We start from the raw sequence: 72,089 nt of genomic DNA on the forward strand, positions 1-72,089 counted from the left end.
CAAAATGAGTAATTTATTACCTCAAGCCATATATAGCGTAACTGGCCAGGATAAGGGTTTGTAAAGACGCGTGTCTTTATGCCTCCAAGCTTAAAGTGGTGAAGTGCCGTATTTAAGTTAAAAGGTCCATAATTGCAATGAGTAATGCTAATGTGGGTGAAGACGGAGAATGGGTCTTTTGAGTTTTTTTTTTTTATAAAAAAAAAAATTAATTGTTAACATGTTAGTCACCCAAAAAGCATGCCAACTGTTACATGAATAAACGAAATATATCTTTTTTCTTTTATTTTTTACTCAAAAATCTTTTCCATCCAGTGCTGATGGCAAGGCAAGTAAATGAAGAGAAAGTACGAAGTACATGACCAATCAATATGACGGTTTCAGTGTCGTTAATTTCGGCATTTGAGTCCTATTCTGTTGCTGAACGGCTAGGTCCCATGCATCTGTTAGAAAAAACATTTTGTAGTACTTTAAAAACGTTAAAATCAAATAATTTACCTTTATTTTATAAACATAATTTTACAAAGCTCTCTTTTTTACGTATCGGCAAATATTCCAAGATATATTAGTTGCTGCAGTCAAGAGCGGAGTGAAGAGGTGGGCCAAACGATTCAACGAATTTATTCGAGTAGGGCCAAACTGAACTCGAATCTAAAAAAAATATATTACTCAACTAAAAATTTTTAAATTTTATAATGTAATTTTTTTTAAGTTAATTGGAGTGGGCCACACGAGCCCCCCTCCCTCCGCCGTAGAGCCCCCCTCCCTCCGCCGTAGCTGCAGTGATTGTTTTGAAGGAGCAGAGCAGAGACAAAGGTCTGAACATCGGTCGGGTCCCAACTTGTAACTGCAGTTTGAAGAGACAAAGGTCTAAACCCAACTTGTAACTGCAGTTCAAACTGGACTTGACACCTGAAACTTAAGCTCGGGTTTAACTTAATTCCACTTAATTAAAATAAATATATATTTTTTAAAATATAAAATAAAACATAAAAATAATTAATCATAATAAAATATATATTATTATAAAAAAATAATATTAAAAAAACATATAAAACGGAATCAGACCCATGGAAGATCCAACCCCATGCTCAACCTCATAAACCTTAGGAAAACTTGAAATCCTCGGATCTTAAAAGATTTTCTATTGAGAAAAGGTAATTTGAAATCAAAGTCTATCAAATGCCTCTTAACCCTACAAAAAATGCTATCTAAGAACAGGAGCAGCGTAGCTAACAAGACAAAAGAAGATGAAAACAAGAAGACAATGTGACGCGATCATACTGAAATTATTAACTATACATTATATGTGTATATATATGGCGGTTCCTAGTTCCTACTCCATTCATACCACCCATCAAATGCAACTAAATCATGGCGAGCTCCTCCTCCTCCTCCTCCTCCTCCTTCCCGTTCATACTTTTCTTCACTCTCCTCTGCCTGTGCAAATGCAATGCCTCCCCACGTCTCCCCACCACTCTCACTATCATCCCCATCAGCAGCCACCTCTCCAAATCCTCTCTGCCTTCGCTCGACCAGATCGATGCCCACGACAAGGCTCGTCTCATCTTCCTCGACAGCCTCGCGGCCAAGAAGGAGGCGACCATCGCCTCCGGCACCCCGTTCCACCAAGCCGGCAGCTATCTGGTAAAGGCCAAAGTGGGCACCCCCGGCCAGGCCCTGCTTATGGCCATGGACACCAGCTACGACGCGGCCTGGGTTCCTTGCAGCGGCTGCATCGGCTGCTCCAATCCCACCCCCTTCGCCCATAAGAACTCCTCCTCCTTCCGGCCCCTCCACTGCGCCATGCCGCAGTGCAGACAGGCGCCCAACTCCTTCTGCGCCGCGCCGTGGTGTAGGTTCAAGGCGACCTATGGGGCTTCCTCCTTTGAGGGCCTCATGTCTCTGGACTCGCTTGCACTTGCCGACGACACCCTGCCCAGATACGCCTTCGGCTGCCTCCGGCAGGTGACCGGGAAGCCGGTCCTGTCTCAGGGCCTGCTGGGACTCGGCCGAGGCCCCCTCTCGCTTCTGTCACAGGCCGGCAATCTCTACCGGAACACCTTCTCCTACTGCCTGCCCAGCTTCAGGTCCTCCAGCTTTACCGGTACGCTGCGTCTTGGACCGGTCGGCCAACCGACACGCATCGACTTCACTCCGTTGTTGACCAACCCCAGCAGGCCCACCTTGTACTACGTCAACATGACCGCCATAAGAGTCGGGCGCAGGTTCGTGAACCTCCCTCCCAGCGCTCTGGCGTTCGACCCCACCACCGGCGCCGGCACCATATTCGACTCGGGCACGATGGTGACTCGGCTGGTGGCGCCGGCCTACGCCGCCGTCCGGGACGAGTTCCGGAAGCGGATCAACCTGCCCGTCTCGTCGCTGGGTGGGTACGATACGTGTTTCACCGAGCCGTTCGTGCCGCCGACGATCTCGTTCCATTTCGACGGGATGTTCGTGACGCTGCCGAGGGAGAACGTCGTCATACACAGCAGCTACGGGACGACGACCTGCCTGGCCATGGCCTCCGCGCCGGACAACGTCAACTCGGTGGTGAACGTCATCGCTTCCTACCAGCAGCAGAACCACAGGGTTCTCTACGACGTAGCCAACTCCCGTATCGGTGTGTCGCGTGAGCTCTGCAGCTAGTGAACCGGCCCCGAGTCGGTCACCTTAAGCTTCTCTTGAGAGAGATGGCTGTTTTTGCTTGTTTGCTTTGGTATACCATAACCGCTCTCTGCTTGTCATTTTGTTAAGAAGTGTCCGTCCTTGCGTCAGAATTTAATTCTGTTACTCCTCTTGTGTCATTGCTGGACTGTTTCTGGAGATGCCAAACTATTTTTATAGTTTTCATCGTATTTCTTGGGAGAATATTAGGATGACATTGAAAAGAAGATAAAAAATGAGTGAACAAGAATATAATGCAAATAAGAAAACAGAAGCATTTAAAGTGAATAATATATTGCCCATAAGAATGGTAAAATGAAGGAAGAAAAGGGAAAATATGAATACATAGAGTCCAATGGCAAAAAAAAAAAAAAAAGCAAACATGATTAACCACAAGTGGATCTAATAACCGAACCAAGCATCCTTGCTATTTCTCTTTCATGAATTGAAATTGCTCCTTGATTCTTGACCAAAGCCACGACTGCATTTCTCTAAACACTGAATGTGTATATTATGTATGCGTGTGTGAAAATTGAATGATGATTTTGGATAGCCAAAGTTACCCAGCTTATTTATAAAGACCATCTGATCTAATGATCTAATATAATGAAGCATGAGTGTTTCCATACTCCTTGAATGTGCAACGATTTGGACTCCATGATCTCGTTAAATCGATTCCACAAGAATTGGGTTCACTCAATCTATGGGTGTGGTTCATCTTGAAAATGGAACATAGCAATCGAAATGAGCTTGCCCATTTATTTTTGAAAATTTCAGAAATCCCCATTATTTTGAAAATCAGCAATTAACAAAAATATTTATCTAGTATGGTTTCAAAAAGAAACCCCTATATTGAAAACAAGGATTTTGGTCAAATCCAAAATCACAAAAGAAATTCACTTTTCACCATGCCCATTTGGAAATATATATTTCCAAATGTCAAGCTATTTTAAAAAAGCAATACATGCCAATTTGAAAATATCAATACAAGTCGTTTCCAGATATCAAGCTATTTCTCAAACCAAGCTACTTCCAAAATAAAAAACACCAATCAAAACCAATCTTTCAAATGCCTCATCCTACACGAATTCACAAAATTTAATATTCCTAAACAAAAAAAAAAAAATTGAAAGTTCAATTCTCAAAATTTTCAAACAAATGAACTCAATTTTTCTGATGATCTTGCCAAAAAAGAGTTTAATCAGCTTTTCAAATGAAATTTGTAACTCTACTTCCAAATCTAAAATTTTCAAACTCAAACTTATAGACCTTACTCCAGAAGCTTTCTTGACATCAAGAATAAACTCGGAGAACATCGAACATTTCCTACCTTTAAGATGGACCTTTGTTTATGGGAGATCCATCAAATGATGCATGGAGAGAAATAAAATAAAGTATGAATGAACATGTAGTTTATCTCATGTATGCATGCAAGCACTCACTCCAAAAATGCACCCACTCACTATCGCAAAAAACATAAGTGCGTGAAATCGAGTTGCTATCATGACTAAGCCATATTGGAAAAAAAAACTTGAGCACCTCTCTTATTTGACACGAAAAAACAAAACTTTCAAAATAGTTATAAAACCAAAATTTTTGAAATCAATTTCAAATAAACTTCATCATTGGATTTTTCCCAAAATCAAACCAATTTTCAAATCCAAGTTAAGCAAAATTTCATGACCTTGATCAAAATTCCCAAAGATCAAAATTCTAATTAAGTAAATTCTCCTAAAACTAGACTTTGATTCCCAAATTCCAATTTTCATCCCATTTCAAGATCAAAACCAACCAATTGAAACCAAGTTTCCTCAATATTTCCAAAACTAGACTCAAACTTCAAAATTTCAAATCCAAAGGTCCGATCCTCAAAATTTCAATCACCAAGGTCCGATCCTCAAAATTTCCAGCTGGGCTTCAACTATCCAATCCAACTTTTCCAAATCCAATCTTGCTTCAAAAATGAATTTTAGTTCTATAGTTTCCAAGAATTTTCAAATCAAACTTCAAATCCCAAAATCTCAGCTATCTTCAAAATTCTAAGGTCTAGCCCAAACTTTCAATTCACGATTCCAAAATCCTAGTTTCAGAAACAAAGCTTCAATTACCCAATCCCCCATCCTATTCAACATTCAAACTCTCAATTTCCTTTTTTTTTTAACCAATTCAAAATTCAATTGCTAGAATCTGGGAGTAATTCAAAAGTCCTATTCCATATGCAATTTCGTAATCTCTAAAATTTCTAAAATCTAATCCAAGTCTTTGTTCAAAATGAACTCCAAAATCTAAAATCTGATCCATGCTCATTCATGTAGGAAAAATAACTTGTCAAGCTTGAGAATACCTAGACCCTGGATCAATTACTCCCATTAATTGTGGCAAGAATGGTCAATTCTCGTATCTGGTTCCTTTCTCCAAAAATCTATTTTCAAGCAAAACCCAAAATTTTGCTATTTCATGTAAGACTTTTCCTTTGCCCAAACACCCGTGGGAAGGATCGAGTGTGAATAGGAAGCGCTTCCATATCAAAGAAACAATGTAAAGAACCAAGGTCTTTAATAGCAAATTTTGCACTTATCTACTAAATGTGAAGAACTTTCAATAGTTACAATATTATCCACAAATATGAAAATGAAAACTGGGTGAGCATTTGCAATTCGCATAAGCAATGATGTGTCAATCTTAGAGCTAACAAAACCTATAGACATTAAGAGTGAATTGAGACAATGAAACCAAGTCCTGGAGCTAGCTTGCTCAAGTCCATATAATCATAATTCATTTTGCGTAGTGTGGAAAACGAAAATCAATAACATCTTGTGGTTGAACCATGTTATAGCAAGAAGTCATGAAGAAATGCATTATAGGCATCTAACTATCGAGCTATCCACTATCAGAAAACAACAATACATGACTAAATGTCTCAAAATAATATGCTCCTTGTTCTAGAGTATAGCCTTCTAAAACTAAGCAAGCCATGTATCTTTCAAGAGTCCCAACAGCTTGTTATAAACCATGTACTGCCAGCAATACTGTAATGCAGAATAGGGGGACTAGAATCTAGTGTGATCTTTTGTTAGGGTTGGGTCAACACCCATGGTTTGATGCCTATATAAAATTTGAACCTTGAGCAAAGGATATAGGTTATTTGTCATTAATTAATTCATTAATTAAGGTTGAAAAGAAAGAATGACATGAGGTGTGGTAGATCTTAGGTTTAAGAGACCCAGTTTGGAATCAAGTGGTCATAGTGTGGGTATGTGTTTGTGAGGCAAGAGATAATGGCTCAGGCTTAGGGGGTGAGGAAGGTGACACAGTCTCATGGTTGGTTACTAGGATAAGTGTAGTAATTTGATGGTAACTAAGCTTCAATATTGGTAGGGACGGGTCAATGGTGATGGATATAGAGGGGGTCAGATGTTGGTGATAGAGTAGGAAAATAAATGGAAGCTGGTGAAGGATGTGTTGTGGTTTTGGTATCAGTTTTCATACTATTTTTCTTAAAAAGAAAAACTTATTTATCAAAGGCAACATTAAGGCAAATAGTCTATTTAACAATGGGTTGAGACATAAGTAGCCCTTGTGCTTATCATTGTCCCTCAAGAATAGACACTTTTGGTTTCTAAACTACAGTTTATGAACATTGTGAGGCCATGACAAGGAAGCTTGCATGCCCAAACAATTTCATGAATGCATAATCAGTTTCCTTATTAAAAAACCTTCAGTAGAGACTTTTCATTCCTATAACTGGAAAAGGAAGTCTATTGATTCAGTAAGTTGTCGTTAAAAAATCAAAATTCCAAAATTTGTAAGGCATTCCAGCATGTGCGAGTAACACATGACTAGCCTCAACAGTATGTCTTTGTTTAAGTTCTACTCTCTCATTTTGTTGATGCATATGAGAAGCAAACAAGATTATGTTCGAAGTCAAGTAATTTTATGTGCTGAGAAATTAGCTCGTATTGTCTTCCCAATCACTTTGTAATGTTTTGACTTTTATTTAGACATGATATTTAATAACAAATATCCATCTAAAACAAGAATATCCATCAACAAAGCAAACATAATAATAATTTTCATGCAATGATGAAACTAGGACAGGTCCCCACATGTCAAAAATAGGTAAATCAAATGGTCCATCAAGCACTTGATATAGATGATAAGGGAAGTTTATGTCTTTTTCCCATTTGACAAACATCAAACATTGAAAAAAATCTTTTCATGGAAAATAGACAATCCATGTTTATTAATGATATGTTTAGTAATTCTAAGAGAATGATGCCTTAGACAATGATGCCAATGATGAAGTGTGATTCACTTTCTAACTAGTGCTTCGGCTTTATGACGTTTGATTCGTCCCACTCCAATTTGTAGAGACCCAGATCAGGCTTGATGGTTAGAAATGCCTGGTTGGTCTTCATATTATTCAGAGAACAATCAGATGGATAAAATCTAAAGAGAACATTGTTGCCATTAGTAAATTGATAAACAAAAAGTAAGTTACTTGTGATAAACCTTCCTCAAAAAATTCTGAAGTATTATAAGATAGTGAAGTATACCAATACGCTTTATTTCTAACCTTGTGCACTTCCAACTTGGAATTTTCAACACCATATGGTGCATGGCTCTTGAGTCAGGATACCAACCCCTATATACAACTGACAACAAAAACTTTCATGTTCAATTTGATTTTCTTCTTTCAAATATTGATAGGACTTGCATTTGAGAGTAACATGTCAATATTGCCTACATGCTTGAAAACTAGTCCTACAATTTGATGTTATATGTCCATGCTTTCCACAAGCAAAACAAGTATGCAATCAGTACAAAAATTACTTCGAGTACCAACATTATGATTTCCCTAATCATTGTTGCTTCAGTTCCTATTATTGTTGAACTAATTCCTTTGATTGTATTATTGTGGTTTGAATGTTAGATATGTAAGAGTTGGTCACTTAGTTAATGTTAAATTCGAGTTTTTGAATTTATGCTTTATGCAACAAAAGCATTATAAGTAAATATTCAAGGCTAATTGGATATAGACGAGTATTTAATGAAGCTCTATAAAGGTCTATTCTTGACATTAAACAAATCAACAAATATATAAAAACATCAAATCAGCGGGCTTTGATGCCAAAGACAACTGGTGTTCCATATTCTTAGCCCTGCAAAAATATTCATTTATAAACTCGGTTCCCTTCTTAAGGTTTTTAAGCTGCCCTTTCATTTGTTATATCTGAACCATAAGAGATGATCGGATCTAACTCAATAGAAGTTGGCCCATTTGCTATCATTCATCACACTTTGGTTTCTTACCTTTGGTATTATTATTATACATAAAAATTCACTCGAACAGGCATTGAAACCATCAGTATAAACCATGAGATAGTAACTCTCTAATAGAGGCTTAAATTACAAATCCCAAAGAAGAAAAATGCATATATCTAATTGAACAGTTAGAAAATATTGAAGATGTTTGGGTGCACGGTGGTAAAATAGGAAAAACCTGATCTATAAACATGTTGTGAATGTTGTTGCTATCGTGTCCCTAATTATTGTCTATCTCACTATTGTTATCTCCACTAGTATGTTTTCCAGCCATTGTGATGTAAGCACTAACAAAACCTTGGATGAGTGTAGCCTGGATGTCTTCATACCATAAAAATGCAAGAAGGAAGAAGAAGAGCAATGCTCAATTAATGTGGTTTGACTTAAGAAGAGTCTATATCCACAACCTCTAAAGCTTTATACTTCACTCTCATAATTGCTAATGAGATGAGAGGTTCCTTTATGAACAAAATCCCAGTTACATATTATGAAATTGTACTTATCTTTAGGAGGTTTACATTTATTTATAATCTTATTTTTGGTATGATATTTTACAAATATCTCCATTAAATGTTCCACTAATTTTAGTTTCCTTAATTTTATTGCTAGCAACTACACCTTCCTCAACAAAAAAGTCTAGCATGCCAACAAAGCAGCTCATCTCTAATTTGCATAGTGGACATTTTTAAATTGTTTGGCAACAAGATACCAGCAATTACAACTTAAAATTAGCAAAGGAATTGGTGATGAGAGGATTTTTCCACTGATTTATAAAGGTGATGTCTTGAATTAATGTAAAAACAAAGTTTTTTAAATTTCTCTAATGTGATTAGAATGTTTTCACTTGCAAGGTAGGCACACCAAGATACTCTTGGTGCGACATCTTTGGACCATGCAGCTCGCTCCAATCTTCAACAAGGTATTTTTCTTCTCAACCAATCCCATATGTGTAGTCACATTTAGTTAAACCTCTCCCCCTTTCTGTTTATATATAAGAATCTGAAAGGAAGTTCTTGGGTGTGTCTATATTGCAAACTATAGCAAATATCCTGGTTGCAAGCATTCCATTGTTTGTCAGCTTGTAGGTGTTCATGCTACTAGTTTCCTTCCAGCATTTGTTGGCTTATGGATGCATGTTGCTGGCGTTTTGGCTTTGTTGTGCGTTCTTAGGTGTTAATGTTGATTGGTGGTTTTATGGGAGAGCCCTCCAGTTGTGCCAAAAATTTACAATAGGCAACTAAAAATTGCTGTGGTTTTTATGCCTTTAGTATTTTTCTATTACGCTTGAAGAAATAATGTAAACAAGAAATTCGCTTGAGGAATAAAAGGATTAGTAGGGCCAGTATTAGGTTTAAGATGTCTCAGTGCATGTTATGTTTTATCTAGGTGTTTTTATATTGCACATTGTGGTTCTTAGGGGTGGGCATCGGGCCAGGCCGGGTCGGCCCGTCGGGCCCAGGCCCAGCCCAATAGCCCGGGTCCCGGCCCGGGCCCGACCTGGCCCGGCCCGATGCCCTAATCAAACGATGACTCTGCGCATTTTAAAATGAACATCAACAATCGGCTAGAAGGGTGGACGGTACTAGAAGAGCGGTGGCGGCGGTGGCGGCGGTGGTGGCAGAGGCGGCAGCAGTGGTGGCGGTGGTGGTGGAGGCGGCAGCGGCGCATAGGAGTGGTGCAAACCTGATGATCAGTGTCCCGATATGGCGTCTTAAGCAAGCATTTTGATGTTCAGGAGGAAATTATTGGATTGAAACTTTTTAACATCATCATACTAGATTGGGGGAGCATTCGTCTTTGAGAGGAGGAGGAGGAGGAGGAGGAGGAGGATGAAGAGGATGAGGAGTTTGAGGAGGTGGTGGAGGACGAGGAGGAGGAGGAGGATGATGAAGAGGATGGGAGGCGGATGAGGAGGATGAAGAGGATGAGGGTTTGAGGAGGTGGTGGAGGAGGAGGATGAGGAGCAGAAGTGAAGGACTTAACAGACCGGGCCGCACCATCGAACCTTGGCCCGGCCCGGGATCCGGTTTTCCTGGCCCGGACCCGGGCCCAACCAGGCCAGGTACCCGGTGGTGGCCTGGCCCACGCCCAGGCCTAGTGGTTTTGGTTAAATCTAGGAAGCACATGAACGTCTTCTTATTTTAGAGATAATAGCTAGTATGACATGTACTCAATATTATACATTAGTCCTCAAATTAGCACCAAAATCCATAAAAGCAAATATATCACGTAAAAATGGTTTCAGTGTCTATATGTGGCAGCATAATATAGCCTAAGTAAAATGGTGCTTCACGTAATTTGGTCACAAATTATGGCATGCAATATAACGTAAATATTGAGAATGATTGGCACTACCAACTATTGAGAATGATTAGCACTGCTATGCCGTGACTCCATAGACATAGTGATTAGCTCTTTCAGCAAGTAATGGTACCTTGATTATATACATTTATTGATAAGCCCTCGTTGCAGAGTGGTGGTACTTTGACTATATACACATACTGACTAATTCTTGAATCTTAAAGAATGTGAATCAGTTGAGTAAAATATAATGACTTGATGCTCCCATTGTGATGTAAAAGAATGACTGTAATAAATGCATGTTATAAAATCAACCACATATTAAAATATCAAATGCATGTTAGCCAAATATTAAATAGCAAAGTCAACCCTTTTCCACAAATAGGTATCAACCATACAAGTACATTAATTGGAAAAACATAATTTTTTTAATCTAATTATATGAAAATATTTAATTCTGCCTATGCAATTTCTAGGTATCACCTTCCGATATATCTATAATTTTATTCAAAATGTGTAGTTACAATTGCTTGTGCATGTTATGAAATGCAGGTAGATATTAAATAACAGAATCAACCTTCTTTACAAACCGAATCATACAAGTAGAATAATTGAACAAATAAAACCTTTTATTTAATTATATGGAACTATTCTATAATTGCATATGTCACTTCTTAAGTATCAGCTTCAATTAAGTCTAAAATGTCAATCAACATGCATGGTTATAAAGATATAATGCATAAGTTGCATGCACAAATAGCCAGGCTTAGCCAAGAGACCAGAAGGAACCATGGCCTCACCAGGACTTTCTAAAAGGAAAATTTATTACTTAAATTTTTGAAAATTATCTTTGGTTTTTGGAGTGCTTCAGAAAAATGAGATTTATTTTGAAATGAGAAAGAAAGGGACTGGCTGTCGATATGATGATTGACCATTCCTGACGCTTTTACCAGAGGTAACCAATCCAATGGCTATTTTTATTCTTGATGCATTTCATTTTGGCTTAAACATCTTTTATTCTAAATGCAGTGCGGTGTTTGAGAAAATATTGAAAATTTGATATTTCAATTTTTTGAGCAAGTTTTGAAGAATCATTTGAGAGTGTAAGACATTTTGATTTTGAGAAATTTTGAATTGAGAAATCTTTACAAATATTCTTTTGGAGACTTTTGAAAATCATTTTTTAAAGTCACTTTAGTGTTATCTTAAGAGTTTAAGTAGGTTTGAGATTTTGCTTTAATTCGGTTACTACCTACTTAAAGCTTCATCTCATCTTGCTTAAGTTTTTTTAGAGATATGCTTGTAATCATTCATGAAGTTAAGTGAATGTGGATGTATGAATGCATTGATCCTACATGATTAGAAAAAAAATCATTCATTCTTACCATAAAATTAATCTAAAATCATTTTTAGCATCATATATATCTAAGGTTTTCATTTTTATAATTGCCAGAAGTATTATGAAAAGAGAAAAAATTTTGAAAATGGAATGGGGTTGTAAACCATCAAGCATGATTCTAATATTGGGTCATTACTTGAGTTTTGGTCTTAATGAAGTCGACAAATGAGAAATCAAAATCCTAAATGTTAAGAAAAAAAAATCCAAATAAATGGAAAATTATTTGACTTAAAAAAATGCTTCGAAACAAAAATATTTTGATATTAACGTGCCAATTATGTAACAGCAATCTTTGGAAAATATCACAATATATTCCTTCATAATACTGGCTATAAAACATGACATTTGGATATCACCAATATTTGTGGATGTTGTGAATATGATGAAAACATTTTTACCTGCATAATGAGCAAATATTATTACCGGAAGATTTGCCAGAAAAATGGACAGATTCAAATGTGAAATTTTACTCGATAACAGACCACAATAAACACAACAAAGTGTGCAAGCTCAACGTGGTCTCCAGAATTGGCTCTAGTACATGAGAATGTTTGCCCAACTTCACACCGAAATGAAACAGAATTTTATCCATATCTTCGTATCAAAATTAAAGAGTATTAATCTCCAAAATGAATATTCACTAGTTTTCCAACAATTTTAAGAGATTGCACATAGAATGTTATGCTCCCAAAAGATACTCAAGTACATCAAATGGCAATTCATCAAAATAACAAGTTATAAGTATCTATTTTGGAAAAATATTTAATGCAGGTGCATAACTTTTAAATTTACTCCTAAAATTTTTTAGTTGCAGCCATTAACCACATCCATGCCAAGATAAAAACTTCTGATCATGACCAACTACATCATAAACCAGTTTTTTCAAATACAGTTATATAACTGTAAACAGATGTGGAAAAGATAGCACTATGGTAACCATCACCTTTACTCAAGTTTTACTTGCCCTTCAACAATATAGAACCATTCACATTATTCCATCACCAGCCTACATATTGCCATTAACCGATCCAACTAGTCTGTCTAAGGCTGTTTCATATTCTATGGCTTTCATGCCACTGCTCATTGGGCTGGAGAAAGCAGCAAGCAAATTCAACCTAACCCTGTTCCAGTCAACCTGCATCTTTATCCAGGGGACCAATGGTGCAGTCTTCTCAAGAAAGGCACTATTATTCAGATTAAGCATGAAAATTTCAGGAAAGAAAAGCCAGTTTCTGGTCAAAGAAATCCTGTCACAAGTCAAAAATCAGGAAAAGCATAAGCAATCCATAGCACACTCATGTAGATTTCAAAACTATGAACTGGAAGAGGTTACTCTGATGCTTGCTTACACAGTGCATGTGCAAGTTCAAACTCAACCCAACCAGACCGAGTAAACCTAGTTTAGTGTATCAGAACTTTTCTTTTACTATCAATATTGATAGAAAAAACAAGCTATATTTTTTAACCTTTTTATTTATAAATTATCATCCTGAAAAATGATACAGATCATCAAGCACATGACATCCTGACAGCTCACATGCTTGTACATTTGACCTGGCTGCTACTCAGCACACATACCAGCTGCAAAGTTGTAGCTGAATGAGAAGGACATGGAAAGGCATTAATTTTTGGCATTTAGTTTCCCCAAAAGAATCTGGTTTAGGAGAGCAGGGTTGGCTTTCCCCTTTGACTCCTTCATCACCTGAAACAGGAAAATAATAACAAGTTCAGGAACCATATCAACTTAAGTACCAAGAACACAGCTAGTGCCACATCTCAAATGACCAGTTCGTAGAATACCCACCTGACCAGCAAAAAATCCTTGCAATTTTGTCTTGCCTCCATGATATTGTTCAAGCTGCTTAGGGTTTGCTGCTAACACTTTATCCACCATCACTTCAATTTTTGCTGGATCTACTATTTGTGTTAATAACTCGAAGTGCTTGTTAGGTTACAGGTTTGACAAAATAATGGCAATGCAAAAATGTAAACATCATAGCTTTTAACTCAGCAATTGTGCAAAGCATTTTAAGGTCAATCGAAATGGAAACAGAAAAAGATACAACTTTCCATCTTAGTGGCATTAAAGATTGATGCAACCCTGATCTTACCAGGATGATCTCCATGCCTCAATCGTAAGCAAACAACATGAAGTCTACATAAATATGAATTCCCAACTTGCAGCTCAAAACTGATCTAACATTAGCAAACACAGGTTAAACTCAGACAGTTTCATTTTCATTAAATGATCTGCCTACACAATAGCTGAAGATCCTTGCTGAAGTTTTTCCATGCAAATGCATGCTAAAGGTGTTTTTCTTGACCGAACTCAAAGCCATTTCTCTTTCTTAAGTGGAATTCTTATGGCGACAATGAAAAGGTTCAGAACAGTAGGGAAAAAAAGTAAAATCAAAATTAAAGTAGAGGGAAAGTACTTTTTTCAGTATATTTATTTAAGGAGAAGCAAATTCTTTCTCTTTTCTACTAAGACTGTATAAGTAAGAGAAGCAAATTCAGAAGTTCCATTCTATATATCCAAGTTCAACATAAAAAAAAATTCAAGAACTTTATATTGGAGGACATATTAAATCCTTTTGCAATAAATTCCACTAGTAAGTTCACTAACAACAGCACCAAACAATGCCCTCATGCAAGCTCAATTAGGGTCATAGACTTGGATCTACTAAAATAAAGAAGTTGGATAAAAAAATAAAAAGAAATTGATTGCTCCACAGGTGTCAGTTTTTGGTATATCAGTCTTGATATTCACTGCAGTTCAGCCTTGCAGAAAATAAGGAAGAAGAAGACAAGATGAGAGAAGGGAGATGCGATAACTACACTCAGTCTCAACCCTAAAATTTTATTATCTCACGTTAGATACAAGGCCAAAATAATAAACCAAAATGGTACACGAAATTACTTCATATGCCATTAATGAAACATAAAGGCAAGTGAGAAATAAAACACCTATTCCTGATGGGTTTGGGTCTGGACCAAGATCCAAACCCATCTGGTCATCCTTTAACATCATCCCTCAAGTTGTGCATGTTCCTTTTATCATGCACAACTTGCTCTTGAGAAACCAAAATGAATGACTAGTTAAACCCTTTGTAAGCAAATCAACAACTTGATTATCAGTGCGAATGTAACATGGCTCAATCTCTTCATCTTCAGCCTTTTGACGAATGAAGTGATGATCAATCTCAATGTGCTTTGTCCTACTATAAAGAATAGGATTAAAAGCTATGTTGATGACTATTTGATTGTCGCACAATGAGGAGGATCAAATAATAGGCTCTCCTAATTCGCCCAGTAAATTTCTCACCCATGTAGCTTCAGTGGTCCCTACTGCCACAGACCTATAGTCAGCTTCCATACTAGATCGAGCTATGGCCTTTTGTTTGTGACTACTCCAAGTAACGAGATTTCTTCCAATAAAAACACAATAGCCTGAAACTGATCTCCACTCATCTGGATCTCCTGCCCAGTTTGCATTGTGTAAGTAATTAGTTCATGCCTTTTACAAGAAGAATCACTCTTGCAATAGACAAGACTATCTCCAATTGTGCCTTTCAAATACCTTAAGATTCGTTTAACAACATTCATATGACTGTTTCTAGGAGCATGCATAAAATTCACAAAATATATAATATCTGGCCGAGCGAAGGTGAGATGTTGTAACATGCCAATAATACTGCAACACCTTGTAGGATCATGATATAGATTCCCTTTCTCTGAGCTCAACTTTTGATTTAATACACTAGGACTACTAACAGGTTTGGAATCTGTCATGACTGTCTTGATCAAGAGATCCAGAGTGTATTTCAGTTGTGTCAATGTCAAAGTATCTTGTTGTCGGTCAAGCTCCACACCAAGAAAATATCTTAACTCTCCTAAAACTTTCACTTTAAAACTCTTCATCACTTTAATCCGAGAGCAATAGAGAGAAAGAGAGAGAAAAAGAGATTTTGAAAGTCACCAAATATAAGATTTAAAAAGAGATGAAGATACATATCCTTGTACATGTGTGTGTATATATATATGAAAGCTTGTGAAAAAAAAGTATTAACTCAAATGGAGAGGGAGAAGAAAATTTTAGGAAAATAGAGAAAGAGAGATTTTAGAGAAACGGATACTCTGGAGAAAGAGAGAGATTCTAGAGAGAGAGATTAAGTTTTTAGATAGGGAGGAGATAAATGAATATATATATACATACATATGCATATGAAAATTCATAAAAGAATATATTGAATCATAGAGAGAGAATGATAAAAAGAGATAGTCATGTGCACATATACGTATATAACACGCATATGCGTATATGTCTTCATAAGAATTGAAATAAAGAAATAACTTAAAATCCATTGGAGATGTTACAGAATGCAAATGAGAGGTTGGTGCATGGATCATTGGAGCATGCAGTTGGCATTCTTTACATCTTTTGATGAATTGGTAACAATCTTTTTGCATAGTAGGCCAATAATATCCTGATCGAACTATTTGCTTGGTAAGAGTTTGGTAACCAACATGGCTCCCATAGTCTCATCAATGTGACTCTTTGATTATTTCCTTTACATCATCTTCATCAAGGCACCAAGAGTATTCAGTACTAAACTCACGTCTGTATAACACTCCTGCAAAGAATAAAGTACTTTGCTGACATACATTGAATTGCTTTTGGTCCTTTTTAAGCATTCCAGTTAGGAATTCTCCACTCTCAATATAATTTTCGATATCATGATACCAATATGTGTTCCCCTCTTGGATGTGATGAACATGCTTCATCGTTTCAAAAGCTAGATGTTCTAATCTTTCAATATCAAAAAAATGGATTGTTTTGTTGGTTTAAAAGGAGATAGTGGATCCTAAGCTCGCGAGGTCATCTGCAATGGAGTTGCCTTCTCTTTTCATGTGAGTCAGCTATACTTCTTCAAACTGATGGATCAAGTTGGTGGCGATCTCTTGATATGACACCAACTTTTTGTCTTTGACTTGTCATTCTCCATTCACTTGATTGATGATAAGTTGATATTCGTTGAAAACATACACCTTTTTTACTTGGAAACTTAGTAAATAACAAAGTCCTTGTGAGGGCTTCATATTCAACCATATTATTTGTACATGGAAAGTCAAGTTTCAAGGAATACTAGATGATTTCATCTTCAAATGTGATGTATAGAATGCCTGTACCTACTCCTATCTCGTTTTTGGATCCATCAAAATACATCTTTCATATCGAAACCATTTCCAATCTTAGTACATGTTCATCTAGAAACTCATCATTTGTTCTAATTTCCTCGTACTAGGGAAAGTCTGCCAACTGGTCTACAATTGTTTGTCCTTTGATTAACGTCTGACACACATATTTAATATCATATTGTATCAGCAAAACTTGTCATTTGACGATGCGCCCATTAAGGAAGAGCTGCTCTAAATATATTTAAGAGGATTTAGCTTGGAGAGTATCTTGACCTCACAAGCTAATAAATAAAGTCTCAACTTCTAGTACATCCAAACTAATGCTAAACAAGTTTTTTTTCATTGGAGAGTACTTCTTTTCATATTGGACAAAAGTTTGGCTGACGTAATAAATTACGTGCTCGATGTGACTTCCTTCCTCGTATTGTGCCAAAAAGCTACCACATGCTGACTTATTTATTGTGATGTAAAGCAGCAATGGTCTACCCAATATCGAGGGTTTTAGGATTTGTGGATTTAGAAGGTATTTCTTGATCTTTTCAAATGACTGTTGACACCCAAAACCCCATTCAAACTTGACGCCTTTTCTCAGCAGCTGGTTGAATGGTTCGCATTTCGTGGTTAGATTGGAAATGAATTGTCTGATGGACTAGACCTTGCAAACTTCGTAGTTCCTTGATATTGGTAGGTGGTAACATATTGATGATTGTTTTTGCTTTGGTAAGATTCATTTTGATCCCCCTCTTACTGATCATAAAACCTAAAAGTTTACCTGATTCAACCCCAAACACACATTTTTGAAGATCCAAACGAAACTTGTACTTTAAGAGTCCCTCAAACACGTGGGCAAAGGTCTCAATGTGGTCTTCCCTTGCCTTAGATTTAATTAATATGTCATTGATATATACATCCATGATTTTGTGCATTTGATTATGGAAGACAGCAGTCATGGCTCTTTGATAAGCTACTCTAGTATTTTTTAATCTAAACAGCATCACCATGTAATAAAAAGTGTCACAGGGTGTAGTAAAAGCGATTTTAGGTTGATCCTTGACTGCTAATTTGATTTGGTTATATCCCAAATATTCATCCATAAAAGAGAACATGACATGGCATGCAGTACTGTCTATCTATAACTCAATGTTTGAAAGTGCATAATCGTCATTCGACATGGCTTTGTTTAGGCCTCGAAAGTCAATGCATAGTCTGACTTTACCATTTTTCTTGGGGACCACCATGATATTAGCCAACCATTCAGAGTAATCGATTGCGCGAATGAATTTTGCCTTTAGTATATCTTTTAATTCTTTTTTTACGGGCCCTTCTAGTCGAGGATCAAGCTTGTGCAATTTTTGTTTAACTGGCTTGCAGCAAGAACTTAGGAGCAAACAATGTTCAACCAACTGGGGTCTAAGCCTGACATATCTTCATAGGTCCACGCAAAAACCTCTTGGTGCTTATAAAAAAGTCCACCAATTTCTTCTTCTCCTTTACTGACAAACTGATATTGATTTGAAGGATCTTAGGATCCTCATTGATTCCAATGTTAATCTTTTCAATTGGATCATTAACTAAAGATAATGGATGTTCTTAATTCTGAATCTGAGTGAATTTCGTTAATTCTAACTTGAGTATTGTCATAGGTTTTATTTCACCAATTGTTTATTTGATAAATGTTTTCTGGGAGAGGGGGGAACTTTTGAAGAAAAAGAAGAAACTGAGACACATTGAGTTCTGACATCTATAAAGATGAAGATAAAGGAAAGTTGAACAAAAATCAAATTGATAATAAAAGATTACTTGCATTACCAAAGAAGTACAAGTTAAGATTAGAAAATTCATCGAAGGAAAAAACAAAGGCAAATACTATCAGCCAACAAGATCTTCTTCCACTTTTTTCAGAGTATCCCAATCCTCTAGTGTTCATTTGAAAGGGGATACTGATCAACTGCAAGATGTCATCTTCATTTTTTCCGAGACCAGTGAATGGATGGTAGTCACCTTTCATTTCAAAGGTAACTAAAATCCCTTAGGGTTTTTATGAAATGAGCATACAATGGATGTTTTTGATAACTCAGATGACTGCTTGAAATAGTATAGGCACTCCCAGATGATTCGCCTATCTTCATGCTTTGCATCCACTCAGAGGTCCTTCCATCACTGTCCTTATGCTAAGTACGTCCACTGAATCAATTGGCCTAAGGAGAATTAGTTGTATCAACCTTTCGACTGGATCCTTAGCATGTACGGTGATGATCGATGGGTCAAAATTCTATTTGAGACATTGATGAAAAGTGGATGGGATACATCGTACTTCGTGAATCTAAGGCTGTCTTAAGGACAAGTTATATGATGGTGGTACATCCACTACATAGACTGTAATGCAATTACTAGTGCGTTCGATGATCACGTTCATGTTGAGGGTACCTTTTCTATTCATGCTTTGATCGTCGTATCCATAGATCTTGATATCATCAGACGATATTTGTCTTCACAGAAACCCAAAGTTTTGGCCATGAGATCAGGACAAATATTTAAACCACCATCATATATGTGGCAAAATCATCTTATTAACTTGGATGATGATGTAAAGAGCATTTTCATGATAATATCCTAATTTTGAGTGATTCTTTTCTAAAAATAATTGACTAGTTTTTAGAGGCTTGAATCTAGTCTTCCTCAATCATACGTTCTTTCAAGAAGATGAATGACATCATCCAAGTAGCATGGATCCTATTTCGATGAGTCACTTGATGACTCATCGTCGCCGCCTCGTAAGAGAAAAGACTTTGGAATTTTGGCAGGTCTTTTAGATTAACTTTCCGCCTTGTTATTCATCATACCAATAAAATCTAGGGGTTTCTTACCTCGATTTGTCATCATAACTTGGAGTGAATTATTTCCATCACAAGGTCGGATGTGCTCCTACGGATGATACGGAAGTAGAGTGTCTATGGCGATCATGGCTACTGCCGCCTTCCCATAATCAGAAATGGATTCCTTAATATCTCAAGGATGCTATCATCATCAACCTTGAGATCCTTATTGATGAAATCTTGGATAATGTTTTTTAGGACAAAACAATCCTTAGTGTCATGACCAGGAGCACGATGAAACTTACATAGTTTTTTTTTATTATTATTTTCCATCATTGTTTGAGGCTTTGAAATTTTTCACAATACGACAGTTCCTTTGGCAATGAGATACTCTAGGATCTTCTCACGAGATTGACTAAAATGAGTGAACTTCCAGTCATAACTCCAACCTGGGTGTTTGTTCCTCCCTTCTTCAATTTCCTTTGGATAGATGTGTGTTCTTCTTGTGGTTGGTTTCTTTTCATGCTTATAATTGTTGCCATTGTCTTTTCGTGTGCCAGCATTTGCTATGAAGTGTGTGGGCAACTGTGTCCTTCCTCCTTTCTTACCCTCTTCCTTGTACTTGAACGCAATGATTCCATCAAAATTGTCTTCTTCAATTCTCAATTCTATTGAATCTGCTTGTTCAATCAACTCAGCAAATAATTTCATTGGAGCATTATGGATGAGACTCTATAAGGGTTGGGCGAGATTTTTCCTAATGAGTGATAGAGCTTGTGTTTCAGAAATGAGCTCTTTCATCTTGTTGCATTGAATTTTCTATTTTTGGATAAATTTTTGAACTTTTTCTCCTTGTTTCTAATGGATACTGCAAAGGGTACTGAGGTTTAGAACCATGGGAACATTTTGTTCAAATATCTCGACAAATATGTTAACCAATTTGTCAAATTCCTTTAGTTCAACTAGGTTGACATTTTCTTTGTGCCATTGCGTTGCAATGCCTTCAAGACTTCTCGGAAAATAGTGAAACAATGCTCTATTATTCGCCCTAATATTGTAGCAATCATTGATGAATGTTGAAAATGAACGTGTAAGCAGGTGATTCCATCATATTTGACAAACTCTTTTGGGCAAGCCCTTCACGTCTTTATCTCTCTCGATGCCCATGTGGTAATCCTCGCATGAGTTTAAGTGTTTTCTTTTTCCTATAAGTTCGAGGTTGCTCATTCTTTTCTCCATTTCATAAAACTTGCACTTAGTTGGACTTTGGTCATCACTTGATTTGACTAACTTTGGCTTTGTGTTTTTCTTCGTGCCCTTGATCTCTTTTACTTTTTCTTTGAAATTATCGTTGTCCAAGCTACTGCTTGAGATGTACTTCTTTGCCTTTTTGCATTTTTTGGCAGGTTTTTTCTTTCTTTTTGGTTCTCCTCCAAACTTTCGCTGGTGATAGGGCTAGATGAAATGCTTTTCTCTACGATTTCTTTTCCTTTCTTGTTTTTCTTCGTTGTCTTTTTCGTCTTGAGCGGAAGCAATTCTGGCTTTTCCTCCTTACTAGTTGTTGAGTTTGAATCTAGATGGTTTTCATCTCGATCCATATGAGAAGATTTGTTGTTTTTCTTGTTTTCTTTTCAGTTGTTGTTTTTGGTGTAACCATCAAGGCTTTTTGTTCTTCTTGCTTACTCATTAATTGCTCCACAAGCAACTGGAACATATCATATAGCCTTCTAGCTAGATTGCTAGGAAGCCAAGTGTTTCTGGCATAGGATCAGAAAATGAAGCCTCGTTCTGAGGAGCCTACTTAGCTTGTACTTTGGTTTCAACCATCTTATTGGATTTTAAGTATTCACCTCATGAGACAAGAAAATGAAGAGTCACCGAAAGAAAATGATAACAAAATGAAGGTTCATCCTGCATTAATAGTTTATAAAAATTCTATTCAAAGAAAACATTAACAAAGATGACAACGATTGAAGGCGAAATGAGGAGTAGAAAGTTGACAACAGAAACTTTTAAGGGAGGATGGATGGTGGTAGGTTGGCATCCCACCATTTGGCATATTCACTTTTTTACCATCGGACCTGTGAAGTAAGTGTAGGATATCTGCACCTTCCACTCTTGTCGAGTTACTACGAAAAATGCCACCCATTGACCAGAACTAAGGTTGAATTCAGGAATAGCTCCAATTGGTATATGACAAAAATCATCTTTTGTCTTTGAGAGAATTGTTTCATGCTTCTATCAGCACAATAATCAACTATGAAATAAGGACCCAAGAGTGTGGTACGACCATGGTAATGGTGAGTGTATTTGGGTGAATTCTAACGACGATCATAATAATCCCAAATGATTTCTTCTCCATCTAACTGCTCGATCAAACAGCGGTATTGTTCTAAAACTGTCAGTGATCCATCAGTGTTTCTGAATAGAATGGCTTGGGGTCTCGAGTGCTTGAGGAATCATAATTGTAAAGCATATGTGAGGTCAACGTTTCCAATGGTGAAGCGGGTGAGTCTTCGTTAAAGGAAAGCGAAGGTTGTCATTGCTATTGACAAGTGTTGAATCCCGTTATACCCCCATATCCGTAAAAGTTGGGTGATACGAACATCTGGGAGGACTGTTCCGTTGGTGAAAAGAGTCACTCCCATTGTGCAAAGTATCATACAATGTTTAACTCTTCCTATGGCTTTTCGAGATAAGGCGGAAGGTTCAACGTACGCTCCAAATTCTTCATATTGATTTTCAGGTTAATGCTTTGACTCTCATAGCTTTCTATTAGGGCCCAAGTTCTTGGTCCAGTAAAATGAGCTATACATGGAAAACTTGCCAACTTTAATGGTACAATTATGTTTCTTTTCAATAGCTTTCTAGCAAAAGCATAATTATTATTTTTAAAGATTAATAGGAAAACTAAATTGCTTCAAGAGTTATAGCATGTAATTAATGAAGCTAGTATAAATTCATGAACTTACAAATTGTATTTACTAACAAGGGTACGTATATTTTGGTCTTTTTATCAAATGGACCAAACTTAAATTAACAATAACAGAGTTTTAACAGGCAAATGATTTTTTTTTATCATCGTGAAATAGAAAAGATTACCTTTTGGGTGAGTGAGAAGATTACTGCCCACTACCCAGAAGTGACTCGTGAGTCGTGAGCCCGAAGGTCCCCATCTCCCCTACATCCAGCACTGTGAGGTGAATAATTGGCATTAAGAAAAAGAAAAATGTCCTCATCTGCTTAAATACTGAATTTTTAATATGTGAAAGCATAGTACTTATGGGAATAAAACCAATGAGATTTTGAGGTGAATTGGCATCAAGATTGCTTAGATACTGCATTCTTAATATGTCAAAACATAGGCCCAGCGGGAATAGAACCAATGAGATTTGAAGTGTCAGGCCACAGTCTAACCAACTAAACTACGTCATGCATGCCCCAAGGCAATGGAGGAGGTTACCTCAGAACATTCAGCTTTAACATGTGAAATCTCATACGGTCCTTTTTCAAATTTTGCAGAACTTTTTTGAGCTCGTAGAATTAATTCTGATCAAAAGAGGGAAAGTGTGACGATAAAAGAATGGAGGTCGGTCCCAGAGAGCGAGCGGCAGAGAAAGAGACACGTCATGGACGTTTCGCAATTGTCCTGTTGTCTGACTAGAACTCTTTTCTGATACTCATCTTTGTTTCTGCGTGCTTTCCTCGTTTACTTATACGTTACTTTCTTCCCACCTTCTTTGAAACTGCCAGAATTTGGCGGAAGAGAGCCAGAGAGAAGCATGTCTCGCCATCGTCGTCAGGGCTCTCAATCCATCCCTTTTGAGTTCACAATGGTGGAGGAAACATCAAAGGTTGGTGGGGAGGCGCATGGTGGTCGAGGTGGTGACGTTGGTGATCGATCAGGAGGTAGGGGAGTGACCGTCGACTCTTTCCCACCATTTCTGCCTCCTCCAGGTAATGCTGCAGCGCTTCCTGCAAGTCATGAGAATCAGAAGGCTGCCATGGATACTGGGAGAGACAGATCCATGCCAAGCGGAGCATGATTGGATTATGTTTGTTATTAACTGCCATTATTTACAATCATGGATAAACTTTGTCTTATTGTCTCTAAAGGTTCTATTTTAGAGAGGTCGAGAATGGAGGATTCCGGTACCTCCCTTCTGTTTCTCTGGTTTTTAGGCAATTAGGACCTTGATTATTTATCTTTTCTAAACACAGCGGTGTCTTTTCTTAGTTTTTCTGGTTGCTTCTCTGCATTGGTTCAATTACTTCATCTGTGAATGAGAGGATAGATAGGCTTCTGTGGAGGAACATTCCACCTATACAAATGCAAGTTGTGGAATATGCTTCACTGGTCACTGGTCACCTCTGGTTCGGAATATCTAGCAAAGCTAAATGAGAAGATACAAGAAGTTGATATTTTATTCTCTCTCTTTCTCTCTCTCTCTCTCGTCGCTAGTGTCGAATACTGGACAATTGACGTGTGCAATAATTGGATGGGCCCCAGAACTAGTAAACAAAACGTATTCGATCGAAAGTAGTCCGGCCCCTAAAATGCGCAACCTATGCTCTGTTTCCTGCTCATAACTTCATCTAGTTATGCTTGAAAATCCAACTTTCTTAGCTTCTTTCTGGAAATTTTAACTGGTAGGAATGAGACCTTTTTAATTCAAAACTTACAAAACTGCTCTTAGATCATCCTGTAGCTAAGACTGTTAATCTTGAAATTTCAGGAGTTAAAACGGCCGATTTTCGCATAATATTATGTTCTCCATCCAAATTTACTAAACAAGAATGGATTCCTTGGTTTTAAACTAAAGATCACTCCTTGTGCAGTCAAAGACTCAAAATTTCAAAACGCAACATCAATTTTTCTTTTTTATGTTAAAATGTAACTTTGCTTCCTCAACAAGCATACTTAGCTGGTCTGCGTTTGATTATGAAGGTATAGTGCCGGGGCGTACGCCTAACTTTGACAGAACGCAGCCTTGAACTCTGAAGAACTCTGCAGACGAAGGGAAGAGGGGAGATTCGTCTTTCACTCCGCAGTTACGACTCATTCTCCACATACAGCAATCACAGCCACAAAATGCAACCAATATCCCCATCGGCTTTCCACATCGCCACACCTTCCTACGAGTTAACATACTAACTGCTTTTCAAGTCTCACAAGCATTTTCTTCTAGAAATTGGTCTCCCACGATCTTCATTACCGTTTCCAGATATATTTCAGTACACCTTGAAAAGAAAGTAATTTCGTTGGAGAATAGAAAAGGCAACAAGTGTTAAAAAGAAAAGGGTAACTAATGACTAATGCATAACAAAACATTAAGTGCCTTCATTTCTGTCATCAGGAGGCTTCGGGTAAGTGCATTACACGAGCTAAGTAAGTTAACTTTACAAACCCTAGCACTAGTAAGAAAAGAGATTTACTCGTCCCTTATCATATCTTGAGTTGACATCTACAAGAAACTCACACCAACCTCATTCTTGCCATTTAATCAAGTAGAACAACAATAGATTCATCACGGCCCCTTTATCATGTCATTGTCAGTGTCTGAGGGAAGGAAACATAATAGACATGCACCATTGCTCTAACTTTTAAAAGATAACACGCAAATTTCGTCAAAAAGCATGATCCAAAAATATGTTTTGATTGATACAGTCCCCGATCTTTTGATTAGGGTACGAGGATAGGAAATGAGGTCTTCAAATTTAAGTGAACGGGAACAGAGGTCCGTCTTATTAGCAATAACATCTCCACCCCTCTAAGTAAAGGATTAGTTAAGTGTCCATGCAAGAAGGTCCATCTCTTAGCAAAGGCAGGCATAGGAGTCGGACTGACGCAGGCTGGTCCTCAGAAAAAGTAGTACTCCAAATCCCCTTAACTGCTTCCTTAAGACTGAGACAAGCAGAAGTTGCAGACCGCAAAAAAAACTAACGAAATGGGAAAGGGATAGGTACTGAAAATAAATGAGCAAGTTTAACCGACATCAAACTTCAACCAATAAAATAACTCAAAGTTAGATATGACACAAATGCACTCTAGTTGGAGAAACAATTCCAGTGTGGTTTTGCAAATACATGAACGTTCTATTACCATCAAAACTATAGATTCCTTTCAGAAAATTTTAAACTATTTTTCACGTTCATTGAGTTCACGATAAATGTTAAGTAGGTGTCATCACACAACTGGACCTTTTTAAATCGTATAATGCCACAGCTCAGGAAGGCAATTGTCGTATTGTCTTAGTTGACGCAACTTCATAAGCAATAAAAGAAAGTTTCTCAAATAAAGCACAAGGTAGACCAAAATCAGCTACCCACACTGAGCCATACAAAGCATGCACAACCTGTTTGATTTCCCCTTGCAAATCATTGAACAAAACCTGCTCCCTCAGTCAGACTCTGGATTTTAATAAAAATAAGGTGAGATAGGAAAAAGAAATCAAGCCCTTGTTCAAGTGCTCGTTTAACAACCCAAACAGATCTTGTACAAAATTCTACAAGCTACATATGCTAACAAATGCTGACCGGGAGTTTCTTCTGACCTGTCCTTGTTCATCTCAAATCAGAATTCATATCAAATCAGCAACATTCATTGGCATTTCATCTATTTGTGTACTGTAATATTGTTCTATATCTCTCAAGATCCTTATGTCATCACTGCGAACGAAGTTGATGGCCACACCCTGCAATAAGCCAGTTTTACAGTTTCATATAACCAACCAAGTAATTTTGTACAAAAGAAAAACAAAATTGAAGGCAATCTCACTTCTGCAACATATTGAAATTCAGCAAAGCTCAAGAATATTAGTTCATGGTCTAATATTGTTGCCAATAGCAATGGAAAAGACTTCAGAAGAGGACAACATGATAGAACTGGCTTGCAGAATTATCCAACGTTCAAATGCACACAAGAATATCACTAAACCAAATAATATCCAGCCCTCTCTTAATTGAGACTTACGGACTTGTTTGGTGCATGTGTGTACACATATTTCTAGCATATACTCATAAATCTATATATGTAAGGCAAACAAATGCATTGGTCAATGACCCATAAATCAGTTTACAACTTTACATAGTCCTCACATTTTTTATTTATGAATCATTTAATCAACTTGACTGATGATTCATAAGGTGTCATTTAGAAAAACATTTTTTCAAAGTCAAAGTACTATGTTACTATTCACCTTTTAAAAAACAGCTTTACACATGGTACCTTGCGAACCATCAACCAAGTTGATTGGATGAATTATAGTATGTCCATGTAATGTTCATATTTACTCAGTTAACATATTTCATGAACCATAGGTATATATAGTTTAAGCAAAACAGAAATGTACAGAACAAACTTGAAAGAAGAACTATAATAAACGGCTATGGTGTTGACAATGTCCACAAGTATAATGGTGCATCTCTCATTTTTACCACAGGAAAAGCATGCTATGTGTGTGCAATACCTATGCCTATCATTCACCTTGTAAAAGTAAAATATTATATACAAAAGGATCTTGCTTCCAGACAATCCAAACTCAAACCCTTTCATGCTCACCATGTAACTTAAGCCAGACCCGTACTCGTGCTAAATATTCCAAGCTCAGACAGTCTGAGCTGCAATTGGCTTATCTAATGAACAGCCACATTTACACATAGAAACCATTTAGGATTACAAATAGCTTCCCTAAGTGACAACTAACATTTTACAAAGGCTACACAACCAGGTTATGCAAGAATGGTTGGCATAGCTGTGTCAGTATGCCCACTTTTAGACACAGGCACACCAGACTATTGTCACATATATCGTGTACAGGTATTATACAGCAAGAAATTTCTCAGGGATAAAACAGCAAAGTTATATATCTCGGGAAAATCTTAGCAAATTTAAAAAAAAAAACATAAAAATTTAAAACTCCTGAAAATTATATAAAAATAAAACAAATCAGAAATTAATAAAAAATATGAAAAAAACGTGAACAAAATGCATTCGTGTCTTTTATATTCTGGCGTTTTTAACAAAAAAAGAGTCTTATTGCTGTTTTATATGGATTACTTATTTTTGGCATATTTAACACGTCTTTTTTTATTAAGATGTGATATTTATGACAGTGCACCAAACTAACTAAGGCTGGGCATCGGGCTGGCAAAGGTGGCCCGGCCCTCCTAAAACAGAAAACCGACAGCCCAACTACCCCATGTTGGCTGCCCAGCCCCCAACTGGTTAAGATGTCAGGGGTAGGCCGACCCAAAGGTGATAACATCGGCCCAAACCTGGCCATGCCAAACACCTGCTACCCAGCCCAACCTAGCCATTTAATCAATCAAGTCACATCAGGCTCAGTCAGTTTCACTTTGCAGATAGCCAAGCCCATTAGGAGATATGTCCCTGAAAGACTTAACTGGGTATATTTTGGATCAGCTTTTTTTTTTTTACTGTTATTAATATACAGAAAGAAAGAAAGGTATAGGGAGAAGAAAAAAAAAGAATGGAACATATTTTGAACTTACGTAAGAAAGGATGCGGTTGGGGTGTGTGTTGGAGCTGCACCAGCACCAGCACCAGCATCGCGTCGACACAGATGCGGCCCCTTTTTTGAAGAGTCCGTGTGACATAGCTTATGAACTATGTTTTTTAATGCATTATGCATGAACTTATGAATTGCTTGCTTTAATTTCACGGACTATGCACTATCTAAGTGACACAGACGTGACACCCGTTGATGCGTGTGCATGTGCAGATTCGCCCCAACACTGCACCCAACTAGGTCTGACCAAGTCAAATGCTACTGACCACACCCCACTCTTTTTTCTCTTTTTTTCCTTTTTTTAATTACTTATATAACAGATTATATATATATAATGCCTCATTGCACCCACACCCAAATCTATTTGGAACTTCCCACATCTTGCGCCTTCATCCACAGTCCACACCCATGTGACATAGACATGATATATAGATATAATATATCCACCATACCCATATTTTTTGACATTGCCATGTTTTTATATATATCCGCATACCCATATTCTTTTATATTGCCACGTCCGAACCTGCACTGCAACATATGCACCCATACCCACACTCACATGACTTGGTGAAAAGGTTATTCAGACTGCTATTTGTCGAATCAGTAATTTAGTGTTCCTATTTGTCACTCACAAATAATTGAGTACATGTTAAACATAGACTTCAATGATATCAATAAGCTAAACAGAGCATTGCGATGGAGCTTAGACAATGACACACAGAAATCATACCTTCCGGCCAAATCGTCCTGAGCGACCAATACGATGGATGTAAAGTTCTCGATTATTGGGAAGGTCATAATTAATTACCAATGAGACCTGATAAGAAAAAATGCCAATGGATCAACAAACTTCCAGCACATATTTAGCGTGATCAACATTAACACAAAAAAAAAGATGTATCATCATCAAGCACCAGATTCGTCGTTAAGAGTAGTATGATGTCTATTTTTTTTTAATCAGTACAATACTACATTATTTGTCGTAATTGCTTTTATTATCATCATCAGCAGCAGATGCAGCAGACATCACAAAAAGATGTTTTACATATGACCTCAGAGCCACTAACACTTCTGGGAAACTTGCCTGCTGAACATCAAGTCCACGAGCCCATACATCTGTTGTAATCAGAACACGAGTTGTTCCTGACCTGAACTCTGACATTATAGCATCTCTTTCCTTTTGAGGCATGTCCCCATGCATTGAGGACACAGTGAAATTGTTGCTGCGCATCTTTTCTGTTAACCAATCTACCTGCATGATAAAATCATTAAACGATGTTGTAGCTTTGATCAGAATATTCAGTAGTAACAGAAAGCACCACTGAGAATAGAAATGCTGTGCCATCTCATCAGATGAAGTAGAAGAAAAGTGATAAATGCCATGATAGTTGCATTGCTTAAAAAAAAAATACAAAGAAGATTACCTTTCGCTTCGTGTTGCAGAATATGACAGCTTGAGTGATTGTAAGGGTATCATATAGGTCACAAAGAGTATCGAATTTCCACTCTTCACGTTCAACAGCAACAAAGAATTGTTTAATTCCCTGAGGTAGAGAAAAGGTTTAGGATCAATATTGCAAAAAAAAAAAAACTTACTCTAGGTAAGAAGAAACATTTATTATGCTTTTCTTAAAATCATTTCAGGGTTGAATGATGTATGTACCTCCAATGTCAACTCATCACGCTTGACAAGCACACGGACCGGATCAGTCATGAACTTGCTGGTCATCTCCAGAATTTCATTGGGCATTGTTGCAGATATTAAGACAACCTAACATCATAATAAATGATGCATCAGGGTTACTTGGTGACTTCAGCTGACTACCTCAATCAGATCAATTGTTTCTAATTAGTTGTAAGTAGCAGCAATTTAAGCAACTAATTAACTAAAACTGGAATTGCAATCAGGTCAGGTTTAGTTCAGATCATGACCTAAATCTGCATAAAAAAACATTTAGATGATAATGGTAATGGGATCCAGACCCAAGAGGCAGGTCTAGCACATGAATATAACTTTTAACATGTGAAAGAAGACATGGAAGAAGGAAAAGACAGAAGGCGCAAAAAAGAAGAGACATACGCCAATTGCCAATTCACTCATCAGGTTCAGATATCTGAAAGGCATTATAACTGACACAAGGAGATACTTTATCACAGGAAGACCCGCCCCACTTTCAAACAGATAATATGAACACAAAGATAAAGGTGATATCACCAACAAGAGTATTTATCAGGTATGCAAATGGTAACCTTAGAAGGAGAAACGTAAAAGATGAAGTAACAGACTGGTCTACATAAAGCAGCATAGATTAATATGGGATAAGAGGAAATGGGACATGACACAAGGAAAAGGTATTGTGTCAATCTGCATGAGACTTTCCATCCTTCTGATGAAGAATACCATCCTTCTGATGAAGAACACAGTAATGTGATAACTTGATAATCACGTCAAGAAACTTATTGGCATAAAAATCAAGAAAAGCATAACTGCAACTGCACAATAAGATTCATAAATTAATTTCTCCCTGCTTACCTGTAGCTCGGGTGGCAGATATCTGTAGACATCATATATCTGATCTTTAAACCCGCGGCTCAACATCTCATCAGATTCATCCTTTCGCAATTATCATAAACAATCATCAGAACATTAAACATTAACAAATTAAAGAAATAAAATATAGAAATGAACAAATGAGAAACAAGAAGTTTTGCGCTCACAAGGATCAACAATTTAATAGCCCTGGTTCGCAATGTTCTTCTCTTGATCATGTCACAAACTCTGCCTGGCGTCCCAGATACAACATGAACTCCATATTCAAGCTTTCTGATGTCTTCCCCAAGACTTTTACCTCCAATACAAGCATGTGCTTGCACATTGATGTAATCTCCAATAGCTAATATCACTTTCTCAGTCTGAGATGCAAGTTCTCTTGTAGGTGATAAAATCAAAGCTTGAACCCTGTCAGACATAATTGTTATCAAATGTGAAGTGTCACAGGTTGCAAAAACCACCCATGGAAAATGTGGATATCTTCAAGCAAATATGCGACCATAGATACAACTATTGAACTGCCACTGCAAACAGTATATGAGATTAGCATATATGACTGCTGTAAAATTTTACCCTATTGTTCCTTTTTCACAAATTTTCAGATAATGGCAGATGATGAAAATGACAAAGGCATCTAATGTGGTCCCAAAGATGCATTTCTGAGGTGTTTAGCCAATTTCTATGGCCTTGTACATCAAAAGCCAGACCATCCTACTGGTGCTAGTTGGTAGCTCCTCCGCAGAGACAAATGGACAGCAAGTCCCCATGTCAGGACAGGCACTCCTAGAATAGCACCCGTACCCTGGTCAACACAGCTGGACACAGGTGCAGGTAGAGGACATGGCGGACTCATTTTTGTATATCTTTTTGGTATTTTTGTTTAGTAGTTTATATTTTAATAAACAATGAATACATGTGATTGTTTCTTTAACATCTTATTGTTGTGTGTATATATACACGCCATTGCCACAAATATCATTTTTGGGTATAAACAGCAAGCTTTTTCTCAGGTATCATACGGCAAAATTGTTTTTCTCAGGAAAATCTTGGCAAATTTTTAAAAAACGGTAAAAAACTAAAAATAAAATGTGAAAACAAAAATCTAGTAATTAAACATATGTAAAAAAAGTGAAAAACATAAAAAGAAAAGCAAAAAAAGGGGGGGAAAGAAAAACACAAAAAAAACACAAAAAGACAGGAATAAAACACAAATTAAATGTGTTTTTTTCGCTTTTGACAGCTGACCAGTTTTAAACATTTTTTTTTTAATAAAACATGTTTGATGTGACAATGACACACACACACACACACACATATATATATATAGGAAATGTGATTCTGTACGAAGCTTTAGTGTCGTCCCCGGTATGACACTCCAGCACCGTCTGATTTAGTTAATCGGACAGCTTTCTTTCACTGCTCCAACCCCCCCCCCCCTCTCCCCAAAACCCTTTTCTTTCTCTCTCTCTCTCTTGCTCTCCCACCCACCTCACTCTTCTCCGTTTTCTCCGGTACCAATGTCGGTGTTAAGAGAGATGCCATCTGACAACCAACGGCCACCTGATTCAGCTGTTTTTCCCTAACAAGCTATATCACTCCCTCACCCCGTCAAAAACCTTTAACTAATCGAACAGGCAACATCCGGCACATTCCAGTGACTGTAGGCATTTGGCCAGATGTCGTCCAACAACCAACAGCAACTGTTGGCACTTGGCAGCCAACCAAACGACGTCTGACTAACACTCCCTCGCTGTTCCAGAAACCTCTTTCCCCTTTCAGGAAATAAGGCCTAGTGTCATGCTTTGTTAGCTGCCCGACAACATGATATTACCCACCGTCGGCCCACTTCGAGCTGTCGGAGGGACAATGGTAAGCTGGCGGATTCTACCAAAAATATGAAGGTGGGAGGGTGGAAGAGTTGGAGATTGAGAGGGGTTTGAGTCGGTTGAAAGGGCCTTTAATAGAGGGGGCAGAGCTGCCTTTGGTTGTCAGATGGGCATCTCCCTGGGCGTCGATGCCAATGGCTGCCGCCAGCCGGAATATGCCAGAGAGTTGAAGGGGAGGGTGGAGGAGCAAGAGAGAATGGAAGGAGCCTTGGGTCGAATTGGGCTTCCGTCAAGTGGGAGGGTTGAGCGGGAGATTTTCGTTTTTTTCAAAATAAAAGTGACTGTCCGATTTAAAAGAATTGAATGGTGTTGAACTTGAGACGTCATATCAAAGATGAACTTTGAACATCGTACAAAATCACATTTCCTATATATATATATATATATATATATATATATATATATATATATCAAAACTGTCCCTGCCTACACAATTGATACATCCATCGACTGTCTTGGGCTGTCCAAATGGACAATCCTTACTATTTTTATTAAAAAAAAAAGAAAAAAGCATCGGTGACGAAGGGGAGGCCAATGACACTTCCCCTCACCAACAAACAGGGTAGGTGGATGCCTCCCCCTCTCCAGTCGATGAACAATCGGTTTCTGCCACCCGATGCTAGTGTCACCAGCATGGGCAGTGGAAGCCTGCTGTTCATCAATGGGAAAGGGGAGGCATCCAACCCCCCATTTGATAGTAAAAAGAGAAGGAGGGACACGTCCGCTGATGACAAAGGGTGGCAGAAGCCCAACAATGATCGTTGGCAAAGGGCAAGCCATTTGCCTCCTCCTTTCCCTTTCTGAAAAAATGAGGATGCCTCCCCCTTCACCGTCACTTCATTGGTAGGCTCCCGCTGCTGGTGGACCATCCACCTGCAACGGAATGGCAAGGGGAGCCTGCCAACAAACCAACAACAAGGAGAAGGCATCTGACTTCCTCCTTTCCAAATTTTTTTTTTTTAGGAGGGAGGTGGACACTTCACCCACCATTGGCAGCCTCCACATTGACCCACCAGTAAACAGTGAGTGGAGGGCTGAAAGGAAGCTGCTGGCAGGAGAGGAGGCATCCTCCTACCCCTTCTCATTTATGTTTGAGTGTTTCCCAGTAATCACTTCAGTTTTCTCCCTCTCAATTTTTTGATCAATCATATCTTCTCTCAGTTGTTACACTTTACTTAAATTTACTTAATCCATATTCATTATGCACATTACATACGAGACACGTTTCTCTGCTTTTATGCAACCATACCATATCATTGTTGTCTTCCTTTCCGTTTATTTTTCAAGAGCATCAGGCACATTGGCCCATGTAAGCCTTAAGGAAGGTTGACGACCTAGACCACAACATCACCTAGCATTTTTTACTACATAGGTTATAACTGTCAATTTTCTTTCTACATCATTTGTAATTTTATTCAATTTAGGCCTATGTTGTTAAGGTGTCGCCTAGGCGTGGACTACACGCCAGTCCATGCCCATCTCCTAAGTCCATCACTTAGGCGATGGGTGTGGTGCTGGCACCTAGGCTCAACTAGGTGCCAGCACACCTAGTCCATCGAAAGGTATGTACCTGCCTGTGGTTTTATTGTATATATTGTGTGTTATAATGTACATTATATGTACAGTCAGAAATAATGCATATTGTATATTAATGTGTTGTATACATATATTAGTACAATATGAAGCAATTTTTAAAGGGGTTCCATCTGCAGTTGAATCTGCTATAATGTATAATATGTATTGATTTGTACAATCTGTTATAAAGTATATTATATGTTATATGTACGATCTGTTGTAATGTATATTATGTGTACTAATTTGATACGAATTTTGTTTGAAATCATTCAAATGAAATAGTCTATAAGAAATGCAAGCAAGCATTGTGTCCAGTATGTAAACAAGAATGACACGTCTTCTTTTGTGCATCAAACTAAGGCATCAGCTAGAACAGAACAGATCAGTTTTCCAGTATGTAAACAAGCTGGAAATGTACTGTAAGTCTGTTATGTAAACAGGAGAAGAACAGTTTTTCATGTTTTACTTTTTGACTTTACATACAAAGTGTAATCATTCAATTAGAACAAAACAGAACAGTTTTCATGTTTACTTTTTTGCCTAGGTGTGTCTGTGTCACTGATTGGTGATGGCACACCTGAAATAGAAGCTTACAGTTCAGTCAGTAAGTACATTAACTTTATTATGTAATGATAAACATAACTAAAAAATTTATAAAAAAAAAAACAGTCGCCCTTTTTGCCTAGGCGCTCTCTGGCGCCCAAGCAGCACCTTGGCACCTTGACAACATAGATTTAGACAAACTTTATTAGCAGTTATTTTAACATCTACACACCATTTATTCATTTGTGCTTTTTCATTCTTTCAAATATTTATATGAAGTCCATAGTAGTAAAAAAAAATTACATGCTATCTTCTATGTGTCCTTCAAAACAAGCAATTATAGAAGGTTTGACAGTTAAGGGCTCTTGATCATTTATTTCAGGTTAGAAAAAGAAAAAAGTATAAGCAATCAAACAAATGCAAGAGATAGTTATCCAGGGGTATATCTGAGTTTATTTTTAGTGCCATTCAGTAGTTGGTTTCAGTAAAAGGAAGCCCATTTCACATATTACAGGAATAGGATGAAATATATGCAGCTTAAGAAGCATTTGATGCCCTGAAAATTTTATTCAAGATGAAACACAAAGGTGTACATCATCCAAGGGGCAGGGACCTATGTCACAGTGGTATACCTGATAGGGTCGCGTACCCGTACCAGTATGCCGGTATGGCAGAACGGGCACGCGGGTACAGTAAGGTAGGTCGGAACTGATCCAAACCAATTTATTTAATATTCAAAGTACCAGATGCCTCTTTCTCTTTCGACCTATTTTTCATCTTCAGCATACCACAGCTCCACAGCAGAAGGTCATGGTCAGCAGCAATAGGGAGCTTCGCAGGTCAGTGGTGGCAGTCTTCACCAGCGGCATAAGTTATTTTTTTCTATTTTTTCATTTGACTAATTTTTAAAAGTTTTTGTCTTAGTGCTGTTTTTCCAAATCTTCCCTGCACCTGTTCTTCAAGATCTACTGCTGCCGTTTTGGATAATCATCTGCCACTGCATAATCATTTGCCACTGCTGCCATTCAACATAATCATCTGTCGGTCTTCAAAACTTGCTGATTTGCCCTGTTTTTTAGGTTATGCTTGTGTAAAACTGTAAATATCGTTAATTTTACATAAGTTATGCTTGTTTGCCCTCTTGCTTTGGTTATGCTTCCAATCCTGCCAATTTACCCTCTTGCTTATGCCATTGCTGTTTATTTTTGCATAATCTCGTTATGTTGTTAAGTGTCAACTGTTATGCCCTAAAGTTCTGCCTATTATGCAACATAAATACGTCATTCTATTATATTTATCTTGCTTGTTTTTGTTACAGTATTTATGTTTTTTAACTTAAAGTCTATTTATGTCTTCCACATAATTTTTTTTTTATGAGATTGTACGTATGAATTTTTTTGAATTTATAAATTTTGCCATATCACCATACTAAAATTTTTAAAATGCTTCCTCGTACCCGTACCATACCTATCTGACATAGCCAGGGTTGAAAAAATAGTCAGACCCCTTCAAACCAACTTTTTTCCACCATTTAACAATAAAAAATATGGAGGTAAAATTTACTGAGATGTGAACTTTACTAACATTTAACTGATGATTGTACTCCAAGAACTTGGTGTACCAGAGTCCTTATTTCCATACAAAGCAGTGAAAAGAAGGTGAGAGGCGTTAGTTGCTATAAATACGAGATACAGATATAGGTGAAATTAACCCCTCTATGATAGGTGCTAAGTTTTCATGCTTCCTGTAACTTTACCTAATCTCATTTACATAGAGAATACTGATTTTAAGAGTCTTTTTGATAGGCAGAATAATTTTACATCAGTAAAATCATTTTTGAAGTACAATGGCCCATCACTGAATTTTACCTTATGTATTTCCGTTTGATGTTAAAATGAAGGAAGAAATGCTGGCCTAGGCAAGAGGGGTCCTACCTTTTCTGGGGGGATGTTGCACACCACTTGTGTTCTCATCTCAAATAAATTTTTCAGGGCATCACATGCTCTTCAGAGTGTTTTCTGACACAGAGAAATTTAAAAATCCCTTTTAGTGAAAATTTTTACCCCACTTTGTTGGGGCATGGCAGGGCTCCTGACCTCTCTCCATTTAATGTTACTGAAATGTTTAGCCCAAAAACAGTCTCATCTTCTATCCATCCGCCTCAACATGAAGGGAAACAAGGGACTTCTTTCATGCCAAAAGCCATCGTTTGTTTGGCGAGAAATTGGAAACAACCACCTATGCAGCCCATATCTTGCTGCATCACGACCTTTTAGCTGACTAATTTATATCCTACTTGGTTCCATACCCAAATTTTGGGGGATACAAAAAAAATACATATGCCTAACGATCAGTCGACACTAACCTTCTTCACCCGAATGAACTAACAATAAACCTCATGCAGTCAGAGTAACGCCCAAATCAAGGGCAACTGCTAATATCAGCACCCCAGGAGCAATGTACCTTCTTAAGTAAATTAGCGTATAGAAAATACCAAAAGCATACCAGCTTTCTGCATTTCAATAGTAATGAAGCACACCTACAGCGTCGACCACAGTTCCGTAACCACGGAGCTCGCCTCAATTGATAGGTGATTTCAGTACAAGTATCATCTTAGCTTCAACCCACCTAGCCTTAGTTATACTGTGAGTGCCGACCCCATGACGCGGGATGCGTCTCGCAGAGGTAAAACACACTGAAAGCATGTCTATGAACTTCTTTTCTTCCCGCTATACGCACACCAAACTAATGAATAGGAGAATTTGTAGAAATCCCAAACCCTATTTGTTAGCATATAGATATGTAGAGCGGAGAAACAAGCAGGTTCCGTGTTGGTGCCATCGACAACTTCCACCAATAAACTCACCATTAATAGAGCAAGGGAAAAGAAAAACCCTAATTTGAGAACCCCAAGGCTACTAGATAAGCAAAGCCCAGGAAATAGAGAGCAACTTTCCCGTGCCAATCGATCGACGATATAGAAGGAGAAAAACAGAAAAAAAAACGAAATTGCCATAACAACAAAGAAGAAGAAAGGAAAACATATGAAGAAGGCGGGACATACTCGCGGGAGGTGGTGTCGACCATTTGGCAGACGGCGAGGGCGATCATGGATGTCTTGCCGGTGCCGGATTGAGCCTGGGCAATGACGTCTCGTCCGCTAATGATGGGCATGACGGCCCTCTGCTGTATGGCGGATGGCTTCTCGAAGCCGTAGGCATAGATGCCGCGGAGCAGGTCGTCCCGGATGCCCATCTGGTCGAAGCTCGATATAGCCTCCACACCGGGGCTCGTCTCGAAGATGAGGTTCTCGTCGTCCATCGTCCCTCTCTGTCGGTTCCTTGGAACCACTGAACCACCCGGAGCCGTAGCAGCAGCCATTTGGGGCAGACCGCCGAAACTCAGGAGAGAGAGAGGAGACGAACAGGAAAGGTTTGCAGAAGCCTATATCTGTGAGAATCGAAGAAAATTTTCAGGACACCTCTTTTCGTTGTATTTCACTATTTCCACGCCGTGTTTGACTGGCCCGTCAAGTTATCCATAAAGTATGGGACGTACGGACAGCACTCGTTGGAGAACATCACGGTTAATACTTTTGGTGTTGCTTTGAATATTGAACTCAAAGAACTAATTGGGGTAGTCAAGATTATAATAAGTCTAAATCCATGATAAGAAGTCAGTCTAAATCCATAGAGATGATTGTTGGAATTGCGTTAAAATAGGTTACCACTGGAGAGGAAGAATTAGAATAATAATCAAAAGCAGGAAAAAGAGGTCGCATATGTTCCCATGGAGGAGATGCATGGTGCTCTCATGTTGAGCATACATAGCCTCATAGATTTCTGGATCTTGGATTCTAGAGCATATTTTAAATCCACAACTTGCAAAGAGATAATGCAGAACTACATTATTCGAAGTGTTGAAGAGGCTTATATTGCTGATGATGAACTTTTGGACATGTTGGGGAAAGGTGACATTATATCAAATGAGTAATTGGAGTGGAATGTCTGACATGTTCCAAGTTTAAGGAAAAAAACTGATCTTTGTTTATCAACTTGACAATCAAGGGTAAGTTGCTAGATTTGTTGGTGGGTGCTGAAAAAATAACCAAATGTGCAATGATGAATACATGAGCTAACATGTTAGGGACATTGTATGTGATTGCAAGTAGGAAAGACATAGTGACTATCACAGGGTCTAATGTTGATTTGTTGTTGTGGCACTATAGACTTGGATATATGAGTGAAAAGGATGAATATTATAATGTCAAAAAAGAAAATTATCTAATTTGAATTATGTAGAAGTCAAACTTTGTCAAAATTGCATCTTCAAAAAGTGGAGAAAGGTCACCTTCTCTTTATTTGGGAGATCACCCAAGGAGAAGAACCTAAAGGTAGTACATACCGACATTTGGGGTCTAGCCCTTATTTTTTCCCTTAGGGGCTGTAACATACAATTATTGTCTCATGAATCTGCTCAAAAAGTAGGGTAGATTTATGGAACAATGTGGTACAATATTCCAAAAGTGTGCACTATTTTTTGGGATTCATGCAACAGTAACATTGTATTATTATTGCCAGATGGCTCGTTAAAGGATCACTCTAGCTATTCTGTCACCTTTAACAATCCCTGTGCTAAAAAACTATGAGTTATTTTCTGAAATCAAAGTTGACAAAGGAAATATTTTCCCAAAAGGAAGTCTAATTCTGCTTCTTTCTTGCTTTCATTTGTTCACTACTTATAGATGTTGAAGGCTGAAGTTGAAAAGTAGATAAGTCAAAAAATTAGATGTCTGAGATGTCATAATGGTGGTAAGTACGATAGCAAGAAATTTAAAGGCCTCTATGAAGTTGTGGGCTGAATTTGAATGGAGAAATCCATCACAAGAAAACCATGATAACATGAGGTTTTTTGAACGCATAAATAAGACCCAAATTGAGGGAGCTAGGAAGATGAGATTACATGTAGATCTTCCTAAGTGTTTTTGGCCAATGCTATTAATATTCTTGTTTGATCAACCATGGACCCTTTGTTCCTTTCAACAACAGAATATTTGAAGATTTTTTGATAGAAAATGAGGTAAAACTTTTACACCAAAATCTTTATCGTATTTCTTATGTGCATATTAACTCTGATGATGAATAAGTTAGATTTGAAGTCCAAGAAATACTATTGCATTGGATAAGGAATGTGCTATAAAAAGATAGTGACTACCACATCATGTCTAGGATGGTAAAAAATAGAAAGATCATATGACAAAATGATGTCGTATGAAATGAAATGGCATTCTATAAGGATAGGACTACTAGTGCTTCAAAAAGCTCAATGAAACAAATTGCAAGAATTGAGAAGGAATGCGTACAGAGGAAGTCAAGGCAATCTTGAGAATATGTACTGATCCAGATTCTAGCAAAGCTTGAATTACAGTTGCAAAAATCAAGTAAGGTTCCAAAGCCTATTCATAAGTATTCCATTTCTTTACATTATTTATTGTTGATAGATGTTGTGAATCAAAGTGTTTTGATAAAACAATTCATGTGAAGCATTCTATCAAGTGAGAGCCAACAAGGAAGGAGGAGATGGACTCCCTATACAAAAACTGAACATGAGCATTGCTGAAATTATCACTTAGCAAAAAGGCATTGCACAACAACCGGGTTTACCAAATCATGGAGGAGCATAGAAGCAACACAAGATATGGTTTGATTAAAAATTTTCTTAGCTACAAATAAATAAAGTAAAGTACATTTCTAGCATAGAAGCAACTCAAGATATGGTTTGATTAAAAATTTTCTTGAAAGAGTTTGGCAAACACTAAGGTAGCAATGTTCTTTTTAGTAACAGTCAAAGTGTTTTTGATCTAACAAAGAATCCAATGCCTCATGCAAGGACAAAGCATAGACAAGTGAAAAGTCACACTTTATCTATGGGTTGCTATGAATACATGATCAAGGTTAAATACATTTCAACACTTATTAGGTCGAGAAAGAACTGGAAACCTGACCAAGACACACCAAAAGTGGAATAATTTTGAAAGAACTGGAAAACCTGACCAAGACACACAAAAAGTGGAATAATTTTGTCGTTAAACTAAGATAGCAAGTCAATGATGTAAGTGAGCATTATATGCTTTTGCAATTTTAGTGTTCTTTGTTTAGACCAAATTTATTAAAAATTTGAACTTGCTATTTTGGTGTTTTTTGTCTTGCTATTTATAATTTAATTTGAATATGCCTCTAAAGCTTTCTATACACATGACACAATACAAAAGATATATTATAATAGTAAAACACGAATACCAACTTGGGCCAACTACTATAAAAAATATAAAAACTAATTTTTCTTTCGTTGAGATCATATACAATAAAATTGGATAGAAATTTCAATTGAAATCCACCATGTTTTCTCATGATATGGTCACCGCACAATAGCATATTCAGGAATTAGGAGAAAAGGAAGAAGATTTATCGATTTAAATTCAAGGTTTCAATTTTGCAATTGTGTCATCCTAATTTGATTTGAATTTGACTATTCACGTTTGTTGATCTAAATTTGGCTCATTTGTGTTTGACTCTATCATTGTTGACATAGTATCTAATATATGTTTATCTCATCCACAACATGGGAGTGATGTCTTCCTAGTTCTTACATGTTGCAAATAAGGTCGACTAGATATATGATAAATTCAACTAAGTTTTCTTGAAGGTATAATTACATGGTAGCAAGATTTAAAAGGGTTCTAATCAAGCATAGGGAAAGAAGCATTTAATTTTCCCCTTGAAGATGAGATCTAAGATTGTTTTCATAGTACTATGTTATTTGTTTATCTTGCCATGCATTTAAAATATTATTTTGTGTTTACTTATTCTTCACTTGCACTTCTCCATATACTAAAAAATACAAATTGTGTTTGAGATATGGAAAAAAGTGTTTTGTCTTTTTAGTTATAGACTCAAACTACTTATACACTCAACTATCATAAAGAGACTTCAATAATTTAACTTATTCATGCAAAATTTATTGCATCTATCTTTTCAATAATTAAACTTCTTGAGTAATATCTCATAATCATTGTTTTTTAGCAGTTGACAATTTTAAAGATTTTGATTAGCGCAAAAGCTCCAATAGTCAACCTGATACATTGGATTTTAGAACGAACTAAAGTAATACTTGTAGAGCTAAGACATTTGCTTACTTAGTAGATGTAAATAAACTGTATAAACTAAACATGGGTGACAACAATTGAATGAATAAGACATATCCTAAACACAACTAAGACCAATCCAACATGAGAAACTATTGAAACTTGAGCCATATCCATCTTAGATGTTTATTCTTCAAATATTGAAAAAGAGATAAATAAACCTTCCCCAGCACCTCATACATGCTGCCAAATGGGGAGGGGCCAAAAACCCATTTCTGGCAACTTTCTAACCAGATGGATACAGGGGTGGATGTGTGTGAGAGAGAGAGGGGGGGGGACTTGTGACCTAAAATGTTGAAGCTAAGATCTTCTCTTCATGCACATAGAAAGAGTGCAGATAGGAGGATGCATACATCATTGAATGCTTTTTAGTATTTGAATAATTTTTTGGAAGTATCCTAAAAAATGCATAGATGTTGTTTGTACAAATAGAATGGCAACATCTTTCTTCTTTTTTGAACTGTGAAGCTAAAATAATTTTTCAACATTAAGCTGACAAATAAATACATTTCAAGCAATAAATGGCTTTCAAGCTAACAAAACGGAAAATTCTAAAAAAGTCTATAGAAGAAAATCTACAAAATATAATGTGTAAAAAAATCTTGCCATAACGACAAATTTTAATTATGATCATGAGTGTATACACTTGATCAAGTTACAACCAAGTTGAGGGGCTTCAGATTTAGAACTTTACTTTAACATGACCTGGCTTGACATAGTTTACCAAATTCAACTAAGATAAGATGAGTTTGAGGAGACTCAAATTCAGCTGGCACAAGAAGAAAATATATTCCAGACACAACTACAATCATGGCTGAACCAGGAATAATTATGGCTACAAGTTTGTAGTTGTGGTTTGTAGCCATTGTAAAAACGTCACAGACGTCTTTGGCTAATGCCATTTTGGCTAAAGCTTTTCGTCAGAGTTCATGTCTTGAGCCATATTTTTTCTTTCCAAACAACATTTATAAATATAACGAGAGAGAGAGAGAGAGAGAGAGAGAGAGAGAGAGAGAGAGAGAGAGAGAGAGAGAGAGAGAGAGAGAGAGAGAGAGAGAGAGAGAGAGAGACTAATTAAACACAAATCAAGGAATTAGGTCTCAATTGATCATATAAATTAACATGATTCAGCAATCAAATCATTACATTGTACTTATTTTCCCATAGACTATAGTAACTTAGTGGCTTGTCAAGTTTCAAAGACTTGGTCTTTTGATAGTTGGAAACAAAGTCACAACTACCATAATCTCTTCTACGCTTTGTTGAGAATGGTTTCGTTCTTCATTGTTGGAACTTATTGCATCTCCTTCTATCAACTATAGGGACAAGTTCCATCAAAACCATGATTATCTTTTATCTCAAGAATAGTTATTCTCTGTGGCAAATAGGGATCGTAGATGAATATAAGATCAAATATTTTTATAATATAAATTGATTTGAACAATATACAATTATAATAATGTTTCTACAATACCTTCTCTAAAATGGCATAATTGGCACCTGTATCTACTATGAAAGTCTAAGCTCTATGTTATTCCTTCAAGGATGTAACCAAGCAACACATTTTTGAACAAGCTATTAAGTATCTCTAATTTTAAGAACATGGTAGTGGGTGATTGATATATTCATGAAAAAAAAATGCTGCAAGAGTAAAGTCATGGGTGGCTTATCACATGTTTAACAGCCAATGAACTACTAAGAGACAAACAACACTTTTAAATGTGATATGATAAAGTCTGAAGGACATTAACCAACATGTCTGGTCCTTATGCTTGAAAGCCTTAGAGAGGTCATCAAATGGTGGACTCCCTAAGAATCCACAATTGCTAAATAATCTATAGAACATGGCAGTGAACAAGATATCCTTAAACCCATGAGCATATGACAATATTCTCAATCCTGAGTGGTTTAAAACCATCATGTATCCATTACTTGCTTGTTAGAGACGTGATTGAGGTCCTTGTCCATCTTCGCAATATTTCCTTTCCTGTATAGTTTATGAAGTATTAGCAAAAGCATGAAGTAATACTTGAGTATATCATTCTACCTAAAAATGAAGAATAAATTATGTGGCAAGTGAGCTGAATAAACTTATACAAGCTTAAAAAATTGCTTCCCACCATATGCCCAATTTTGAGGACACATTACATATTTCAATAGATAAAAAATTATGTAGCCCATGAACTATGTGCTTTATTCCTGATGCATAGTGACTGGAGACAAATGGCTGATCTATTCTTACATAAGCAAGTTATTTAAATAGTCTCATAGATTCTAACTTGGCAAAGCATCACATGCATGAGCCAGTGGCCTTCACATCCTCTAAATGTCATATTAAATTGGAACTAAAATTAGATTTGGCGATGACATCAGTTTTCTTAATCTTAAATGAAATTAAAACTTATGAAACATAAAATGGAAGCCAACTGCAAAGTGAAACAAAATCAATTTTAGTAAGAGCTCTGGATAGCTTATCTATCAATGAACTTGTGAGTAAGAAAGGTGTCAACCGAGTAAGAATGTTAGCCATCAAAAGATAACACAAGAAAGGTCTATTCTTCTTATTGCCAAATGCATTGTGATTTCGAGAATATGAACTCTTAAACTTGGAACTATCAAATGTAAAATGGAAACTAAGCTAAAGAGCTAGCACCTGCTGACTATGTAATAATGAATCATTTCCTCCCTCCTAGTCATGTAAAATGTCATAATAAAATAAATAATACCAACAACATGTTCAACTAGTAGAAGCTCTTTTGCAATTCTCTAGCTTGAATCCTTCATAGTGTGGTTCGGTTGCTTTTCTAATAATCCTTGCATTAATAATTTAAATGATTGACAACAATATATCCTAAGGTTAATGGTTGTGGTTAGTTATATGAAACAATTAGTAAATGCAGCATAGTTACATGTGACATATTGAAAAGTACGTTTCCACCATAGGCATGGTAAGTTTGGTCTCAACTAACTGGAATCCACACGGTCTATGCATGCTGGACCTCAACCATTCACAAGCTAAGTTTTTTTTTTTTTTACTTTCCATGTTTGTATCAAAGGAAGTGCCCTTACTTTTCTCGTTTAGGGATATTTGATCTCCTAAATAGACTCGCTACATATAATTAAAATAATCAGTGCTCTTATATAATATGGTCATTCACACTAGGTCAAATCACTTATACTTTATAAACTGTGCCATCTCTCTCTCTCTCACCAAGTGATAGATAGCACAACAAGTCAGATTTTGCGGTATCTATTAACCACATCTTCGGTTTGATTCTAGTAGTTCTATCCTAATGGTATTGAAGAATATTGATTTGGGTTGAGGATTGCTGTCTTTGAAGCTAATATGGCTGAGTCTTGGCTCCTCTTCCCTTCCCTTTCTCTCAAGTTTTTACTCAGTACATGCCACTCTAGCTTATGATCTTACCCTTGATTCAAAATCAAATGGATCTTTGATTTATAAGAACAAGTTTTTTTCAACTATAAATGCTTTTCTGTAATTTTCTAGCTTTAGAGCTTGTGAAACAAGAGATAAGAAAGATGGGCAAGAATCAAGGAAATTCGCAACCAATGATGAAGGTTGATTGAAAGTATTACCCTAAAGAAGGAAGTCATAATCGAGTACAATAGAAAATTTGGTATTGTAAACTTGACATGAGTGTAACAAAAATAAATCTTAAAATTAAGGATCTGATCAACTCAAAATAATAAATATCAACAAAACCTCCTCACCATGATGGTAGTTGGGTGTGAAGAGAGAAAAGAGGATGTGGTGGGCAAACTACCAGACCTCTATAAGTTTTTGCCTCTTTGTCATTTTTTGTTTTTTGATTTCATGACTGTTATCACCCCAAATTTTTCAAAAAAGACTGTATTTTATCTTTACCCAAACGAAATTTTCAGTTATTTGGATTTAAATTTTAGATTCTAAGCCCAATCCTAGACCCAAAATGAATTCACAACAATTCGATTCAAAATGAATCTCTAAACTCTTGTCTGAACCCAAACACAAAATTCAAATTCAAAATCCAACTTTAGACGTGAAATTCAAATCCAAAATCCATCTCCCCCATCCAAATTAGATCCAAAACCAAGTCTAGATCCAAATTGAGCATTTCAAACTCAAAATCTAAAGCTGAGATCAAAACGACAATATTTAATGCTATCGAGTGCCATGCATATGTGCACAAACCTCTCCTTTGTTTCATGTCTCATCTTCATACCAAAAATGTGTTTTTGAGCTTAAACCACTCAGTAGAACACGTCAGCGACCGATTGAACCCAATCCAGATTTAAAACGAGCCCGGAGCCACCACTCAAAATGGAGTCGGTCACCCATTTGTAACAAAAATAAATTTTTTTACACATTTTAAACAAAAAATGGTTTAACACTTCTTATATAAACAACATTTTATTATTATTATTTATTTATTTATCCATTTTGTTTTATTTTGTTTTTTTTAAAGCATCAGTGTGCGCAAACACGCACCGCACGATGTGCAAACATGCACACAAAGAGCACCGAGATGGGGCCTGCGTGTTGTGCAGGCCCCTTTCTTAGTTAAAACCACCCCTTGGGGGCGGTTTTGGCTCTGTTGGGTGGGCAATAGCCCTGCCCACACCCCCAAGGAGTATTTGTAGGGCTAATGGCCAATCTCACTTGGTCAAAGTCTATTTAAAAGAAAATTAAAATTATTCAAAAATATTTGAAATTCAGATGAAAATCTTGTTAAATTAAAAAAAAAAATCAAACTTTGAGTTTTAGCTCCAAAACTCTCTAGAAATACCCCCACAATCTTCCCTCTTGGGCATGGGCTAACCCTTTATGAACTTCTAGTGTTTCTTTATTTGAGGATTTAGAAATTAAAATCTCTAGTGTTTCTTTACCCCCACAATCTTCCTTATCTCTCTATTTTCATTTCTCTCTTCTTCTCTTCCTCTTCTTCACCAACTTTGGGAGCAAGCTTCCTCAACTTCCACTCTTCAAGGGAGCAAGCCCCATTTGAAGAAGCTTTGGGATCATCCGTAGTGAGAGATTCATCTCCTAAGAATCATTCTTATTAGAGGTATATATTAAATAACTCAATCCATATTTTTCCTTACTTTCTCCCTTCTTCATCTCCCCATGGCTATATAAGATAGCTCTTAAATCTCCTCTTCAAAGTCGAGCTATTCTTGAGTGCACCAAGAAGTCGAGCTATTCTTGAGTGCACCAAGAGTGTGAGAAAGTGAAATAAGATTTTATTATAGGATTGAAACGTGTCTCTCTCTTCTCTTGAATGCTATTTTGTTTTGAGATATTATTCATGCATAGCTGATTAATTTTTTTTTTATTTATATACAAATGAGCAGTGAGAATGAGTGTTTGGGTTGAGATTTCTTCATTCTTATGTTGATTTTTGATGTTGAGATTTGTCTAACCCAAGAAAGCTCTTCACAAATATGTACATGTTAAAATGCATCTTCATGTCATTCTCACGTTTAGTTTTTTTTTTAATCACCCGATTAGGGACCCCCAATGAGTGCTTTATTATGTTATTTGATTTTCTTTCATACCCAATGGTGGAAAAAATATATTCTATTGTAACAATCAAAATAACAATGTTTTATGTTCACATATAAAAATATTGGAATCGTGTTTTCCAAAAGATTTTCGAAAGCAAGAAATCTCTTTAATGAGGCCTTGGAGACTTAGCCTAGGTTCTTGCATGAGCTGAAGTTCTTCTCCGGCCTACATAGGAAAATTGAAGTCAGATATTTTCAAGTTATTTCTTGATTTCAACTCTCATGAAGACATATACGTATATACATGTTATATACGTATACACACATGAATGTCTCTTTTTGTCCTTCCCTTTTTATAATTTAATATATACTTTTACAAGTTCTCATGCACATACATATGAATATATATCGTATCTCTCTCTCTCTCTAGAGTCTCCTTTTCTCTAAAAATATTTTTTCTCTAAGATCTCTCTCTCTTTTTCTAAAAACGTCTTCTCCCTCTCCATTTGAGTTACTACTTTCTTTTAAGCTCTCATATGCGTGTATATATATATCATACTTCTCTCTCTTTCTTTTTAAAAATCTTTTATTTTGTTATTTTAAAATTTCTTTCTCTTTTTTTCCCTATTACTCTCGGATTGAAGTATTTTCTTTTTTCCCTTCATTCGATATTTTTTCTTCAAGATCTAAGGTTTTAATTTCTCATTTACCGACTTCACTAAGACCAAAATTCAAATAATGACCCAATAATGGAATCATGCTTGATGGTCTACAACCCCTTTTCATTTTCAAATACTTTTCATAAAAATACTTATGACTTTATAAATAAAAAATGAGAAACTTAGATGCATATGATGATAGGAATGTTTTAAGATGAATGTTATGGTAGGAGTGAATGATTTATTCTTAATCATGTAGGGTCAATGCATCCATATATTCACATTCACTTGCGAAGTCACGAATAATCACAAGCACTCCTCTAAAAAAACTTAAGCAAGATGGGATGAAGCTCTAGATAGGTAGCAACTGAATTAGTGCAAAGTCTTAAACCTACTTAATTGCTTAAGAGAACACTAATTTGGCTTCAAAATGTGATCTTCAAATGTTTCCAAATAATATTTGTAAAGATTTTCTAATTCAAGATTTCTCAAATCAAAGTGTTTTATACTCTCAAACGACTTTTCAAAAACTTTCTCAAAAGTTTGAAACATCAAATCTTCAATCTTTCCTCAAACATTACACCACATTTAGAATGAAAAGATGTTCAAGCCAAAACAAAATGCATCAAAAAATAAGCATAGCCCTTGGATTTGTTACCCTCAATAAAGGCATTGGGAACAGTCAATCCTCGTACTGACAACGAGTCCCTTTCTTTCTCATTTCAAAATAAAATCTCATTTTTCTGGAGCACTCCAAAAACCAAAATATTTTTAGAGATGCTAACAATGATTAACATGGTAGTAGAACAATAATCTCAGTTTCATCATTGTGGTCATTGCTTTCTTGCTGCCCATTTCAATTCAGTGTTGTTGGTGTTTGGTGCTTGTTGGCTTTTGTCTATAAATGGCATCTTCTTTCTCATTTACTCCTACAATGTCATCAGCAACTATGCCTTCTATTCAATAAAATGTTGTCTCTAGTTTGGTGTCAGTCAACCTCGTTAGGACCAACTGCTCGTTGTGTTCCTAGATAGAATATATAATGTTCTCCCAAGAGCTTTTTAAGTTTGTTGATGGCTTTTTGCTTTTTCCACTGAAACCATTGGAAAGAATGGCAAACAAGTTGTTGACTTTAAGTTTTTGATGTGGAAATGTGCAATGGCCCTCAATTGGATAAAAGCCCTTATGATTGAGCCTATTCTAAGTCACATAGTTTGTATGCTTTTTACTAAAGATGCATAGATTTGTTTTAGAGTAGTTCTTTGCTTCTTTCTCAAGCATGTGCATATTTCAAATTAGAAATGATCTCTAAATTATTAAAAAAGGCTCTCAACTACTGATACATGACTTAATTGAAGTCAATTATTTTGTTGATTCACTTACTATGGATGAGGAGATTAAAGATCATGATCTTGTTCTTCATAATTTGAATGAGCTTCTTCTTGTGTATGAGAGTTTTGTTACTAATCTGACGACTTCAAATCTATGTCTATCCTTTCTGAAATATATTACAGAATCAAGAGAAATGCACAACACATTGATAGCATAAATGAATCAATGACTAGAGAAACTAATTATGTGGCTTTCATAACACATTGTGGCCATGGCCAGTAACCCTCAAGCAAAGGATGTGAAAGATGATGATTCAATGACACTAGATCTTGGAACCCGAATCACAACAACCAAGGGTCATCTAAAACAATTCTTCCTCAAATCAAAGTTAAGCTAAAGAAGATTTAGGTGTAGTATGTCAGTTTTTTGGGTGCCAAAATCATATAATAAGGCAATGCTTTGACATCCTTAAAGCATTTGTTGCTTGGCAGAAATCACAAGGAATATTTTTTTTGGTACTTGGATAAGAGGTTTGTCACCATATGGCTAGAGATGGTGATCATGTAGACGAATCAACAAATTATAATGGCCTGAATAAGGTGATAGTTGGAAATGGAGCATCTCTTCCTAAAAGTCACTCAATTCTTCTTGAGATGTGCTTCACATTTTGTGTATAAAAAAACTTACTTTCAATCACCAAAATTTGTGCTAACAACGGATGCTACTTTGACTTCTATCCTTCTAAATTTCTGGTTAGGAATGTGCAAAGTGAGAAAAAGTTAGTTCAAGGATAGAATAGATATGGATTTTATCAATGTGATATCCACAAGCATGTAGACTCCAATAGGTCATCTTCAGCTTTCATGTTGTTTGGCTTGAATGAAAAGATGCAAAGACATGGCATAGCATCTTGGGCATCCCAGTGTGACCATATTTTATATGTTTTAAGGAGAAAGAAGCTCATTGTTTTGGACTTTAGTACTGTTTTATTTTGTTCTGGTTGTTCTGTTTACAAGATGCATCAACAACCATTTAATAAATCTAAAATGCATGCTTCATTTCCTTTTGAAACTATTCATGTTGATTAATGGGGATATACTTCATATATTTCTGGAAAAAGGCATTGATATTTCATGTTGCTTGTTGATTATTTCTCAAGATTTTGTTGGTTGTTTCCTTTAAAATTAAAACATGACGTCTTTCATTGTTTCATTAATTTCAAGAAAATTGTGTAAAAGCAAATCAGGGTTTCTTATAAAATTTTTCATTGCGATTCTGATAGAGAGCTTATAAGCATAATGTTCTCTGATTTCTTGGCTGAAAGTGGCATTAAGCAACCACTTTCATGCCTTCACACTCGCATTATCATGTGGTAAGGCCTGGCATGACATTGCTTGTTTAATCTGGTTTGCAATTTAGTTTTTGGAGCTACACCTATAGAACAGCCTCTCATAAATAGAATGTTGAGCAGTAATTTAGAGGAAAATCTTCTTATAAATGGTTATGAATATGTACTTCATATATTACTAAAACATTTCCGTGCTTGTTACCCTCTTTTGGTGATGTATAAGAAGAATAAGATGTATTCCAAATCCCAATCATGTGTCTTCATAGGGCATAGAGTTCAGCATAAATATGTTATTAACCAATGAAAAACAAGGTCTTCATCTCTGAAAAAACTTTTTAATGAGAATAAATTCTTGTTACAACAAACTACTACTCCTTTCACTAAGCAAGAGATAATGCATTGGCTTGATCAGCTAATTAAGCCTTCACTAATAACATCCAAGCAATATACCAAGAGGTATCTCCAGTTTTTTGCCACCAAATCAGTTGCCCATATCACCACAAACCGATAGGGCTGCATATGCCGCACTAGCGAGTGATGCTCAACTCATCATATCTAATGTTGATCAAGATGTTCATAATCCTAATGATATTCAACTAGAGGCATCTTTTTCTTTGGGTGTTTGTTTACTGTTTGATATTCCTAACCAACAGTTGGTTCACACCCATTCCATGGTAATGAGTCCACTGATGGGTCTAGCAATATTCAAAAAATTGACTATGGAGAATGTTTAAATCTTGATGTGTGTTGTCTTTAGTAATCTTTAGTGAATAATATCAATGGGATAAGAGATTGAATTTTTCTATAAAAAACAGGTATGGACCTCAGAACATCAAATAATTTTCACAACATTATTGGTTGCCAGTGGATCTATATGATCAAACATAAACTTGATAGCACAACAGCATGGTTTGAAGTGAAATTGGTTGCTAAAAGATATAGCTAATAGGATGGAATGAATTATGTTGAAACTTTCAGTCATATTATCAAACATACCATGGTAGAGTCACCATTGTTGTTGCTATCTCTAATGGTTGGACTATTAAATAAATGAATGTCAATAGTGCTTTTCTACATAGTATTTTAAAAGAAACTGTGTTCATGCATCAGCCCACCGAGTTTGGAGAATAAGTGTTTTCCTCATTATATGTGCAAAATGCATAAGGCAATTTAAGACTTTAAATAGGTTCCTCATGTTTGGTTTAAACATTTAGAAGCATACCTGTTGAGCCAAGGGTTTCAAGAATGCAAATATGATGCATTGCTCTTTGTTTAAGAATGAAAGAAGGAACATCAGCTATGCTTTGGTTTATGTTGGTGACATAATTGTCATAGGAAATTCTTTGTCAGAATTACTAATCAGCTTGATTGATACTTTCAAACATGAATTTTCTATTAAGGACTTCGGCAATATTCATTATTTCATGGGGGGTTTGAAGCCATCTGACATCAAGATAAATTGTTCTTGACTTAAACACAATATATCTTTGACTTGTTATCTAAGATAGAGATGACAGAAAGCAAGCCTATTAATACACCAGCTGTTTTAGTGTTATGATATCGAAATATGAAGGAAATTTGAGGATGGAAATATCTACCGTCAAGTTGTGGAAGCCTTGTGGTATGCCGCTCTCACAAGACCAAATATCACATATGTCATTAATAAAAATTGTCAATTTATGCAAGTCCCTACCCAACAACATTGGAGATCTATAAAAAGAATTTCGAGATAATCTTAAGGAAACAACCCAATATGGTATGTATTTTGATGAATATTCATACCTTAAACTAATCAGATTTTCAGGTGCGAACTTGGCTGGATGCACATATGATAGATTAGAACTGGAGGTTACATGGCATATAATGGGAAGAACATTATAGTGTGGGCCTTTTCTAAGGAAAGGAACTGTTGCTAGATAATAAACAGAATCATTGTATAAGTTACTTTTATGATATAATAATCTCGGAGCAATTCGCATGTCATCTAATCCAGTTTTTCATGCAATAACCAAATATGTGGAAATAAATAATCAGTTTGTATGAGAAAGGAGTTGCAAACCAAGAGTTTGAAGTGAAGCATGTCAATCTTCAAGTCACAAATACTTTAGTGCCTTGTTATTCCTCGAACCAATTCCATTCATATCCAAGCTAAATCTTGTGAAGGTTAGCTTGAGTGGGAATGTGAAGCAAGAGACAAGAAATATTGATAAGAATCAATACAATTTTCAACTGCCAATAAAGGATGATGGAAAAAATTTAACTAAAAAAGAAACCATAGTATCAAGTGCAACAGAAAATATCATGCTGATAAGCTCAACAAGAGTGTACAGAAAACGGATCATAAAATTAACAATCTCATGTCTTCAAAATAATATATATTAATAGAACATCCTTGATATGATGATAGAAAGGATCTTACATACTTAAATATAAGTGTGATGAAAGAAAAGAAGACATAGGCAAACTACCAAACCTCTATAACTTTTGTGTGTGCCTAGTTATCAGTTTTTTTTCTTCGTCCATTTTTAATGCAGCTTACACTAACATAAATTTTAAAAGCAATCTACGTTTTCTAATTTATATTTATATATATATATATATATATATATATATATATATATATATATATATATAGAGATAGAGAGAGAGAGAGAGAGAGAGAGATTGGTATATTCTATATTACATAAGTCAAGGAAAAAGTCTGAACCTCCTAAATTCTTGTCAAAGAACATAAAATATGTCTTAACTCATGTTGTTTTTATGCAGAACATTTAATTATTAAAATCTTGATGTTATGAGAGTTATTCATTTCTTGATTGTTATAAAGACATTATTAAATCCAAAAAATGATTAACTTTGTATATGTTTCTTGTAAAAACATATACAAGATTATATTTGGTTACATTGTCCATCACCATTCTGGGGACAAAAATTAGTTCCATGAAAATTGATTGTTGGAATACTTTGTGGGCAATGTAACCAAATATAATCTTGTATATATTTTTTCTTGTAAAAATATACACAAGATTATATTTGCTTACATTGTCCACGAAGTATTCCAACAATCAATTTTCATGGAACTAATTTTTGTCCTCAGAATGGTGTGGGATCTACCAACTACTATGGATATGTATAAACATATAAGACCCTCTTATCCCAAACTTTGATCTGAAGAATAAGTTACAAATATAAAAGTCAAGTTGTTTCTTCAAGAAAAGTGACATACCCCTCAAAGGAGACAATGACCTTTACTTAAGGAAACTCATGTTGTTCCCCATTTGTCATTTTCTCTCCCCTCCTTTGAAGGATATTTTAAAAGTTTTGAAAAGAAAAATAACTTACTTGTACATTTACTAAAACTCCACCATCCGATCTTCTTAGAATTGAAGGCAAAAAATGATTCTCAAGTCCAGTGTAAGAGGGTAAGGTAGCTACTTGTTTCATACATATGCATGTAATGGGTGTCCTATAATGCCAAACATCACATATAACAGGTACGCTCAACCAGCCGCTTTCAAAAAATAAAAAAAAAATCATCAATTGCATTAATCTGCGACATTTCCTAAGCAATTGTGGGGGAGGCTGTTGATGGTTAGGTTGGGAAGGCAACCTCGGCCCCCTAGATGAGGCAGGAGGGCATCACTAGTGGTCTGGGGCTACCGGCGATGCATATATATATATATATATATATATATATATATATATATATATATATATATATATATATATATAGAATGTTTTTTTTTATTTTCCTGTCACTAAAAACTATTCATTAGGTGCATTGATGGCAGTGTTTGTCTGGTCTTAATTTTCAAGGCTTTTAGCAGCAGTTTTTGGGTTTTTTTAGCGACAAAAAATTAAAAGTCTATTCAGCAATACTTGGCGGACAACCGATTTAAGTTTTTTTATATCGATCTCCTATATACATATATAGCTACCATGCGTCAGATAGTGGTGGTTAGAATTTGAAAATTTATAATTTAAGAGACTATAAATCTTCTTGAAGCCACCATATAAACTGTTTCCATGTCTTAAACCGTGGCTAATGCCAAATTAGAGTTTGTTTTGTGACAACAAATTTTTAAAGTTTAACCATTCAGCAACATTCACCACCATGGCGGCATTGAACTCCCCTATATGAAGTATCTTGAGCTCCATCCAATTGTATCTAGTAGATATTATTAAGCACACCGTCCTATGCACCTGATGGCAGTGTACTGTGTGAGAGGTTGTGTGAAAGGTTGGTTGATTTCCTTGTTCAAACATGAACAAATCTACTGTTTTTATATATATATATATATATATATATATATGTGTGTGAGAGAGAGAGAGAGAGACATCGGCAGTGTAGTGTGAAAGGTTGGATGATTTCTTTGTTCAAACATAACAAATCCAAAAATAGTGTGTGTATATATATATATATGTGTGTGAGAGAGAGAGAGATAGTGACTTTTAAATATTCATCAATATCTACTCATGCCTTTTCATGGGTCGTTGTTTGGTTTTACAAGATAAATAATGTAAAATGCCTTTGCATGTTTTTTGAAAAAAGATAAAACAACGCGGCAAACAAAATTACGGTTTACTAAAAAAACATGTTTTTTTGTAAAAAAATGTTAAAAATAAAAAAAACACGAAAAAATGTTTTTTAAGTTTTTTCCTTTCATTCATTTTTTCATGTTTTTTTAGTGCCAAACAAACTTTTTTTTCTAATTTTTATTGTTGCAAATCTTTGCACTATTTGTTTGCCACTTATTTTATTCCTTCATTTTTTTTTTTTAATTTTTAAAAGTTTACCTTTTTTTTTGTTTTTTCTGTTTTTTTAAAGCACCGTTAAAATTGAAGATATTTTTTTTTTTGTGACTATGAAACGCTGTGGGGACTCTCTGAACTCGATCAGCAGCGTTGCTGAACCAAATGAGAGCATCCATCGTCTGGTTAATTAGTCTATAGTCTATTGACTGATCGGCAGTTAGACTACCGAGGTCGCTGTTGCCCCACCTACTACTCCTCCCTTTTCAGGTTAGAAAATGCAGAGACAGCGACTGCAACTGCACTTGTTAATTTTCCAAGAAGCAGTGACGTTCGTCAAACCATTTAGCTCGCCAAATTCATACCAACCACCCCCCCATCTATCCGCCATGGCAGAGCCGAAGCTGTGAATTTGCTAGGACGGCCAATGCAGCAAGCCTCTGCCCACAAGTTTTCACACAGTCTTCTTCTGGTTGGTTCAACCCCCAGAAAAGCTCTCCCACTCACTCAATCTCTTCCCCCTTCTTTCAAATTCACGTCAGATCCTTCTTCCCCTTAATGCACCTCTGATCATCTCTGCTCGAAGGAGGGAACAGAAAGCAGCCATGGCTCCCGACTCTGTTATCAGAATGGCTGCTCTCATAGCCCAGCAGCAATCTGACGAGAGCTTGGACCACCATTACTTCACCTCTGAATCGGCCTCCTCCCCTTCATCCACTTCTGAAACTTACCCTCCTCCCCAGTACCCCACCTACAAGCTCTCCGCGGCCAACCTCTCCTATTCTCTGCACCTGCGTCGGAACATCACAACCCCCCGCTTCCGATTCTCTCGCCGCAGCAACCGTGCGGACCACAGCGTGAACCTCCTCAACAACATCTCTTTCGTAGCCAACCCCTCCGAGATCCTCGCCGTCGTGGGGCCGAGCGGCGTCGGCAAGTCGACGCTCCTCCGCATCCTGGCCGGCCGAGCCGGGGCCGGCGGGTTCGACCCCGGGGCGATCTCCGTCAATGGGGACCCCGTGAGGAGCTGCTCCCAGCTGCGGAAACTCTGCGGTTTCATAACGCAGGAAGACAACCTCCTCCCTCTGTTGACTGTCAGGGAGACGCTCATGTTCAGCGCGAGGTTCAGACTGAAGGAGAAGACGGGAGAGGAGAAGAAGGAAAGAGTGGAGTCTCTGATCCAAGAGCTGGGGCTCAGCCATGCCGCCGATACCTTTGTGGGGAATGAGGAGCACCGAGGGATTTCAGGTGGTGAAAGAAAAAGGGTTTCCATTGGGGTTGAAGTCATCCATGACCCGCCGGTTCTGATCCTCGACGAGCCCACTTCTGGTCTGGACTCTGCTTCCGCCATGAACGTCATCGAGATGCTCGACTGCATGGCCAGGAACAGGCACAGAACCATCATACTCACGATACACCAGCCGAGCTACAGGATTCTGCACCACATCTCCAACCTTCTGCTGCTGAGTCGAGGTACGGTAGCATACCACGGTAGCCTTTCGAAACTGGAACAGACAATTCAGGGTTTAGGTTTTAAGATCCCAGACCAGCTGAACCCACTAGAGTTTGCCATGGAGATTAACAGAGACCTAGAGGATTTCCACAACAGGAGTACTGGCTTAGACAGCATGGTTGAGGAATACAAGTGCCCACCAACAGTGGTAGACGATAATGGCGATAATGGGCTGGTGGGATGGAGATTTTATGAGATCATGACACTGTCTTCTAGGTTCTGGAAGATTATCTACAGGACCAAGCAGCTCTTTCTGGCCAGGACGATGCAGGCGGTGGTGGCCGGCCTGGGGTTGGGCAGCGTCTACTTAAGGGTGAAGAAGGACCAAACCGGCGTCACTGAGCGTATGGGCTTGTTCGCTTTCTGTCTGAGCTTCCTGTTATCTTCTACGGTGGAGGCGCTGCCCATCTTCCTGGAGGAAAGACGCGTGCTAATGAAGGAGGCGTCCAGGGGAGCTTACCGTGTCTCCTCGTATATGATCGCCAACACCGTCGTCTTCGTGCCCTTCTTGTTCGTGGTCGCCGTTCTCTTCTCCGTGCCGGTGTATTGGATGGTGGGACTCAACCCCACGGTGACTGCCTTTGTTTCCTTTGTGCTCCTCGTCTGGTTGATCGTGCTGATGGCGAGCTCCTTGGTCTTGTTCCTCTGCTCCGTATCTCCGGACTACATCGCCGGAAATTCTCTGATATGCACCGTTCATGGAGCCTTCTTCCTCTTCTCGGGGTACTTCATCTCCAAGGAGAGTATACCAAAGTACTGGCTGCCCATGTACTACATCTCTCTCTATAAGTACCCATTGGACTCGCTCATCATTAACGAGTACTGGGGGTTGAAGACGGAGTGTTTCGCCTGGGGGACGGGGCCGGCCGGGCCGGCGTGTTTGCTTACCGGCGCCGACGTCCTGAGGAAGAGGGGACTGGAGAATGATGCTAGGTTTATTAATGTTGGGATTATGATCGCGTTCTTCATGTTCTACCGAGTTCTCTGTTGGCTCATATTGGCTAGAAGAGTTTCCAAGACTGAGATTTGATTTGATGAGATTGGCCATGGAAGTTGCGTTTTGCCCACTGAAAGAGTAAATTAATCAGGAAGCTTGTAGTTGCATAGTAGCTCGAGTCCCTTCCCCTCAGATCAGAGATCATTCTACTACATGATTCCGTTTTAAGTCTTACTTACTATTTCATTGAAAAATTTTGGGACCCAAAAAGGCAGAGCTTGAGATACAAGTGAATGTGTCTCAGCCGGGTTCCTAGTTGAATTGTATTATTGTTTCTTCTTTGATTTTCTTGGAATTGTATTCATATTTTTTTGGATTTGCTTTTCTCTCTCTCTCTCTCTCTCTCTCTATATATATATATATATATATATATATATATATATATATATATATATATATACAAGTGAATGTGTCTCAGCCGGGTTCCTAGTTGAATTGTATTATTGTTTCTTCATTTTCTTGGAATTGTATTCATATTTTTTTGGATTTGCTTTTCTCTCTCTCTCTCTCTCTCTATATATATATATATATATATATATACATATATATATATATATATATATATGTCCCTCAAAGGCCAATTTACTTGTTCGATAAAACTGGTAATTGTAACCTGCCAAGAAATGTATATTGTTGATTACTGTGACAGTGGTACTTCTCATTTATTTCATGCTTATAGTAATTTTTTCTTCTTTTTTTTTACCTTTGCAATTTCAATGAAAAAGGGTACTGGTCAGCCGAATAAAATGCGAAAAAATGCATTTTTTAATGTAAAAAACGTCTTGTTTTCCCATTGTTTCACGTTTTTTCCGTTTTCTCCATCTTTCATCATTTTCACATTTTTTTTCTTGTTTTTTAGCAGTTTTTAGTTACTACTTTTTTTTTTATTTTCTCGGTTTTTGTTTTTAAAATTTTGGCCATCTTTCTTTTTCTCGCTGAAAGATGGATTGTCTTAAAATTTACCAATTCTTTCCTTGTTTTTTCCTGTCAAACACCACTTTGGCATTTTATACCTGTATAAAACTTTGTCATTTAAAACATGCTTTAGAATGGTGTGTACATGGCTGCAATCCAAATCCATGCAATTACTGTCTTCTCATAATCAAAACTTCTAACTACTTGCAGTTCTAAATTTAGAGTCACAAATAACCTCTCACAGTTTTAAACGGTAAGGGGTATAATAGGGCAAACTTAACAAAAAAGGAAAAAATATAGTAAAATTTTAAAAATTAAAAAAAAAAACTAAAAATAGAGAAAAATAAAATAAGTGAGAAACTAATAACACAAACATCACAAAAAAGTAGATTCGCAACAAATAAAAAATAAAAAATAAAAAAATGTTTGTCATTAAAAAACTGAAAAAAATAAAAAAAATGAAAAAACGTGTTTTTTCGTTTTAATGTTTTTTTTTAAAATACGTTTTTCAGAGTTTAAAACGACCATTTAATTTATGGCATTTTTTCACTTTGTTTTTTTTAAAAAAAAAGTATTTTCTGTGACCATGGACTTCTAATCAATTCCTTATGATTGGGGATCGTACACATAAATAGACAGACACCTATATAAAAATAAAGTAAAAATTTGGGACTTATGTTCATATAGCTCCACTACTAGAAATTTATGGCAAATAAGCAAAATTTTACTAGAGTACATTAAATTACCCAAACTTTCTATCACAAGTTATGGTAAATAATTACACTTATGTCTAATTTCGAAATAAATTTATTCCTGCAAATACATTGCACGCAAACGCGGGTACAAGGTACAGAACGATTATCTCTTAATCTACAAGTACATAGCTTGAATTTTTATTCAACATCTTAATTAACAACGTGGATATAAACTAAATTATAGTTGGAAAAAAGTCGGAGTGTTGATCAACTAAAGTGGTTCGTTCTTGGTATCTTTCTAAACTTTGATACAATAAAAAATTCAACGGCCTGAATTTTTTTTAAAATTGTGTAAATTAATTTAAAATCTCAACTATACAATCAAACAAGAGCCAAGCATATGGACTTTATTCATGTAAGGGAAAAAGATGTCTAAAATATAACTCTACAACTATGAAACATTTGAATTGCACCGAATCTGCTGCGGAGTCCAACAAACACCTCTCCTTTTTCAGGCGGTGGCAACAGAGGAAGTGAAAGGTCGAGGTTTGTTGAAGGTGGTTGGTCCGATCCCCACCCTCTTTCTTTTTTCTTCACTCGCGGAAAGAATTGTCCTTAACAAGCCAATGGTTCGGATATTATCCGACATATAATTTGAATCTAGATATGGTTCCTGATAAGAAAGTCTGAATTTTATCTAACATTCAATATTCTGAGATAGGTGAAACATTTTCTTATAGGACCCGAGGCATTTGAATCCGCCGAAGCGTAAAGTTGGATTTCGGTACTCCATTTTTTTGTAATATACATCAAAACTGACCCCAAGTCCAACTAAGTGACAGTTAATTAGTAAGGTCACATCTCATCTAAATCTGACACGTCCATTTCGGTTGTGGCTTGTTGAGAGACACACAATTATTCGGATGCCTGACATGATTATATATATATATATATATATATATATATATATATAAATCAAACATGTCCTTAGGAATTGATTGTTTGACAATAAGAAGAATTTGCCAGGTGTCAAAGCTGCCTTAAAAATTGAGCTTGCCCTTTATCCTTACGTTCTTCTCTCTCCTCTTCTCTTCCGACCTCCTTCCTAGGTCTCTTGTGCTCCCTGTCTCACTCTTTCATTCTCTATCTCCCTCTCTTTGTCTCTCATTCTCTCCCTCACACTCTCTTCCTACAGCGGCGCTGCCATGCATTTTTGCCCTATGAAAAGGGATAGGCTAGGTTTTTAATTTAATTTTTCCTTTCATTTTGCTAAGATGGGGCCATGGCCCAGGCAGGACCCCCTTGGCTTCGCCGGTGGAGCGAGACATCAAACGTGTTTTTAGGAATTATTTGACAATAAGAACACTGTGTAAGTGTCACATGAAACTGACGTAAAGATTGAGCTGATTCATGAAACACTAGCTCTAATATTCATTTAATCTGCCTAATTTTTTGGGTTGATTTATAAAAACACTTAAAGGGTGTCCTAAGCTATAAGACATTTAAAACAATTTGTGAGTATTTTATGAAATTACCCAAAGATTGATGCAAAGTATTTCATTTGCCAAACAACTCTAAAGCCGAGTGAACAATTCTCAAAATTATATTTGTGAATAACAATTATATTTGTTTTATTTTTATTTGTTTTGACTTTAGATCGTGCCATGGCTTTCCGCGTGTCAACCTCGTTGACCAAACTTTAGTGCTGTTAATCACTAATCAAACAAAAGAGAAGTACGATGACGTTATCTTTCAGAAGCTCAATATAAAGTAGTTAGGTGGGAGAATTAATACTAAAGGAGATTTCAAAAAGCCCCTTCTATAAAGAAAAAAATACCCTCCTACCCATTTCATTTTTTCAATAATATCATCCACAATCAGGATTATAATGTTAACATTGGAAGGCATGTTCCCACCTTTTACTCGCACGATAATTTGGTAAACTTACAAGACAGTTTTTTTCAATTTCCACTTTCACCCTTATAATGGAGGACTCTTCCATTTAACTATCAAGAACATTTTTGTGATTTCTTGTCATAACGCATGTTCCTTTTTTAGAGGCCAGAACATATAAAAATCATACTAAACAAGACTTTATTTACTTGGGTGCTAAATATGCCGTTTACATAAATAATTATGTATATGTTTATTTTTTTTAAGTAAGGACACTTATATGTTTATTTTTTTTAAGTAAGGACATTTTTTCATGACATTGAAGGTAGTTGAAGTTTTTGGCAAAAAAATCTAGTGGCGTTTTATATAACTTTTTGCTTAGTGACAGACCACATTTTAAGAGGTAATGTAAGGTGGGAGCTTTGGCTCTATGTCGGGTAATGGGTCTCTTCCACTCAGTCGAAAGAGATAAAGGTATGCTATATTTTTGGTTTTGTCAGGTTCATAGCATTAATTATTGTCATTATTATCAACTTTACAATCAGTTAATATTGTGGGCCATCTTTGCAGTACTTTGTGAAGAAATAATTAAGCATTTATTGAAGATAAGTGGTATCTTTTGAATATTGGATTTGTCATTCATTTTCATTTTTTTTTATAGTGGAGATTGACCATTTGGGTGCATTTTGTTACTACATTCTCTATATCTCTCTCATTATCTCACATATGGAGAATAGCCTTAAAAAAAAGTGAAGTTAATATACATGAGTTTTTAGTTATGACAAGTTTTTATAGGTGAGTGAGGTTTTTCACAGCCTAAAAAAATGACGAAGCCCCCACCCAACCCCTTATCCCATAAGGTACATGGCCTGCTTTTGGTGCTTCAGGGTGTTGTTTCCACTGTACTTACCTTGCACGTCAGTAGCCTCTGTTTGTAGCACATAAAGTTGATGCCATGAGAATTTGAAATGAGAACTGACATCCTACTAATCCCTACCCCAACCATTGCACCAACCCGCGTAAGGATTTTTAGTTATGATAAGTTGATTTCTCATAATTACAAAAGACACTTAATTCCTAAACTTTTTGAAAAAGAATCTTTAATACCTGAGAAAAAATTCTCAACCGTTTATTTAAAATGCCCATCCATTAGGCTGAGATTTTTTTTAATGTTATTGTTTATACGAATGTTTTCTTAAAAAAGTCTATGTTGTTAATATTGGCTCACATCGAACCGTATCTGCTAATATATATGCATCAGTACATCTTATTGGAACGTTGACAACATGAAGTACATCCAATGAGATTACTTTATTTTTATTTATTTTTGAAATCAATTTAAAATATTTTAAATGAATTTTTAGTTAAAAAAATAAAAATAAGGTAACACATGTTAGGTGGGAGCTTTGACTCTGTGTCGGACAGTGGGTCTCTCCCACTCACCCGAAAGCGATAAAGGTATGCTACTTTTTGATTTGTTAGGTTCATAACATCAATTATTGTCCTTGTCACCATCTTGACAATCAGCTAATATTGTGGAACCATCTTTGCAGTATTTTATGAAGAAATAATTAGGTATTTATTGAAGATAATTGGTATCTATTGGATATTGGATTTGTCATTCTTTTTCATTTTTTCTAGAATGGATATAGACCATTTGGGTACATCTTGTCACTACTTTCTTTGTCTCTCTCTCATTCTATCACATATGGGGAATAACCTCAAAAAAAAGAAAAATGTTTACATACATGAGTTTTAAATTATGATAAGTTTTTCTGGGTAAGTGGGATTTTTCACCTCCTAAAACAAGGTTGAAACCCCCACCCAACCCCTTATTTCATAGGGTACATAGCCTGCTTTTGGTGCTTTAGGGTGCAGTTTTCGCTGTACTTGCCTAGCACGTTAGTAGCCTCTGTTTGCAGCACATAGAGTTGATGCCATGAGAATTCAAAATGAGAATTGACCTCCTACTAGTCCCTACCCCAACTATTGTGCCAACACCTTTGAGAATTTTTAGTTGTGGTATGTTGATTCCTCATAATTGCAAAAGACACTTAATTCCTGAAATTTTTGAAACAGAATCTTCAATACATGAAAAGAAATTCTCAATTATTTATCTAAAATGCCCATCCACTAGGTTGGCATTTTTTCTTATGTTCTTGATGATACGAATGTTTTTTTATAAAAGTCTGTTGTTAATAATGACCCACAGCGAACCGTATCAGCTAATATATATGCATCAGTATATCTTATTGGTACATTGCCAATATGAAGTATGTCCATTGAGATTACTTTATTTTTAATTATTTTTAAAATTAATTTAAAATATTTTAAAAGATTTTTTAGTTAAACAAATAAAAATAAGGTGACAGACGTTAGGTGGGAGCTTTGGCTTTGTGCCAGGCAGTGGGTCTCTCCCTCTCACCTAAAAGCGATAAAGGTATGTTATTTTTCGTTTTGTGAAGTCCTTATCACCATCTTGACAATTAGCTAATATTGTAGAACCATGTTTGCAATACTTTGTGAAAAAATAATTAGGTTTTTATTGAAGATAAGTGGTATATCTTGGATATTGAATTTGTCATTCTTTTTTTTGAAAAGGCACTTAATTCCTGAAATTTTTGAAAAAGAATCTTCAATACCTAAAAAGAAATTCTCAATTGTTTATCTAAAATCCCTATTCATTAGGCTGGGATTTTTTTTGTTCTTAATGTTTTCTTATAAAAGTCTATGTTGTTAATATTGGCTCACATCGAACCGTATCAGCTAATATATATGCATTAGTATATTTTATTGGAACGTTGCCAACATGAATTATGTCCAATGAGATTACTTTATTTTGTTTTGAAATCAATTTAAAATATTTTGAATGATTTTTTAGTTAAAAAAGTGAAAATAAGGTAACGATGTTAGGTGAGAGCTTTGGCTCAGTGAGCCTTTCCCACTCACCTAGAAGCCATAAAGAAATGCTATTTTGGTTTTGTCAGGTTCATAATATCAATTATTGTCCTGAAAGTGATAAAAGTATTTTATTTTTTGTTTTGTCAAACTCATAACATCAATTATTGTCCTTGACACCATCTTGACAATTAGCTAATATTGTAGAACCATCTTTTCAGTACTTTTTGAAGAAATAATTAGGTATTTGTTGAAGATAAGTGATATCTTTTGGATATTGGATTAGTCATTCTTTTTCATTTTTTTTTAGTGGAGATTGACCATTTGAGTGCATCTTCTTACTACTTCTTGTATCTCTCTCATTCTCTCACATATGGAGAATCACCTCACAAAAAAGTAAAGTTAACATACATGAGTTTTTAGTTATGATAAGTTTTTTTAGGTGCATAGGGTTTTCTACCGCCTAAAAGAAGCTTGAAGCCCCCACCCAATAGCTTATCCTATAGGGAATGGCTGCTTTTGGTGCTTAAAGGTGCCGCTTCCGTCCTATTTACCTTGGACGTCAGTAGCCTCTGTTTGCATCTCATAGAGTTGATGCCTTGAAAATTCGAAATGAGAACTGACCTACTACTAATCCCTACCCCAACCATTGCGCCAACCCCCTTGAGGATTTTTAGTTATGAAAAGTTGATTCCTCATAATTACAAAAGACACTTAATTCTTCAAATTTTTGAAAAAAAATCTTTAATACCTGAAAAGAAATTCTCAATTATTTATCTAAAATGCCAATCCATTAGGCTAGGATTTTTCTTGTGTTCTTGCTGATATGAATGTTTTCTTATAAAAGTCTATGTTGTTAATATTGACCCACATCGAACCGTATCAACTAATATATATGCATTAGTATATTTTTTGGAACATTGCCAACATGAAGTATGTCAAATGAGATTACTTTTTTATTTATTTATTTTTGAAAGCAATTTAATATATTTTAAATGATTTTTTAGTTAAAAAAATGAATGTAAGGTAACATATGTTAGGTCGGAGCTTTGGCTCTGTGTCGGACAGTGGGTCTCTCCCACTCACCCGAAAACGATAAATGTATGCTATTTTTGGTTTTGTCAGTTCATAACATTAATTATTGTCCTTGTCACCATTTTGACAATCAGCTAATATTGTGTAATCATCTTTACAGTACTTTGTGAAGAAATAATTAAGTATTTGTTGAAGATAAGTATTATCTTTTGGATATTGTATTTGTCATGTTTTTAGAGTGGAAATAGACCATTTGGGTGCATCTTGTTACTACTTTCTTTATATCTCTCTCATTCTCTCATATATGGTGACTAACCTTACAAAAAAGTAAGTTAACATACATGAGTTTTTTGTTATGATAAGTTTTTCTAGGTGGGTGAGATTTTCCATCGCCTAAAAGAAGGTTGAAACCCTCAACCAACTCCTCATCCTATAGGGTAAATGGTATGCTTTTGGTGCTTCAAAGTGCCATTTTCGTCGTACTTACCTTGCATGTCAGTAGCCTCCCTTTGCAGCCCATATAGTTGATGCCATGAGAATTCAAAATAAGAACTAACCTCCTACTAATCCCTACCCCAACCGTTGCGCCAACCCCTTGAGGATTTTTAGTTATGATAAGTTGATTCTTCATAATTACAAAAGACACTTAATTCTTGGAATTTTTGAAAAAGAATCTTCAATACCTGAGAAGAAATTCTCCATTGTTTATCTAAAATGCCCATCGATTAGACTGGGATTTTTTCTTATGTTCTTGCTGATTCGAATGTTTTCTTATAAAAGTCTATGTTATTAATATTGTCTCACATCGAACTGTATTGTCTAATATATATGCATCAGTATATATTATAGGAACGTTGCCAACACAAAGTATTGCCAATGAGATTACTTTAATTTTATTTATTTCTGAAATCAATTTAAAATATTTTAGTTGATTTTTTTGTTAAAAAATGTAAACAAGGAGACAAATGCTAATACAATAAACAATATTGATGACCTAACTGATGCTGTATGCATGTCAACACTAAAGAATTGGGCCAAATTAACCTTCTTTATGGAGGCATTACATGTTCTGTTTTTAATTCATATTCTACCATTTGTTGCACAAAACAAAAAATATTTTATGCTATGTCAAAAGAAGACCAAAATTATAGGATGAAGCATGAGATTTTAGAAGTTTTTGATATGATGAATGACCATGTTGAAATGCTGTTGCTGATGCAACAGATGTCTATGCATAGGTGACAATAAAAAACACATAAATATTTCAAATAATAAGGGTTGGAACTGAAGACTTATGGGCATGTTAGAGGGAAGTGGGGGGATCTCGAGCATATAGAAAAATCTATCCATGTTAAGGAGTAAGATAGTAGTGACCAAGGGAGGAGCTAGAAAATTTTGTCTAAAGGGACTCTAATTGTAAATTTTTTTATTTTTAAGGAGCACCAATATAAAAATAAATAAAATTTCTCTGAAATATCAATATGATAATATGGATTTAATTTCCATGGGTCTGCGTGGCAATCGCCCACACCTCCATCCTCCCTTGGTAGTGATGGATAGTGATCTCCCCACGTTAGAAGGTAATTTTTTTTTTTGGTGTATATGTATGGTGATCGAGCTTAGATGCTACATGACTAATTTTAGTCAGGTGTTGTTCTTTTGGAATATTGATAAAATATTCTTTTTTCTGGAACTAATGTTCATATGGTCAGGTACAATTTTATGCTATTTTCTTGTTTCATTATTTCTTGGGCTATAAATCCCCTTTTTATTTTGGTATCTTTTTGTGTATTCATTTTTTGTCGGAACAAAGGTAGGAACTCCACCTTTTCACTCATGAAATTTCAAGAATGCATCCATCATGTGTACTGGAGAAAGTTTATTAATGTAGGGAATTTATGTATAAGACTAACCAAACCCTTCCTACAAGTATTTATTTAAAAAAAATAATACTTGTAGCTTATTTTTTACTTCTACTTTTAACAGAAAAGTTCTGTTTGTAATATTTCTATATACAAAAATACTTTTCATAAAATTATTAAATTAGAAGTTGTAGTAAACTTCTGTTAACCTAAAAAATAGAAAATGGTAGCTGTAAATTTTCTAATATTATTCTTTATTAAATTACATTATAATTATCATTCTTCACTCATAAATTTTTAATATTGTGCTATAAAAAAAGAATGCTGCAATAAATTAACATTAACCGAGAGACTGAAGGTACTATTGAGACTTTCTTTTTATAACATAATAGTGAACATAAATTTTGCACTAATTATCACCAATGATACTTTGTGTAACATTTTAGTCAATTCAAGCTTTCTCTTTGTTTTTTTTATGTGAGTATTTGACATGTTTAGATGAATTTGACAGTTCATTTAAGATGCTTTGTATATGATAAACTATCAACATATCTCAGTTTTTTTCACCCGTATAAGTTATGGGCATTAGAGAAACACAACCCAACAAGAGACACACAAAATAGCGTAAAAAGTTAGTGTGAACTTAAGATATATGTTAACATATACAATAACATATCTCTTCAAAACAAAATAAAACAACAAAGAGAAATCACTTATCTGAAAGGTTTTCCCAAACCTATACAGGAATTATCACAAGAATGCAAACTTTCTTTTCAGTGATCATGAGACTTTGTTCTTCATTATTCAAAATCATCTTCAAAGCATCAAAATTGTCTTACTCATGATTGGGATGAAGCCTTCATTGTGGGTTACTCTCCATTTTCTATTCTCCTTTCTTCGCTCTTTGACTCTGTTTCTCTCTCTATGGTCTAGTACGAATTTCCGTTTCCATAAACTCTTATTTACTATAATTTTTGTAAAGAACTGATAACTTTTTATAAAATTCTTTACATATGCTTTTTTAACTTGAAGAACAATTATGCACTCCAAATTGAGTTTAATTTCGAATAGACCCCTTGGATCAAACCCCAGTCTAAGCATTGCCTTCAACTTGTTGAATACATCAAATTGCTATGGCTTTGTAAATATTCCAGCTACTTGTTCATATGTACTACAATGCACAAGCTTCACTTCTTTATCTTTAACTTGCTTTCTTACAAAGTAAAACTTGATATCAATATGCTAATTGCTTCTATGATGAAAATCTGAAATTTTTGCAAAAAAATTGTTAGTTTGCTATCACAGTAGCTTAATTTTTGGAGAAGTTCATAAATTTAAGAAAAATTACCTATATAACATGACAAACAGATGTATTTGTAGCAACTATTTCTGCTCCAGTGGGTATAAAAAGTGATAATGGGCTGCCTCTTCAAATTCCTTGTAAATGCAGCATCGAGTACCATAGATAATGCAATCCTTAATGTGTTATTTCTTTTACCAAAATTTCTGACCTAATCACTATCCGTATAGCCAATAAGATGAAAATTATTTTCAAATGAATAAAGTAGGCAATTATAAAACATAGCTCTTATATATGATTCTTTTTCTGACATTAAAGTGTAACTCATTGGGGGCCTCTGTATATCTATTTACCAAGCTAACTTCATAAAGAATTTTTGGCATTGTACATGTCAAATACCAAAGACTTTCAACTAGGCATTAAAAGTATGTTGCATTCATATTTCCATCTTGTGTTTTTTTTCTCTACTCCACAAACAACAGAGTATTTATAGGATTGCAAGACTTTTTTAGCATATTCTTTGCACAAACATTTTGACATGAATATACCTTCTTTCATTTGTCTCACTTCAATTCCAAAACATGTAGCATTAATCCAACACTGGTAATTTCAAATTCACGTTTCATTTTTTCTCTTGATTTTTTCAGTCATACTTAAATGATTACCAATAAAAATAACATCATCTACGTACATGCGTACAAGCAACATATCACCTTAACCATTTACCTTTGTATATGGTGAATATTCATAGGCATTTGACGAAATACCTGAAATTATCTGTCAATTATTATATTCCAAGCATGTAGTGTTTCAGGAAACGGAGCTACTGAAGGGTAGGGCTCTGACCTGTTATTAAAGGAAAGAATATTTTACATCAAGAATACACAAAATCAAAGCCAAATGAAGTAGTGTGGAGTCCAAAATTCCTACTCGAAGCTGCATGAAACATCGGCCAACCTACTACACAATCGATATTACATTCCAGTTAGCAGTGATATGAGAAGACAAATCAATACTGTCTGCAAAGTATTTGATCAATATCAAATCATCTCTTAGGTGCCCTCGCCCCACCAGGACTACCAGACGAGTCAATTGCCAACGTAGTTGGTCAGCAAGAATTAAAATATTACCCCTATATTCACACGCAAAAGATTCAAGAATCTAATATAGAACCTGCTTTTCCAACTCGATAGCTTGGACAGGAAAATAAATTTTCCTACCGCCCCCCCCGCAACCCACTGTTGCAACATTTTGGCGCCTCCCAGTCAGGAAAATAAATTTTAAAATGGCCTTCACATTTTGGACACAATATGGATGCAGGCGACATTGTTTCCAAGATCAGGCCGATTAGCAGATATAATGCCAAGCTTGAGCCACACTTGCTAAGCTCTCAACTCATCCTGATTAAACTGATTACCAATCTGAACTGAAGCAGTACATAGGTGCCACACTGAACCAACAAAATTGGGCATTTGAAGAGGACCACCCTCGTGCAAACACTGGTTTTGGTCAATATTACCCCAGGGTGAATCAGATGATCATTTGTTGTAATGTCTTTTTTTTTTTTTTCTTAAAGAAGAAGTTGAATCAAAGTTGCATTGTAATATATGCAATTAAATAATTGTTAATCAAGCATATCCATTATCTATTAATTGTGTATTATATACACTCTCTATAGTTGGAACAAGTCAAAAAATCTGTCCAGAGATATGTGCAATATTTAATATCTCAATAAAGACGTGTGCAATGTTTGATACCTCCACGACCGTTTACGCGTTAATATACTTTGTCTTGTGTTCACGTACTTTGAAAATGGTTATAAAGTGCAAGATAAACCTTTAACATTGTCAAATCAACACAATATGTAACCACTTAAATTTGGAAAAGAGTTACAAAGTCAAAACTTCACTGTTCTTCGATACGGACAACATCATGCAGCTTAATTATAACTTTTAAAACATGGTCAAATTTGTTCCCTACTTCTACCAATGTATGTGGTCTGCATGAAGTTAAAAATAACAATGTAATAAATATATGATTAAACAGCTGATATATATATATATATATATATATATATATATATATATATATATATATATATATATATATATATATATATATATATATATATATATATATAGATATATATATATATAATCTTAATGTGTCTGTCTTCTAGGATAACCTGAGTGATCATAAAAGCACTTAATGTCATGAACTTGATTTTGCAAGTGGTTAAATCATATGCGTATATACAAGATATACATGACTTTTACCATGTGTAACTATTTAAATTTGGTGACAACTGCAAGAAATGGTACCCATGAAAATGTAGCCTTTACTGCCCAAGTCTTGTTCCATTATATCAACACTTTTTATCTAGCTTCATTCTACTCTGTACCAAATCGACCACACGATCAGAGCAAAAGATGACCTCCAAAGAAATTGCAACCAAGGTGTCTAAACTTGCAACTGAACCATCCTTAGAAAGTTGTTGTGATGTCCTTCAATAGTGTAACTTTTCTACCAAATTTCTTGCATACATGGCTCTAAATACCCGTAAATTTTCTGCAGGAAAACAAGATGCGCTTTGCAGACTCTTCTTCAGAGTGGCACAAAAAACATCTATTAGTCAGGGCAAGGCCTCGTTTTTCCATCTATTCTCAGTAGGTAGACTACCTTTGAGAGCGATATAAAGGAACCATCTGGCTCTTGTGTGGGTGCCTTTTAACCATATCCAATCATGCCATAGTCTTCTTGGAGCGTTCCTTTTAGTTTGCACTAAAAGTCATATATAAAAAAGTTACCAATAGGCTTGAGATTGAGAAACAATTTGTCACCATCCTCCCGCAGCATAGGCTTACCTATTTGCAGCCGGCTAAGGAAACTTTTGAGAACAAACGTAAGTATAAAATCTGAGTTTAGGAACTCAGCTATGGATAGACTAAAAACTGCCGTGAAGTTTGCTTAGTATATCACTATTAACCTTGCTGCAAAGACAGGTGACACTCCAATTGTCTTTCAATATTTTATTTACCCTTTCCCACCATCCATCTGACGCTAGGAAGGACATCCTTAATACCCCAAAGCATGCCTCTCAAAAACCTTGACGCCTCACCATAATGCTTAAAGTCTAGATGCTATGTGCTTTGAAGCATTTTTGGTGTATCAATGCAAAATCCTTCTCTTGTTGATTGTAAATATATGCACACCCAGCTTGGAAATCATAGCCTTGCACCCATCGAGAGGGCTGAACATGCTGACTGCACCTTTTTGGATCAGCTGGCAAGGGACTTTCCAGGTAAAGAGATTGCTTTTGGGCTTATTGTTCATCTATCCCTAAAGGAAATTAGCCATGGCAGCATTAATCTTGCTGATCAAA

The 72,089-nt window shown here is 36.1% G+C and overlaps 3 protein-coding genes across 3 annotated transcripts; 2 read left to right on the forward strand and 1 right to left on the reverse strand.

Moving 5' to 3' along the window:
• The first annotated feature begins 1,356 nt into the window (after nt 1-1,356).
• On the forward strand, nt 1,357-2,810 carry LOC116247048 (aspartyl protease AED3-like). Its single transcript, XM_031618996.2, has one exon. It carries the CDS (start codon nt 1,375-1,377, stop codon nt 2,650-2,652), a length of 1,278 nt encoding a protein of 425 aa, XP_031474856.1. The 5' UTR covers nt 1,357-1,374; the 3' UTR covers nt 2,653-2,810.
• Nucleotides 2,811-25,980: 23,170 nt separating this feature from the next.
• On the reverse strand, nt 25,981-38,279 carry LOC116248467 (eukaryotic initiation factor 4A-3). Its single transcript, XM_031621265.2, has 8 exons — nt 37,864-38,279; nt 30,963-31,203; nt 30,778-30,858; nt 29,908-30,015; nt 29,669-29,788; nt 29,329-29,496; nt 28,975-29,061; nt 25,981-26,405 (listed from the first exon to the last, which is right to left on the reverse strand). Exons 1-8 carry the CDS (start codon nt 38,178-38,180, stop codon nt 26,292-26,294), a joined length of 1,236 nt encoding a protein of 411 aa, XP_031477125.1. The 5' UTR covers nt 38,181-38,279; the 3' UTR covers nt 25,981-26,291.
• Nucleotides 38,280-56,038: 17,759 nt separating this feature from the next.
• LOC116248430 (ABC transporter G family member 23) lies at nt 56,039-58,361 on the forward strand. The gene has a single exon (XM_031621212.1). The coding sequence runs from the start codon at nt 56,205-56,207 to the stop codon at nt 58,140-58,142; it is 1,938 nt and encodes a 645-aa protein (XP_031477072.1). The 5' UTR covers nt 56,039-56,204; the 3' UTR covers nt 58,143-58,361.
• The last annotated feature ends 13,728 nt before the right edge of the window (nt 58,362-72,089 follow it).

The sequence above is a fragment of the Nymphaea colorata genome, chromosome 2 (assembly GCF_008831285.2).
Source record: "Nymphaea colorata isolate Beijing-Zhang1983 chromosome 2, ASM883128v2, whole genome shotgun sequence".
In the NCBI taxonomy this organism is placed as follows: Eukaryota; Viridiplantae; Streptophyta; class Magnoliopsida; order Nymphaeales; family Nymphaeaceae; genus Nymphaea; species Nymphaea colorata.

What these genes read in the sequence shown, in the direction of transcription:
- LOC116247048 (XM_031618996.2), top strand. Translation starts at nt 1,375, where the DNA reads ATGGCGAGCTCCTCCTCCTCCTCCTCCTCCTCCTTCCCGTTCATACTT.
- LOC116248467 (XM_031621265.2), bottom strand. Translation starts at nt 38,180, where the DNA reads ATGGCTGCTGCTACGGCTCCGGGTGGTTCAGTGGTTCCAAGGAACCGA. An exon ending in ATCTGCCACCCGAGCTACAG is followed by an intron (nt 30,016 to 30,777) that starts GTAAGCAGGGAG and finishes TTATGATGTTAG; the next exon opens with GTTGTCTTAATATCTGCAAC. An exon ending in GTGATGAGTTGACATTGGAG is followed by an intron (nt 29,789 to 29,907) that starts GTACATACATCA and finishes TCTCTACCTCAG; the next exon opens with GGAATTAAACAATTCTTTGT.
- LOC116248430 (XM_031621212.1), top strand. Translation starts at nt 56,205, where the DNA reads ATGGCTCCCGACTCTGTTATCAGAATGGCTGCTCTCATAGCCCAGCAG.